Below are 71,281 nucleotides of genomic sequence, written 5' to 3'. Positions count from 1 at the left end.
CATTGGACTCGCATCATAGGCTTAATTAAAAGCTCATTTTCTTTCTGTCTCTGAATTGATTTTACCAGAGTGGTTTAAAGATTTTAAATGAGTCTGTAGCCTCCATTAGCCTTCGGTGAACTCCATAAATGCGGATTGACCTACAACAGCATTGGGCTACATACACAACCAGGCCACTGTTATAATCCGTGTTCTTTAAAACCTATAAAGGCAATTTAATTAACACACGTGGAGGAAAAATTATTATTTATACTTGTGCGTTTCTTGTTTGTTATTAAATGTCATATATTGATGATAATAAAAAATAATATTATAATTTATTATAATAAAAATGATACAATCGAATAGTTAGTAACTTGTTATTTTATAGTCGAAATACAGTCACCAAATACAGAACCCTCTAAATAAATGAATGCATAAACTATAAAATATTTGAAATGGGACTGCCTGCAGATTAATGAATGACAAATAACGATGCCCAGGATGTAAAAATAAATTTTAACAGTTTAAATGAACTCTTAGCATGATCAAAATGATGTGCTTTCAATTCATAATAAATTAATAGGCAAAATTAGAGCATGTCATTGACCCAGATGTAGCCTCCTAATTGCACCTTCGTGGATCGCCACGGGGGGGAGGCAAAGTCTTCTGCTAATTACCCCCATTCGTCTCGGAGGGTTTTATCAACCAGTCAGTAGAAATAATGTGTACATTTTTATTTACACATAACCCTCTCTCTCTCTCTCTCTCTCTCTCTCTCTCTCTCTCACACACACACACACACACACACACACACACGCACGCACACACACAGTTCGGAGATGGGGCAGAGTGCCACGGGCAGAGGATATCAGGAATGCCATAGGAATGTGGGCAATGTCCTTACCTCACACACATAAACAGATGCTCCCACCCTCACACATACACACGTCAAGATACAGATGTACAATTCAAGACATTTATCATTGTAAAAGGCTGGTAGAGCCAGGTTTATTTGTATTTTAGTGGGTGGAGAATTTAGATGGGGACAAAAATACAACAATAAAGAAAAAAGATGAAGAAAATGATATTACATTTAAAAAGCAGCTGCTCCGGCACCACTACAGAAGATAGTGAAAGTGGAGAGAATTGGGGACGTGGGAGAATATGTAGTTAAGACAAGAGCAGATTGAATAACACCTGCTCCTCAGCTGTGTCAACTGAGAAATTCCCACAGAAGAGACTGATATTTATGGAGAGACTGAGAAAACCTGTCATACCTTCACAAGCCCATCCAGCAGCCACACTGTTTATGTTACACGATGATGCTCCGAGCAGGTGCTCAACCACATATTGAATCTATGATGAGCCGACCTTTTGCAATGTCATCAAAACAGTTGCGAATCAAAACAGCAACCAGACAGGATGAACAAAGTGACTGTAAAAATAAAAAAGCAGTGAGTAGGCTGCAAAGAAAACCCTTGAATGTGGATCGTTTTCATGTTAACAACAACAAAACATGGAAACATTTCGTACATACTTTCCAAAAAGTTCTTAATGTGCCCAAAGGAGGGCAGCAGCAATGCTCTCCAGTGAAACTTTCTCAGCATAAGTGAAAACAGATGAGGCACATGGCAATCAGCCACATGTAATACATCTAAATCAAATTTCGTTCCGAAAAATGCTTTAGTGCTAAATGACTATCATGCAGTTGTAACCACAAATAGAAACAGACAATATATAAACAGTGAAGTAACCTGTTCCCTAATTAAGGTAAAATGCCATTCCTATTTTATTTCATTTTATTTATTTCTCAAGGTCAATGTTTTGAATTACATATTAGTGCATTTAATATCAGAAATGGATCCGCAATCCTGATATTCTACTTCATTACAGATTAAACTGTGTGGATTCTTTAATCCTCCAATGACTGGTATCTAAATGTGGATGTTTTTGTGAATCTGTTTTGATTTACTCATTTACCGGCCTGCGGTGCATTCGAGGTGAACTACTGTTAATCCGTTTCAATGTTCTCTGAGAATCGAACCCATGACTTTGGCATCGTAAGCACCACTTTCTACCAGTTAAGCAACAGGAACCCATTTTCTCAGCTATTGTAAATCAGAATAACACATACCTGGTGTTCCCAGAAAGCTCGCTTTCATCGCACATCTGCTGATCTTTCCACAACATCGTTTCTCTCAGAACATCATTAACAGTTTCAAAATAGTTTCACTCAGAGCACTAAATCTACATAAAATGCGGTGGAGGACAACGGTGTAGGAACTGACAACAATAAGATCTTACGTGTCTATGAGCAACCGCATATTATAAATACCACAGACTGACAAATGCAGACGCGGTGCGTTAGGGTTTGACCTTGATGAGGTTCACTGTGTGTGTGAATAAGCGTATGTCCTCCCAACATCGGTCAAATGAGTTGTATTTCTTTCTCTGACCTTTTCACGGTTCTATCTGAAAAAAAAACTGAAAAACCTTATAATCATACCAGAATAAAACGCATTCTTTACAGCAAACATGAAAGCTGTTTCATATAAAATGTTCCACGCAGACTTGTTTTCCTCTTTCCAGGTAACGATGTTGCTATGTAGTAAACTTCTACCAGGAGAGAATAGCGTGTTGATGTCTTATTGTGTAAACTGCTAACACCATTATAATCAAATCAACGTGTCTTGTTGAATGTCAGAAGGTGTGATTTTGGTTTCCCAGCACCTTACAAAATCTATCTCTTTTCTCATTCTTCGGAGAGTTTAGTACAGAAAACCTTACATAAACGTTCAGCTTAAGATGCTAATTTGCAAGAGTAAAATGTTCTTTGAATATGAAACACACCTGTTTTCATTGTGTGTGTGTCCTTGTGTTCTCGCCATCATCTGAATTTCTTGAGTCAAGGCTCAAAAAGCAGCTTTAAGAGATAGTTCACCCAAAAATGAAAATTCTCGCATCATTTACCCACTGATCATTTAAAACCTGTATGACTTCCTTTCGTCTGCAGAACATAACATAAGATATTTCAAATGACTTTCCTTGACTTGCATTGGTTTTGTGTAAGTAACACAGGTTTGAAATGACAATGAGGGTAAGTAAATGATGACAGAATTTTCATTTTTAGTGACCTATCCCTTTGAACAGTGCTGGGTTAAAACATCATCTCTTTAAAATACACAGACGGACTTAGTAAGAATAGCATGTTTGCTGAGGCACCTGGCAGCCTCGCAGTGTTGCACAATTTGACGATAATGCAACCCAACGTTACAGAATCGAAAAAACTACAAAAACTGCTCCTCACAAGACCGGATTTTTGTCTTCAGTGTATGCGTTTGTGAATTTTCCAAGCAGTCGTAAGGTCAATTATGTTGTAGCAAAATTAGAGGTGACTGACAGCTGGCCGGGACGGTTGACAGATTTGAGGAATTCGGGCAGTCTGTGTGGACGGCCCTGCCTGAATGTTAAACACTTTTTCCACAAAGCTCAAAGGAACAGTTCTACCTATTAGCAATTCAAACACGGACGCATTCCTTTACCTCTAGCTACTTATGCCATGCAGAAATAGTCAGACCTGGAATGAGCAAGTTGTTTTAGGCAGGACTAATTTAATTTTTAGTGCCAAGAGTATCTATGAGATCGGAATGGTTTCTGCGTGCCTAGCGGCAAAACTGATTGATAACTTTCAAAACACAGATAAAAATGAAAAAACACTATTGTGTGCATGCATGAAGATGCTGAGGGGTTACAAGAGATCTGTGGTCGGCACACTAAAACAAATTCGTCCCCACTATGTAGAGAGAATGTCCATTTACATACTTTCGGTTCAGTGGCTGTGGTCATACGCTCTCGCCAACATAGAGCAAGAGGAGATCTGTGGTTTTATCCCGGCCAGCTCAAAGCAGATGGATGGGGGTTATGGAGTGATGACAACTTGTGATGTTATACGTTGCAAATGCGAGTGGGAAGTGACCAATGTGGGTTAATAAGCCGTAGAATGAGGAAAGAGTCCAGAGATACAGGGCATACAGGGCTTGTGAACGTTACGAAAAAACGGCTGGTATTTTGAGGATGTTTTGAGGGCGCATGCATCAGTGAGATGAAATTAATCTAACCTGATTTTCAAAAGCATGAATAGGAAAAAAACTGAGGTTACTTTTCCTGTAGCTTAACCAGTGAAGCATTGCGCTACCAATGCCAGGGTTTAATTCCCAGAGAATGCATAAAATGTATAGCTTGAATGCTGCCAAATGAATGCAAACGTGAGCCAAACAGTGTGTATTCTGTTACCTACAGTGACCTTCTTTGTCATTCCACAATCCTCCTTTTCCCTTCATTATTAAGTTTCCCACTTCCTTTTTTCCATCACTCTGTTCGGTTTTTTTCAGACCGTCTTTTCACACTTCACTCCCTTTTACACCTTCGTCCCCCTCCGTCGGCTTCACTCCACCGCTGTTTCCCCTTCCTCCCTGCCCTGCTAATCTATTCCAGAAGAAAGGCTACCATGGAGAACGCATAACAAGTGCTCATACTTCACCACGGGCCAAAAGAGAAATAACACAGAGAAGGAAAAATGGGAGTGGGGTACAGACAGGCCGAAAAAAGGAGAGAAAGTGTTTATTCAAACTTGACTCCTTTGTTGTGGTAGGGACCTGTCTTATATTAGAAGCCTCAACTCCCTCGATGTCTGGAAAGATGGAAGATGAGCCAAAAGGAAGAGAACGAACGAGACATTGGGAGACAAACATAAGGAGAAACTCCTATTTTGTCTGAATCTTGTAGAATTGGACGTGTCAGGCTGAGAAATGAAGAGGGGGGGCTTGGAAGGGGTGAGATTTGAGGGGGGGAGACCAACTCCATTGAGAGAACGGAGAAACTATGCTCGGTTCTGGACCGTGCACACATTCATAGCATTCAGCCAGTGCTCTGACTAAGCCTTTGATTTCAAATATTGATATTCATAAAAGCCCTTTGGTATCCGAGAAATCACATTGATAAAAAACGAAGCGCTTTTGAAATTCAGAGAACACTTTGAAGAGGATCGCGAGAAAGTATGTTTGATATCTCTCACACGAAGATCGGTTTTGTTGATCTTCAACATCTCTGCGTTTCATCTAAAATTCTAGCTGGGTGGAGGGTCTGGCCGGCGCAGACACTGAAAGACAAAGTGCAGAGAAAATGCCGGTACAAAAGGTTATCCAATCACTCTGGTGTATTGGTAAGAACTGAGTGTGGTAAAGAAAACGTGAGCCGTTCTTTATTTGGTCTAATATAGCTTTCCACACTTCCGAGTGAATATCAGATCACTATGACGTCCTAATTGTTCAGCGCCGTCTCTCCAGCAGAACTATTAACGATTAGAAAAACAAATGTTTGTTGTATCTGGAACTTACAGGATCTTTAAGGTGAGGAGATTTTGGGTGCTGTGTTTTGGAAATGTGACATGGCCCATTTAGGATGTTGGGATGTGCCAAGCGGGCCATGACCTGTCTAGCTACCCACTAATTTACATCTCGCTCTGTCTCTCTCCTTCACTATTGCTCCTGCTGGATGGGGCACAGGGGTGCTGGGGCGAGAAAGGGGGGTGGAGGCGCTTGTTGGCTGACCCGGGTGTCTGCGGTTCTGTCGTGGTCAGAGGAGGGGGGAAACGGGCGGTGTTTCTGAAATCCCTGTGAAATGTTCGTTTTGGAATGACTCGTTGCTTACATACCTCTCTCACGCCCTCTCTTCTATTTTGACATGTTCAAATATGCCCTATTATTACTCACTGACCTTAACAGGTTTACCCGTGTATAAGCTAGTGAGACGTCTTTTACAGCCCTTTTGACATTCGATTTTAAAGGACCGTGTATTTATGTATGCTTATTAAAAGCGTAATTTCATAGTAAATAAAAAAGTTTTAATTCACTCGCTTGGAGGTTGATCCGCTTCTCAATCTCCCCACCTTGGTGATGATAAGTGAGCTCGAACCGTCGTCCCATCATCCCTGCCCCTGCGCGCACCCCGCCCATCTCCGTTCCACTTCAGCAGCGCTTCCTTCTCATTCAGTAAACGCACTGTCCTGTGGCGAGAGAGGGGTCCTTTCCAGCCCACAGCTAAACAAAAGAAGCCTGAAAGGGAGAAAATCTATCAAACACTTCTTTAAAGCCGGGAGGTGCTCTGTTTTGCACGTTTTTTACGTTGCGCTCTTTATGATAAACCGCAGCGCATTTTGGATATTTCAAAGAGACACTTGGAAGCTTTTTAATAGCCGTCTATTGTCAGTGTGACATGGGGTCACACTGCAGTGCGATGACCTGTTTTTCACCTGTCGTGCTTCGATACTTTGGATTCGTGGACGTCTAAGGGGTTTGCTTGCGAGAAGACTTTCTCTGAACCATCCTCCAATACGCGCTCAGATGCTCACCCGGGTCTGTGTCCGGTTTTGGCTCCAGTTTTTGAAACGATCGCCTCAAGCCGGCGCAAAGCTCTCACTGTCCGGGGTGACGCTGGAGCGATGCAGTCCAACCTTTCATCGGCAGTCGTGCTGTAAGTGAAACTTGCCAGACCATTTGCCATAAATGTCAAGAAACGTAAAGTGCGTCTATTCCCTCAGATGATGACAGACACGTGCATCTGCTCATCTTTTTGCTCCGAGCATTTGTTGCGCTTCCCATAACTTCTTCAGCAGATGCTGTGTTTCTCACAATTACACACAGCTTACCCTCCTCAGATAACAGCCTGCACGTTTATGATTGTTGTTGCTTTCTGCATCTTGGGGTGTCCTTTGCTAAGCCTACCGTACAGATTACTGTCATTTCTTTATTTTGAAGATAATATGTCACATATGTCTTTTCTATTTCTCTTTGACCAGATGCTTCCAGGCCCTATTACTGCTGTACAGCCCATTACAGGTTCATACTGTCTGCAAATAATAAAATCATACATCAATAGAAAAGTTTGGAAATTGATAAATGTGATTTGTGTCTGACCGGCGCCTGTTTCTCCAGGTGTTAGCAGTGGAAAACGTTAACTTTGGAGTGCACGTGGAGAATCAGACAGGCGTGCGGGACGGTCTGAGCCGGAAGCACCACAGAGTTTATCAACTGTACAGCCGGACCAGTGGAAAACATGTCCAGGTGCTCGGGAAGAAAATTACAGCTACGGGAGAGGATGGAGACAAATATGGTAAGCTTGCATGTTTTTATGCAAAATATTTAAACAAACAAGATCAACACACTTTAAATTTGTGACAGTTAAACTACTGTAAAACATAAATAAAAAGGAACTAGGTAGAAGATACTAGTCACTCAAAATAAATACTAGGCATTCAGTATAGTAGAGAGGTTCACACAGGAAGTTGTACATTTTATTTGATCCTTTACGGCCCATTTACACTACGGGCTGTCTGTATGTGGTGTGTTTCTTCACAAGCTCAGCTCGTGGTGGAGGCCGACACCTTTGGGAGTCAAGTGAGGATACGAGGGAAGGAGACGAACTATTATCTGTGCATGAACCGAAAGGGAAAGCTTGTGGGGAAGGTGAGTTACCATAAAAATACTGTAGCTTAAAAGGAGAAGAATGTGAAAAACCAAACAGTTCTGGGGCACCATTGACTGCCATTGTATTTAAATAGTAAAGAAATCAATGGTGCCCAGAACTGTTTGGTTACAAACATTCTTCCAAATATCATTCTGTGTTCAGCAAAAAAACAAAAATATGCAGGTTTAAAACAACTTGAGGCTATGATGACAACATGTTCATTTTACGCTTGAACTATCCCTTTAATGATATTGATGTGATAAAGAAACTGAAGATCACTTTTTTAAAATAAACAACTTTGACAGTTATGACAAATAAGCCATGATGCAAGGAAGCATCTACCAAAGTACATTAACATGGCAAACTCCAAAAATGTTATTGCCATGACAGTGATCGCCCCATGGCCAAGCATTGTGTTTGTCTCTATGTTGGGCTGCTTTTTAAAATAAAGAGCTCGCCGATCAATAATTCCTCTGAGATCAAAATTGAAGTAAAAGATTATAGCAAAGCAAAATAATCTGGCTATCGATATTTTCTCGAAACAGTTCCTGTGCCATTGATCTAGATTCATCCACAGCTAATTCCATTATTAACTTTAATTGTTTTTCCATTTCAGAAAGCCAGTAGTGCAAATGGAGGCTGTGTCTTCATTGAAATAATGCTGGAGAACAACTACACCGCCTGGATGTCGGCACGCTATGTAGGCTGGTACGTAGGCTTCACTAAAAGGGGTCGTCCGCGCCGGGGACCAAACACGTTACCCAATCAGAGAGATGTGCATTTCATGAAACGCTTCCCACCGGGAGAGCAGCCCGACCTGCAGCCGTGTAGCTTTACCACCGTCAACAAGAGGAGCAAAAGAGTCCACCAGGCCTCCACCTCTCCTCAGCCACTCCCATAATGCAACGCATCCAACAGACTCCAGCTGTGTGCAAAGATCTACAGAAACTCTTGTTTAAAAGACATGCAGGTTAGACTTAGGACCAACCTCCTATAAAGGTCAAAGGATAAGGTTTAATAAACCCTGTGTAATCACGCAAGCATAACCAAAGACTTCTGGGCAAGCGTCCAGAATCCAAACCCTGACAACAAGGGGACAAAGCACTTGAGGCTTATATATTCCTCGCAAATGTGCAGTGCCACAGATTTACGTTTGCCTCATCATGACAATGAGCAACTGAAAGTCCTACGTGCGTTAAGTTGCAAACAGCACACGGTCGCAATCCATTTGTGGAAAAATCTTGAAGATGGGAAGTTCGTACTCGACACATCAGATGAGACTTGTGAACGTAGAGGTTCACATAAAAACGCTAAAAAGGACCTGCTTTGTGTGCTTATCAATATGTCAGTTTTGGACCAGTAAGAGTGATGAAGTTGTAACAACAACAAAAAAGTCCATCGGATCGTATTTGTCAAGATACTCCCTGTGAATGCTAAGTTAAAAAGATAGTTCACTTCAAAAATCTGTCATTTATTCACCCTCATCTGATTAAAATCGGTTTGACACTATCTGTCAAACACAAGAGAAGATATTTAGAAAAATGTCACAGTTGTTTTGTGTCCATGCAATTTAAATCAATTGGGCTCAATGTTGTTTGGTCACCAACATTTTTCAAAATATCTTCGTGTGTCATGCCAAAGAAACAAAGTCATACAAGTTCTGAAGCATCAGAATGATTCATTGCAAGAATTTTCAGCTTTGAGTAAACGATTCCTTTTAAGTTGAGTTTGGGGTTTGGTGCCTCTAGACATACTCTACCTGTCTTTGCCAATCACATCTGTTTTACAAGGACCTTTATTAATGGTCCATTATATTCATTAGAGCTGACGGTTTCAGTCACAGTGAAATACAGAATAAAGTATCAGAAAGGAAATCTGGCCACAAACTTAAATGGAATATTTTTGCTCATCATATTTTTTCACTCAGCAACATTTTGTGTATTCTTTATGGGCAAATCTACAATACGTATTAAACATAAATTCTGCAAAGACTGTTACCCAAAACAACTCGCATTGCGATCAAGCTTTATGTTTTATGAGCATGCACATTTTGGGGAAATTAAATCCATGACTTTGGTGTTTCTAGCACCACTGGTACTTTGCCAGTTGAAACAGAATCTGATGTGCACTGATGTTTGAAGTCAATGAAAGCTGGTAAATATTTTCAGATTTTTCAGTCTAGATAGACAACAATGTAAAAGTGTTATTCCAATTGACTCAGGAGCTTCTAGCCCTGTATGTAATGTAATACATAAACTGCAATTTACTATGCCCCCAAAATCTTGAGATGAAATATTTTGATACTAATCGTGTTATTAAAATATTTATTTTGTGTATGTGCTGATTAATAGCTTTATTTTGTTCATGACATCGTCTTCACTTGGCCCTGTTTGGTCATATATTTCCATGAAAAAGTTTTATTGCCACCTAGTGGTCTCAAAGGGAACAAACCATTAAATCTAAATCTTTCATAAGTCTTGGACAGCAACAGATCCAAACCATCTGACATAAAATTTGCTTACATTTAAGAATCTATTATTGGGCATTCTGCAGCTATATTTCAGATCCAAGTTTACCCTTTTATTTACCAGTTATATTGATGAGGGTTTAAAAGCATAAAACAGACGCGGTAAAGCAACGAAAAGTTTTCGTGACTTGTAAGGTTTAAGTTTCTGCTACATTCCTGATCTCCCATATTGTAAAGTAGTCTCTCTCGCTGCAGACTGACTTTGATCCTCCCTTTTTATAATGTCTCCATCTCTCTCACACATACACCCTTACATCTCCCATCCTGACAGCTCCCGGTGTGAGTCTGCAATCATTCAAACTAATGCCTCAATCCATAGAATTCCATTCTGCGTTTCACACAGTACGGATTAGGATAAACTATTAGAGCTCCTCATATTTTATTACTGAAGACTAAAAATTGCTAGACATTTAAAAATTCCAAATTGGATTCATAGAATCCCGTTGCTACAGTGTGGATCGTAAAAGCTGAAATCAAATAAGACTTCACCATTGGATGAAAATTAAAGCACTGCCAATTTCCACATTTTCTGAGCAGGAGGTAAACTTAAATATTTGAACAGCGGCCCTGCACTCTTGCAGTGGTGCTTGCGAAGGATTTTGGCAGCCATCGTGGCAGGTTAATGAAATCAGGGCTTGTCGGAAAGCCTTTATCTCAATCGGACGAATCACGCATACACACGAAACACAAAAGTGCTTGTGCAAGGTTCTTAACACTCCTCCACAGTCAAGTACTTTATTCTTATTAATAATGTTTTTTTCTTTAAAAAATCTTTTCAATATACAACATCATTTTAGACGAGACAATTCTGTTTACAACTAAATACAGATCAGTTATGGGTCATTCAGAACCTAGACGAGCAGACAGAGACGGAAAGGAGAAAAGACAACGCTAAAACTGAGAAATGGAGGGACATATCAGGAGAAGAATCAAAAAACTACAATTATTCATACGTTTTCACAAGAGTAAAGCAAAAAAAAGAACTTCCCAAATTAAAAAAGGAAAAGCATAAAAAACCCATAATACAGAAACCGAAGGTTGACCAGCACACGTTACGTCCCATTGTTTGCTCATTCATGCAGAACAGTCTTCAGGGAAGCAAAAGCACTCAGGCCTTCTCAGACCCTGCCTTCTCACTTTAGTTTTTTTTCTTCGTTTTCCATCAATAAAAATCAACAAAAACAAAAGATAGATACAGAGTTAATCGGCCCAAGGGGCGGAGCTGGGGCAGCCGTCCCTCTTTATGTGGACCGAGCTCCACGCCCACCTTCGAGCTCTGCTTAATGGCGGTCGCTCTCTCCATCTTTTCTCCACCTCCTCTTCCGCAGAGAGGGAGAATGAGAACAGACTCTGTTTGTGTGTTGGGGAGCAGCCCTCAGAACGACAGAAGAGGGGAGAAATCAAATGGGAAGATGGAGAGACGAGGGTAAAGGAGAGGGATGGTGGTGGTGGCATTCCTCGACCTTTGATCCTGGCACACTTCCAGAGAGACTGGGTCACCCAAACAGTCCCCACACACACTCACACACACTCCGCACGCCACCAGGGCTTCCCTGCCGAAAGATCACACGAAAGCAATTTAGTCTTTATAATTTTCTGTATCTTTATGTGGATGTCAATACAACCGATTAGGGTTACCTGCTATCTGGATATATAGGTATACGTGCGAGATGGCGACCGTCCTTCTGTCTGCCCGTTGGTCGACACGTTGAGGAAGTCCCAGATAAGGATAGTGTCGTCATGGGAACTGCTGATGATCTGGAACTCGTCAAACTGGAGCCGGAACACTCGGCCAGAATGTTCCTACAAGCAGACGCACAGGAACCGACAGACTATTATTTTGGCTGATCCTTCAAGTCATAACAGCAGAGCTATCAACATCGCTCTAAGAGCGAGAAATACGTGACGCAAAAAGGTCAATCTGGCACAATGAGAATCATAAGTTAATAACTATATGACAGAGATAAGTGACAGATCAGAGACTGTCAAGTGTAGTGCGAGTGGTCTGTATTAGGAGAAGATCACACACACAGCGTTTGTGAATCTAAAAACTACACTCACCACAAGCGTACGCAGACAGAGAGTGCTGGCTGGGGCTCGTGGATCAAGAGCAGCCTGCAGGTCCCATACTTTAATTTTACTGCACACACAAATACACAAAATGACTGTCAGAAATCTGTGATGCAGACGACAAAATCCTCTCTATCGCTCTTTGGTTGCTAAAAGCAGCCCAGGAGCCTCTTTCATATACATAATCTACAGATAATCTGATTCAATTGTGGGATTAAATGTGACTGCTCCCTCGCCAGCGAGTGTATTGTGCTCCGCTCAACAATGAGATTAACAGCAATAGCACAGAGAGCAGCCAAAACTAACTCCGCAATTAAAGATCAGTAAAAAGAGATTACTCAAAGCAGGAATAACACAGCCATAATCCAGAAAAAAACAGATCAGATTTAATCCTAAACTACACTGCAGTGAGTTTTAAAATAAATCTATTAGTAATGTAAAGTGACAAGTCCCACTGTGGTACTCGGGTTGGGCTTTAAACATAAACACACCCGTCATATGCTCCGCTCACAATCCGTTTATTATCGAAGCGAATGCAGCGAACAAGCTCCTCATGCCCTTCTAAAACTCGCAAACACGCTCCGCACTCAATGTCCCATAGCCTAGAGAGAAAATAATGACAATGTAGGATTTAATGTCAACATATAAATCACTATAAACATCATCTACTGTTTGACATGAACATTAGCTTCAGTTTATTCGCACAAACCTGATGGTGTTGTCCGACGAGCCGCTGACCACGAGTCTGTCCCTGTACTGCAGGCAGGCGATTCCTCGTTTGTGACCGTTTAGCGTCCGAACAAACTCACAGGTGCTCGTACTCCACACCTGCACAATAAAAAAAACACAAAGTTAAGCGACACTAAAAGATCATCGGGAATTAGACACACAAAAAACAGCTTTCTTATTTACAAAACATTGTTGCAAGGAAATCTTTCTCGATTCTTTCTGAATATGTAAGGGCATTTTCAATTGTACACTCACAAATTAAAGCAGTGTGTCATATGAACACACCTTTACACTCACACATAGTCTTACTGCCCTGTTTCATTATTTGGGGAATGTTTTAACAGGGTGGGGGCTGCAAAATGACTTGGCACATCTCCCAGGGTGACGGATTGGCTGGATTGGGGCTGTCTGTTCCTGGAATCCTGACTGCCCGCAAATCCAGATTCTGGAAAAGAGGGGCCGGAGAATATAGGGGCAGACAAGAGCAGCTGTAATCCTTAAGAGCAGCAGCCTTGAGCAAATTCAAAACCTGTTGGTGGACTGCTGCCCTCTGCTGGCTGCTTCTGGTATTGCGCAGGTCAAACAGGCACCAGAACATCAGACTCGACCAGATCATCTGATTGACTAACTTTAACTGTCACATCTCAAGGTTTAAATGCTTGCAAAAAAGGTAATTGTACTAAGTTCATACCCCAAATTTTGTCTTTAAAGTATACATTTTGGTTTGAGACTCTTCGAAGATTTTAAAAAATGGAGGAAGATATAACTGCAGTGTAAGTCAGCCACTTCCTGTTTCTGTGGGCGGTTCTTTCCCATTTTAAGCTGCATTGTAAATCAGCCTTCCATCAAGACTGCCTGTACATTCACGCCCACCTTAAAGACCACAGATTTGTGATTTGATTGACAACTAAAAACATCGTCAAGATCCGAGCGCTGACCTTTATGGTCCGATCCCCTGAAGCAGAGACGATGTACTTGTCGTCAAAGTCGACCACGTTTACGGCGGCTCGGTGGCCGACGAGAACGCGGCGAAGGCTGATGTCTGTTGGAGAAGCCATGTCCCACACAGCAATCGATCGATCCTTCGAGCAGGTCACCATCAGCCCGTTACAGAACCGCAGGTGTAGTACGGCCTCGTTGTGATGGATCAGTGTGTTCAGAACCTCCCCCGAGTTAACATCCCACACTCTGCACACAAGAAACAGAGAGACGTCTCAGACTGGAAATCATCAGAGGCAGGGGTTGGAAATATGGAAGTGAACCGAGAACCTATAGAGTGCGAATGTGAGAGAAATCGGACCTGACAGTGGAATCAGAGGAACCAGTAACAATGACTCTCTCATCGTACTGCAGACACAGCACGGATCCCGTGTGCCCCGTCAGGATCTTCAAGCACTCTAGAGTCTGTTTATCCCATATCTGAAGGTGAAGAAAAACAGATTTTTACATCAGGAATAAAAAATCATGAGCTCATTATAAACATCATTTAAGGACATCAGATTGATTTTCAGGTTGGGGACAACAGCACAGTCACATTGATACTGAATTTGTTTTATTATTAACCTGTGACTACCAAATAACCCTTTAACCAAAGTATGAGAAATAATAATACTAAGCAATACTATTAAGGTCACTCAGAGCTGCATAACTGCTCATCAAAAGAGACTCAACGTCAACCACAAGGTCACAACGGCGCTTTGAACACAGGAACAAACCAGCTACACCGCTTGAAATTATTTCAATTCTGGCAAGGCAGAACTCGCAGCGTGTGGGCGTTTCTGTTTATTGAGCTTTAAAGCATCTCTTCATAAAAAAACCTTTCTAAACCTTTCATTTGCAAAATCTCATATTCTTCCATTACAACAAGCACAGAAATTCTCTCCTACACTGCAATTCTTTACTAATACAGGACGTTAACGTCACGGAATGGAACAACGTCAGACATGTGGGGTAAAATCAGATCTTGTGGTTTCCACCGAAGTCACCAAACCCACACCAGATTCAGGAGAAAAGCGCAGACGCACCTTAATGGAGTTATCCCGCAGGCCGCTGATGATCTTCTCGTCATCATACTGCAGGCAGTAAACACCCTTGCTGTTCTCCGACCTGCACTGGATCCTCTGCAGGTTGTGTCGGCCGCACCTCCAGTTCGCCTCAATGGTCTGAGAACAGCAATGAAGAGGCTCAAATCAAAACTTTGGTTCATCGTACATGACCAATTTAATAACAGGCAAACATTGAGATGTAATGAATTCCCTTGAGCTTTTCATTAAAGAACATGAAAATCGGTTTTGTTACAACTTTTCTTAGTCCCTTATTGGACAATTCTCACGGAAAAGCATGTGGCACACCCAAGGAGAACAGGGGCAGGAGCATCCGCAAAAGTAAATTTCACTTGTGTGCAAGAGAGAGAGAACACAACGTTCACGTAGTTCAGCTGTTTGTTTGTTTGTTCACTGCATTTGGGTGATGAATGTTATGTAAACTGTGGAAATAACACTGGATTTTGAGATCTTTGAAACTGATAGATGGCGCAGTCCCAGTGCTAAAAGATGCCGGACGTCAACCAGACGCGGTAAGTGAAACTGATGCGTTTTAATGGCAATGGGTGCGCACATCCTTTAGTTCAGCACCCCGCCCACGTCGTATGTTTTCGGAAATAAGCGTACAACTGTATCTGTCTCTTATAAATGCGATCAAACTAAGCACACTACTGATATTTGAAAGGTATGATACAATTCTGTAACTACTCAAGAATAACGTGACATGTAGAAAAGATCGGAGTTACGGCCACTTTAAGCATTGACATTATCAAATATGCTATGATTACTCATAGGGCAGCTGTGAGAATCAGAGAGACGGATCGCATGAGCCTTGCCTCAAGGTCTCATCGTTGATCCTGCATTCTCAAGTAGACAAAGAAACAGTACATTCTTCTTCGCTTTGCAATCATTGGTTTATGGCATGAATAGACAACACCTAAAAGGTATCAAACTGTTTAAGTTTGTTTGATGGAGTTTAAGGGGCCAATTCCCTCAAAAGACCCTAATGTCCTTTCAAACCTGTATGACTTTCTTTTGAATAACACAAAAGATGATTTTAAAGGTCCGATGTGTCATTTTTCAGAGGCTCTGTTGACAGAAATACAATATAATATAAAAAAACTATGTCTTCAGAGGTGTATAAATTCCTAACATAATGAAGCATTGTGTTTTTATAACAACGCATGGAACGAGCCATTTCGATCTACATACACCGCGGGGCCCCTTACATAGAATTCGCCGTGTTCTAACTACAGTAGCCCTAAAGGGACAAACTGCAACAGAGCATGTTTTATAAATTTGTTATCTCCTTCGAGAAAGAAATTAAAACGTGACGACATCTTAATCCTGTGTCAGCCACCTATGCTTCGAAAGGGGGGGTGGAGTGAGCCAGTTGGTTGCAAATCACAATCGAACCACTAGATGCCGCTAAACTTCATACACACCACCTTTAAAGAATGATTCAAATAACCTTGGACCCCATTGACTTCCACTGCTGAACAAAAACTTCAGAGACATTCCTCATAAGATCTCCCTAAACAAGAATCCTCATATACAGGTTTTGATTGACATGAAGGTTAATGACTGACTAAGGGTGCTCCGATCAGGATTTTTGGGGCCGATCACAGAGCACTGATTGTTAGAACCAGTATTGGCCGATACGACCAACGATTACAGGATCTATATGAAGCCTTCAGTTTATCATGTAGAATTATTTATTTAACTATTTCAAAGAACTGTGGATACTACCTAATGAATTAAGATGAAAAGGAATCATACATTGACAACTTGTAAACAACAAATTTCTCTAAACAAATGATAGCCATAGGTATAGCTTAGAGTCTAACATAGCTTTCCTGTTTAATAATTATGAAAAAACAAACACGTACAAAGCTCTACATTTTAGCTGTTAAAAAATGTTCAGTTGCATATAAGAGATTTTTGAGTGTTACAAATAATTAATATTTGGGCTTTTCTTTGTTTGCTGTTTTTTTTTCTATGAAGATTTGGCAACACTATCACTTTAGCGAAGGGCTCGTGAGAGCGGCTAACGTTAGCTGCGTGTCAAATCTGCGAAAGCAGACTTCTTTCACTGCTGTTTTCTAGCACCACCTAACATGCAGTTGAAACATCTCTGATGGCAGTTAAGATATGTCATGAAAACATAGTTATTGAGTTTGGTTCCGTACACACTACGTATAGTTTTGGTAAATGCTGTTGTCACTATATGCATTTTTTGGGGGGTTAATTCGAAAGAAGAATACAGAAAACAGAATTAATATACAATGTGTAAGTGTATCAGTTTACTTCAGACTGCAACAAAAAGAAACGACATGCAACCGACAGCTGAGTAAGTGACTGAGCTGAATGGTCCAGACCTCATATGCTGTTCGGTCTGCACAGCGTGGCAGTTGAACACACCTACGGTCTACACGTTTTGTGTCATTTGATCACAAATAAAGCTATTCCTTTAAAGCCAAGTTAGATTAATTGAATCTTTGCTTAAAATGTTAAACAGTTTGCAATGGCAAAAGACAATAAAACGACGGTTGCTTTGCTCACCTCAATGTCCTGAATGATTTTCGGATAAAGAGAGTGATAGTATGAGTTCGGAGGAACTTCTGTTGTGCGGTTCTTGAACAGATATTTTTCCCTGTGAAGGAAGCAAATAAATACCTCAGATTAACTGACGTAAACAAACAGGTTATCAGTATATTGTAATATTTCATAAAGTCACAACTCAAGGCCAACTGTACAGACAGATTACTGGTTTACAGCATCCGTCTGCTATAGAATAACACAGTGCAAGGATAATGGCAAGGTTGCTTTTAAACCACATGTATAAATGAAGGGTTTTGGGGATGTAAACAATGATATCAACACTGTGACTCACCACTGGTGTCTCTCTGAAAGGCCCTTCCACAGCGGGTCTGTCCGAACCATACGCTCGATCAGCTTTTTCCACAACATCCCTTCTGAAATCACACGTTGCCATTCTTTGCACACCAGCTCAGCCGAACACAGCGAGCGTGCGTCCAGAAAGGACAAGATGTTCTCTGCTATATGATCCAGACCCTGAGCTGGAACACAAAAAGAGCAAATGTCTCATTTCCAAAAAAAACCATTTGACTTTCGTAGCTAGAAGTATTTCCACGTGTAAAAATACTAAATGAGAAAACATGGGTTGAAACATTTTATTCATCAGGAAGTTAATAGATTATGAAGTGGCTGTTACATATTAGAAAGCAAACCGGTTACAGAAGGGAAGTTAAAAAGCAAAGCATTTCAATATTACAAAAAAATAAAATGGAAAGATGAAACTTGTAAAGGCGTAATATACCTAAACAAAAAAAGAAAAGCTTGTTCGGGCTTCTATGGCTATTTTCAATTATGGTGAAGAATAAGTTAAGGACTATAAAGGTTCATTAACAAAAACATTCAACCTCAGTCTTATTTCAATCATAAACACTGAAATTTCTTCTAAATCTAGCTTAAAGCAAAAAATATACTATTGAAATAAGGACTGCGTTTGTTACCTGGCAGTGCCGTGATGAAGTCCCTTTGGAGCATGGGTTTGAGGTAGGAGTTTATGTGGCCGTGTTGGTAATGGCACATGCGTGAGATCAGGTGTTCCACAAACTCCACCTGGTCCGCTTCAGACCACTGATCAAAGAGCTGAATGCACACGTCCTTCTCCTTCTCGTAGTTTCCCTCCGACGGCCGCTTCCTGGAGCCCGTCAGCGGTCCATTCACCTGAGGACAGAGATAGGTAGACTGGGAGGATCGCATAAGAAAAACAAAAAATAGAAATGTTAGGATTGGTGAGACAAAAACGGTCCATCTGTCTTGGTAAGGACTGAGGCAGCGTGAATAAAAACAGAGTATTTGTTGGCAGGCAGGTTTTGTTTGGTCATGTACATCACGGCAGGTGCTCTACATGCAGTTTCTGGCATCGAGAAAGTTGATACAGAGACAAATATTCCTTTTCATACACAAAAGGCCTATAAAAGCATTTAAGCACTTGAGCCACAATTCAAAATGTAGAACGTTACAGTAAAATACGACAGGGTTGATTTGAAAGGTAAAAGCGCTTAAAAACTAACAGTTTGCAAATAAATGCAAAACTATATAATAAAGACACAATGGTTTCTTGAGCCCAGATCAGGCCACAGACTATACATCCAGCTCCAATGTCAACAGTTTTTCAGTATTGAAAATCCTCCATAGACCAGGGAGAGGCCAGACAATAAGACCGCTATAGTTTTATGCGTTTATTATTTAGCAGACATGGCTACGCACGACCGAGGTACAGCTCACCTTAAACACTGCGGTTATCTTTGAGCGGTCTGCAGTCTGCGAGTCCATGACAGAAGTGTTCTGCAGAAGAAAAAAAACAACCCGTCATTTATTTCAGTGTACTCAGAAATGAAAAACATGGTTGTACTTTAATCAAACTGAAGACAAATATAAACTGGATCAAGTCTTATTCACTGAAACATAACAAAAGTGCTTCAACCTCTGCTGGCATATGTTCGTGACCATGAAGCAGTGTTTACTGAAAGGCAAAAACTGTCCAACAGCCTAAAATCTGTGTGTGGTAAACAGACAGATTCTCCATCAGTGTGCGGTATAGATGAGAGATCGGGCAGGGTGTGTAGGCGTTTTGATATCATGTCAACAGCTGTCCCCTGACCAAGGCCATGAAAATGATATGCTTACACCCCATACGATGATGCCATCCATATCACCGCTCGTAATGTCCACCGAAACAGCACCTGCTTTAATTCATAAACATTATTCTTACTATGAATATCAGCCAAACTCTTTCCACACGTATAAAGTTGATGTCACAGCCAAGCGCGAACACACAACGACTCCAGGTATGACAATGTAGGGTTTTTTGCAGTCATTCGTACGTGTCAACAATTGGGAAGTGTATTATTTATTGCTGGACTTCTAGTAATCTGCAGTCTATACACAAAAGCACATGGCATGTTAGGGTCGACCAAACAACTAAATAGACGTTTCCATCAACCTCAAGCTTCACATTATAAGTGGACAAAATAAAGACTATTCACTCCTACCATTTTCACCGTAACCATGGCAACAAGAAGCAAATCCAATCTGCAAAACTGATTCTGAGTTATTGTATTGACTACCATAGATATTGATTCAAAGGCATATTAATTTAGACCTTATTTCAATCATTTAATACACACTGAACTTAAACTACAATTCCATCTTAGATCATGAAAACCTAATATAGTATATCATATTCCTTCGTCAAATGTACTCTTATAACATTAAATGTTATACTGTCATATTAAAACCGATAAAACTGACTAAACGATGCATGTTTTACCATTAAGTGGAACAAGCTGTTTCTCGGGCTTTTTTAGCAAGTTTTATTTGTATTGATATTGTTCATTTGTGTCTGGTACACACAGCTAACATTCAGAAACGCAAATCTGCGCTTTTGCCCAATAAACGATGGTCACTGGTTTGTATGCGAGCTAATGATTTGATGTGGTTAGCCACCTAGCTGCTCGCTGGAATTTTAGATTCCACATGACCCACGAACGTCTGTAACGTAAAATAAAAAGTGCTCCGTCACAAGAAGAAAACTACACACGTATCGGCTCACTGTTTTCGTATAGGTAACAACATTTATTGTCATTTCATCCCATTTGCTCAAGAACGTCGCCTGGAATTGACAGCACGAGCGGTAACTTCCTATTACGCAGCTTTAAACCCCAGCTCAAACGTGCCCTGTGATGAAAACGAGGCTTTTAACGTAAAAACAAATACTTTTGATGATGAATAACACCGCGAAAATCCCGCATACCAAACAAGACGCTACCCTACGTTCGCATTTTAACCATGACTTTGTGGCGCAGAGTCGCCGCAGTAACGCTCAAGTCACAGGCTAAAGTCGATGAGACTCCGACTCACCACGATGTCGCGGCGGTGTTTCTCTCTGCCTCCGAACTAAATCATCATCAAACCTTAAAATGAACAATTACTCCCCTCTCGTACTAACGTCGCAGCAACGGAAAGACACAAGAGCGAGGAGAAGAACGCGACGAAGAGCAAAATCGCCAGCGATCCAGAGTAGGGCCCTCCCTGTCAGTCGAGCCAGCCATTTCTCTCTCTATCGCTCGCTCCTTCCTCGCCCCTCCTTCCCCCTCTAGCTCAATCGATCCTTAACCTCTTCGCGAGCCGGTTATATTCTCGAGAGCCGCCCTGATAAACGGCCGTGTCGATACGTAGACCCTAAAGTATTAAGGACAGAGTGAGAAATACTTTTCGACGTATATTCGCGCACTCACCATCAGCTCTAAGGTTTTGTCCTCCATCTCCGGCTCCATGTTTGTTCCCCGAAACTCGCAGTGAAAATGGAAACCCCGCCCTGCGACACGAGCACGTCACAAACGTAGGCGGAGAAAGAATGCTCCAGCCGAAATTTCCGATTGGCTGTTAGGTAACCAAACTGACCAAATGGGCGTTGTCCGCGTTGCGATTGGTTAATTTCTGCTGCTAAAGTACAAAGCGGGGACGGCTACGATACGTCATAATCGAATGGATATAATCTGTGAAATATTTGTGGTTGGTCGCCGAATGACAAAAAGGTTTTGTCCATTTTGTGAGATGGATGGTGATTGGCTGCTGCCTGGTGCTAGGGTAAAGAATGGGGTTATCCCCGATGATTCACATTTTCGCTGAGAATGTGTGATAAATGTGGCAGGTGACAGCAACGCCAGAAAATAAATACAAATATTTTTTTTATCTAGACAAACTTGATATAATAATAATATTGTTGATAGATAAGTATTTGCAATCACTTAACAACATGGTATTGTGTTCCAAGATTAATAAAAGCAAAATAATTCCTAACTGCATCACAAAAATAGCAGGTTCAAACAAATCGTTTAACGTTACTGTATTGTTAAAATGCTTCCCTGAAATAACAACAAAGAAGGTTTACTCAAATTAAATCATAATGAATTACACCCCCACTAAATTCAGCATAAAAAACGATCATACTTCTTAAAATCAACAAGATGTAAGTGCATTTTGCAAACAATGAGAACGTTTAATTTCGGTGATCCAGATGTAACAAATTATTTATACAAAACAGTAATGGATCAAATTAAATGAGAAAATATACAACATAATTTTTAAAATATCGTGGGGGTTTGTATTTAAATTTCTTTTACATGATTGGGATTACTTGTTTTAGGTGTCAGAAAACAGAGCCATGCCACAATCAATAAAGGTCCATTGACATAGCGGTCTTTTTTCTAAAACCAATCTAATTGGGGATGATGGAAAGAAACGAGAGCTTTGGGCCTCAGGAATATGTATTTTAAAAGGGAATTAAACAGCCAAACTGACATACACTCACTCACACATCACAGTTAACACAGTAAAACCTTGCCCACCCCGTAATCGATCCGACAAGACATCCCCATGCATGATGTGTTCTGCTGCTGAAGAGGCCATCATATACCGATGAGTGCTGGGAGCTCAAGCTAAGTTTGTATGTGAAACAGCAGGAGGCTGAAGTTACGGTCCAGATGCTGGTACACTGTGCTGTCATATTTCACAAACTGCAAAAATCAGGCACTCATATATAGTTTATTTTGAGAATTTGCATCTCCAGGGGCCGAGGAAAACAAGGGAGAGGAGAATTGGTTCTCGGTCTTCGTGAAGGAAGTGGTGGAGCACAGGGGGATGGGTCCAGTTACTACATGGTCCATTTGAGAGCACAAAATGCCTCAATGTGGGCACAATGTGATGGGAGGAGCAAAGTGTACCGCTGGCTCAGAGTGCATCACCACCACCACACTGGTTTACAGCAGAAACAAGGCAACATATCAAGTCTGAGCTAACCAGCAAATTAAAATGCAGGCCTGGCAATGGGTCTGATGTGGCTATGTAAGCAGTACAGATCTAATTGTTTGCTACTGCTTCCTTTATACGCTGAATAAGAGAAAATATAATACATTTGAATAAAATACAACAGCAGCAGATGCCATTATAAAAGGAGAGGCAAAAGGAAGAAAGGAGTGAGATAAGAAGGGAAGAAAAAGTAGATCTCGAAGCCTAAAGTGTGTTGGGAAGAGCTGAGGCAGGACAGGCAGACGGGCCACGGCCATGCTGTTGCGATGACCCGGTTATTAGTGGAGAGGAGAAAACTCAGTCTCTTCCAGTCCAGAGATGGGGGTCAATGTATTTCTAAAAGCCAAGGACACATAGACCCTCTGCCATCATTTCAAATTCTTATTCTCCCTCTTGCTGATTCGATCTCCTTCGCTCCCCTGCCGTTTGCGGGGTAGGTGAAGGGGGAAAATCTTATTTTTGAATTTGATTTTTTGTCAGTCCCGACTACCTAGTAGTCATCTAAGTCAAAGAATTCATCGTCATCTCCTTGGTACTCCATGCCCTGGAAATCCACCCGGTACCGCAAAATTCCTGGAAAGAGAGAGTAGGTAGGGTGAAAAACAAGGCCTCTCTCAACAGCGTAACTAATGTTTATCTATTTAGATATTACTTGAACTTTAATCATCTATGAAGAGGACTTACCACCGATGCCTCCAAAGCCTTTCACAAACTGTGAGCCTTCCTGGCTCTTGTCTGTAACGATTTCCAGCGTGGCTCCAAACCTCTTGTAGTTATTAGCGAACCACTCAAGCAACGGCATGCTCTCAATCAGCTCGTGCTCTTGACCCGTCTAAAACAAACACACGAGGCACAGTTCACGTTATATATTTCCTTCTGGAAAGACAGAGAGGCCGTACAAAGAAAAGTAAATATTAAACAACAGGCCATCAAGCGTGTATATATACGTATATATATATATATACACACACACACACTGATACATCATAGCAGAACTGCAATGAAGGGATTCAAGTGTGTTAATCTAAAAGGCACATTAAAAGGTTTTTAAGGGAGAAGTGTGCATTTTAAGATGTGTTTGAAAATACTTATAACTTATATGTCAAACACTCAGAATGGATTTGATAGGGTTTTCACCTACCTCCTTGTCAGTGAAATGAGACTTGTCTTTCTCTTGTTCTGGTGTCAGGTAGAGTGTCTTTTCATCTAATAAAAATAAATACGATGAGCAAGGAAAACATTACGATTTTGAGAAACAAAACTGTGCCAAGGCTTGCGCATACATACCGTTTTCAGGTGTAGTGTTTTCTCCATGACAACGCAGGACGTAGCGCATAGTGTCTAAGTTCTCGTAAACTATAAGAATCTCCACCGCTCCCATCTCCAGCGCTTTGAGCGTGTCTTCAACACCAAAACAGTACTTCCCTGTGTCTTGGCTGATCTCATCAAAATATCGGCCTGACGTCAAAAGCAAGATGTCAAAATCAAGCGACAAAAGCAAAGACACTTTGCAGGATCCAAACAACGATGACATTTCTTTTAAATTAAGTGTGCCAATCTCAGAGAAAACCAAATGATTGCACTATAGCGAGCCCATGTTAACTTTGTAATTATTATGGTTTCACTACAGACAAAAACAATGGCAACTAGTTAATACATGGTTCATTTTCACAAGGGAATCCTAATTGAACCAAAAAACAAAGCACTCTTGTCGAGGATGAATATGTTGTTCGGGTGATTTACCTATGAGTTTCTTTTCTTGGATAAATTTGACATTGGACAACACTTCCGCTGAGAGCTCGATAGCCTGGTTGAACCCATTCTCACCTCCGTACGATATGTCGACCAGTTTTAGAACCTTCCCTTGTAACCTCTACATGGGAATAAAAATTGGAATGTCAAAAATGAACACGTTTGGAATGGACTGGAATTTATTATTCTGACTTAATTCTAAACTTTTTCTATCAACAAATTAAGGACCCATGTATACAAAATGTAAGACTTTTGCCATTAAAAGCCGTTTTACAGCATAAATCTTGACAAAACAAGACATACATATATATATATATATATACAGTAATCACAGAAACGTGCGATTATACGCCGTTATTACACGATCAGCAGACATACCGGATCAAACATGTCAGACTGGCTCAGCTCGGTCTTGAAGTCTGCCGATCCAGCAAGCACCAGCCCAGCCACATTCACCTTGTCATTGGACACAAACAGTTGAACAGCCGTCTCCGCTACCTTCCGCACGTAGTTGTGTCTTTTCTCCATTCTCAAACGCGCAAATCGAAGAGCAGACTGTCCTCCTCTGCCTGGGGTTGCAAAAAACTTTGTCAATTCTTCTTAAAACTAAATGAATGAAGAAATGAAAAAAAGATGTTTATACGTTACCGTGTTTTTTGGGAAGATCCACTGTAAATTTGTGCAACACCTCCCTTGTGTTGCCTTGTAAGGTCCCAAACAGTGCGCCGCTACCATCAATCACAATGAAACCAAACTTACTGTCATCTGACAGCAGCGCTGTTAGTGCCTGGGGAGAGAATTTTTTTATTAGACATTGTGAAAAACTGACAAACCAAAACAGTCCGTCCTCACATTGATGCCACATAACAGCATTAGTAATACACAAAATGAATCAAGCACGTACCTCAGTATGGAACTTGTTGTCACATAAATACAAGGATGTATTGATTGGCTTAAAAGGCTCAAAATCAATGTTGACTTTCTTTTCTTTGCCTTCCTCCGTCACTATAGTTCCACAATACACCACCAGGCCATTTGGAGGTACTGCAAGATAAAAGGGCAGCTTTTGAGTAGGGATCAGTTAAGACCACACCCAAAGAAAAGATTTAATCAGCCGTATAGTATCTACACATACACAGTATAGCTCTCTGAACTGCCGGCTTAATGTTTCGGCAGCATCTTTGGGAACAACCCAAGTGCTATAAAATTCACTGATCTGAGAAAAAAACAAATAAAATTGTTGACAAACTTAAAATCAACCCAGACGGAACTAAATCCTCTCTCCCAAAAAACAGGCACACTCTCACCTTTGTTGTAGAGCTTGAGTCTCTGCTGTACTGAGGTAATGGCTCCCAGCACAGAAAGTCTGTTGACTCTGCTCTTAATGTTGGAGGCTGTGCCAAACTCATCGGCCAACATCTTCGCTACACGCGAGATCTGATCCTTGGGTGGGATGATGAGGGAAATCATACTGGTACCATTTCTGAGAACCAAAACCACACAATGTCCAGTTTTATGTTAAGCAAGCTTGGCATATGAACTGACCTGTAATGTAGACAACATACAAAATGTATAAAAGTAAAGCAAACGATATAAACGCCTGGTGGTTAGAGTGTTGGGCTTGTGATCAGAAGGTCGCCGGTTCTAATCTCATTGCCAGCAGGTCATGACTGAAGTGCCCTTGAGCAAGGCACCTCACCCCTGATTGCTCTGCAGTAATGTGCCACTGTAAAAAACTACTTGTAAGTCGCTTTAGATAAAAAGTGTCTGCTAAATGAATAAATGTAAATGATCACATTACCAGTTTTAAAGTCACTCTACTTCAATTCACACAGTTTGTAAGGTATTCGTTTCAGGATGTAATAATAGCATATCTACATCTCTGCGTCTGCCTTAACAGGTTAAATACCCATGGCGATAGGTTGCATGAGCCATGATGAAGTGAGACTAGCACTTCAACAATTATACATTTATAGAGTGTGACACAAACCTAAACACCGCTGCTTATTATATTGGGAGACCATAACACGCGATTTAACCACATTATGGTGCATCACCTCCACCAAACACACTTTAAGGCATCATGCCGGAAGATCTTCAACGTTACATGTCAACAGATCTCTCATCTAACATGCGTTTTACACGTCACAACAAAAAAAACACATTGCCATTTACAAACAAAGCCACGCACGTATGAAACGTATTCGCATTCTTCCACCATGCTGCTCTCTTCAACAGCTGTTAGCAAGCTGGTTAGCATGTGGTCCACCCAAACCAAATCACACCCCAGATGTGTTTTTGTTTGTCATTCAACACCCGTGGTGCCCAAAACAAAGAGGAAGAGACCGATCGATCCTCACCCTCTGGCCGCCTCGAGGCTTTTGATCAACTTCTTAATCTTCCAGATTTCCACGTTCCTATCCGCTGCGCTAGGGTCGTCCGCCATCTTCCTCTCGCTGTCTGGACCTGCTAGAAAGAGACATCAACTTTAGCTTGCTAACGTGAACTAGTTAAGCGATCAACGATAGTAAAACACCACTAGTTCGTTTTTAGGCTCGCTGATCGGGGCTCTGTGACAGATCGGAACGGTTGATTGATTTACCAGAGGTTTATTATGACTCGAAGAGGAAACACGACTGAAGTTTGATGAGCTAACAGGCTAGTGCAACGCGGGCCTCGCCAGCTCGATAACATCGCTCCACTGTGCCACGCGCGACATACGCGCTTATACACATATTTCTCAAACGAAAAATGCATTGCTAAATTATTCAGACGCAGCATATGCGACTTTAAGATACTTACAGACTACAATGATCCGCTCCGCCGTGTCCGTACGGCAATTATTGTCTGGTCCAGAGCGAGATCGCCGCTGTTTTACAGTGACGTGATATTCTTATCGTTAGCAGCCGGTTTAGTCTTGCTGCGCGTGGAGCTTTGGTGGAGGCTCACGTGGGGGGAAAAGCAGAAATTCCATTTAGTATCACTTCCTGAAAACGCGACGCATGGGGGTGTGGTTGGAGCGCTGTCATTGGATGATCTTGCTGTCAATCGAAAAGGGGTGGAGCGACGATTTGTGAATAGTGATCTCATCAGACCACACAGTGGTGGAGTTTGTTACTCCACACACTGAATAAAAAAATACTTAAATAATGTGGAAGTGACGTCTGTATTGGAGCAATTAATAAATGTGTAACGGGTTTATTTCCTAACCAGTCATATCATTATGAATAACGGGTTGTAATATCTGCTAAAATAGGCTTGATTTATTTTAAGCTATTAAATAACTTGATAAATGCATTTTATTGCCATGATTCATAATTTAAAACAAGAAAAGTATTTATACATGAAGACAATTTATACAAATATTACAACCAAAACCAGGCACTTTAAATATAACTTTATTTTTCTTTTCACAACACATGATATAAAGATAAATTCTCAACTACCTTTACAGTTTTTATATGAATAATATAAGACCTATAGAAATATAGTAATCTGAATTCATTATTATCAATCTATAGAATTTAATCTCTCCAGAGTTTTACAATTGCTTCTTTTGATTGCTTTAACCTGACACATACAGCCCAGAAAGGCCACTTCAAGTTATAGGTCACAAATCAACATTAAAACAGAGTTAAAACATAAAAACCCTTTAAATGACATTCTAAACACTATATTTTCAGTATCTGTATTTAATGGGTTGTAAAGAGGTGGCCTCTTTATTTGGTCCAGGGCTTGATTCTCGACCTGGGGGCGCGCTCCCGCAGAGGTAGGCCTACTGCAGGTGGGGCGTGACGGTTTCGGTTCCCTGATACCTGCAAATAAACTGCAAATAAATTCTTGCTCGGGTTAAAATCAATGAAACGCGTACCATTCTCGCATAAATATATTTATGCAAGAATGGTACGCGTTTCATATATAAATGTGTGTGTGTGTGTGTGTATATATATATATATATATCAGGGCCGTAGCCAGCCTTGTGGAAGGGGTGGTTCTTTTTCCTAAAAAATGTACCGTTTTATCATCTCCCCCCACATTAATTATCTAAAATAAATAATTAAAAACAAGAATTATACCTCATATAACCAATAAATGCTATAAATCATTCAACTTCAATAAATATAATAAATAATAGAGTTAACAAATTATAAACGTATACCTATAAACAGGGCTTGATACCGTGGCTAGTGGTTTTCTAAATTGACTAATTGCTCCGAATGGGTCTCAAACCATCGTCTGTCCGGTTTGGGCACGAGCGCTCCAACGAGGAGGCTAAGCATCTGTCCATAGAGCAATCTTTAAATTCACGGATCCTGGTTTACACAGCTCTCTCTCTCGATGCATTCTGTTAAACTAGCCACCCGGCATTTTCACTGTCAACTATTTTGTTTTGGGGAAATGATTTTATATGACTAAAGTTGACACTGGCATGCTGTGAGATCATGCGTGAAAAATAAAAACGAAAATGTTCCCTTACGTTGTTGCAAAATAAATGCCTAAACTAAATGCGAAAATGTAGAAGTTAGTTTGGCAAAAGGTGGGTCCAAACCTGGTTGATAGTGTTAAAGGTAATATCAGTTGACATACAATATGTCTTACTCACTGCACCACTGAATCTGCTGACAAAGTAGTGTTATTTTTGTTATTTAAAAGGACGCAGTGTCACTACAAAAAAAACTGACTTAAATTCTGGACCTTTGACAGTGAGGGGTGGGTCTTTTGAACCACCCGAAAGCCCCCTAGCTACAGGCCTGTATATATATATATATATATATATCTATATATATCTATATATATATATATATATATATATATATATATACTATATCTAACATGTTTTACACATCATCTTGTCTATCCTCAATGTACAGTATGAGGGGGGGTGCCAGTTCTTGAAATGGGTTTACAGGGGGCGCGACCATGAAAAGGTTGAGAACCACTGGTCGTGGGCACTTTCAGATACATCTGCAGGGGTCCATTTTCAAGGTCTTTTGGTTCCTTTACTGAGTTTGTCTCCAAGCTGCTGGATCAGTTCAGCAAGTTCTTCAGTTGCCTGTGACTTTTCCTCCAGGAGCTCATAGCGGAGACTGGAAATATCCTGCTTGATTTCCTTTAACTCACCTGTGGAGAACACAGGAGGCATAGATAGGTTTTGCCAAAACAAATTGTGGTTTATAATAGAATGTTTTACTGGCTATTACAGCATGATTACACAAGCAAGGTTTGGCTTACAGAAGCAAGCACATACACACAGTTAGTCCGACCGAAAAACACAAGTTGACAAAAATATAGTGCAGACAAGAGCACATTACAATGTATACAAAACAACGTCAATAATAATATTAGAGCTTACCTTCATTGATCTCATCACTTTCACTGTCAATTTGAGCCTTTAGGACATATCTCTTTATAAGACGTTTCATGAGATTCTACAAAAGCAAGAGAGTTTAGAATGCTTTATGTGGCAAACATAGGAACAGGAAAATGTATTTGCAGGAATAGCCGTCAGCACCTGATATCTTGTTGGGTGCTTGATGGTATTTTTAACTGTGAATCCCTCTGCTGCAGGATAAGGTCGAAACCGCTGAAGCTGTTGAATAAATAAATCGTAAATTGATTTTTTTGTTTCATTAAAAGATGACGTAACAGCAAGCGCTCCAAAGAACTCGAGTGACCTCTGACCTTTGATTGTGGATTGGCCATTCCCATGTCCTGCTGGCCGCTGTTGGTACAGATCCCAGCCTTGCATGAACCCACCAACGCTTTTATGCGTTGAGTCATGTAGTAGAATGATTTGGGACTGGGCATTAGATTAAAGGGGGGTGGAAGAGTGCTTCCTTCATCGAAATAGGAGAGCCAAAGCTTGGCACGAGCAAACTTCCATTCGACATCAGCATCCTCCTGTTCTCACAAGCACAGCCAGACAAAACATTATCACATTATCTCAGTGTTGCCAGTAGAGTTTCCAGCATTAGAAAACCTAATTTTTCTCACTTCAATTTCCTGGTATGAGTGGTTGATCATGGCTATCAGCATGTTGAGCAACACCACCACCATCGTGACATTGTAGACCCCGTAGAGTATGTAACCTATGTTCTCGATGAATTTGTGATCATACTTCAAGACCACAGAGATAACCTCAGACAAACCAAAGATGGACCAGAACAGTGTCTTGAAACTTTCTTCCACGCTGCAACAAAAATAAACACACACAATGAAAATAAATACTACCACTCAAGTGCCAAATGTAATCATTTGGAGAGAGTTTTGATTTAGTTCGATAGATTTGACTTACGTGGTAAAAGCAGGGTTGTATTTAGCTCCTAAATAGTAGGAATACAAATTAAACATGCCAATCATAAAAGCAAGGAAGACCATGATGAAGATGACCATGAACTTAAAAATATCCTTAACAGTGCGGCCAAGAGATATTTGTAAGGGTCCGAAACTCTCGTTGGCTGGCAGAACATAGGCTATGCGAGAGAAACTTAGCACCACAGCGATGGAGTACAAGCCCTCAGAGATGAGCTGTGGATCAGAGGGAAGCCACCTGTTCCTGGCTGAGGAGAAAAAGAATTCTGGTTTCACCACTTGATGGCAGCATTTTGTTTCATTAGAGAGAACAGCAGAGAAAAGTCTGTGCCACATTTTAGTAGTATTTCACTGTGTAAAGAAACAGGCCCTCTGGTCTTTTATAAAAGGGATAGTTCCGCTCCTTGATGCTGATTGGTCAATAGCTGTGGTTTATACAGCACATGGCCGACTGTTATTTTAGTTGCATAGCAACATTTTGCTGCAATTTACATGTTAGGGACCATATGTGATCCTGCCTGTGAAAACCAGGCTTTTTGTGATATCTACATAAAATAAATCTACATTATGTAAAGAACATCCTGTGAAAATATAACCCTTGATGTTGTCAATATTAACTGTGTAATAAGGACATGTCAACGATTGAAAGACAACATCCAATATTTTGTGTGCAAAAAATAAAACATAGAGTCAACAAAATCATTAAATACAGTATATACAAAATAAGCACTAAAACAGACAATTATGTACCATGGACTATCATAATAATCATTTCCATAATAATAATAATAATTTATTAACTGTAGAGATTTGTTATGTGTTAGTCAGTTCTAAATTTAAAACAAAAAACAAAAAAGTTGAAGTCATGCTACCTACCATAAGTGAAGTAGGCTACTTCTGCTGGCAGTGAGGCATTGCTCAAGTCTGCATTGGTCACATACAAGTCCACATACAGCTGTGCACGGGAGGCCTGCAGAAAGGCCATGAGCCGTGCAGTGAACGACGCCACAAACACAGACAGCATGCCGAAGTCTAAAACGTTCCACAAATGATTGAGGTACTCGCGTGGCCCATCCGCCCAAACCTCTTTACACTCTGTCCAGATCATTCCTGATCAAAGTTTAGAATTAGAGTAACTTCATTACATTCATGTTAATGCATGTTTTTAACTGACTCTCACCTAGAACCCAGTCCATTATCATCAACTCTGTCCAACTGAACTGAGTGGTTTTGATGCGAAAGATTTGACGTGGATGATCGGTGATTGTTTCGTTAGGAAGGTTTTTGACTCCTCCAAATCGGTCTGAGGCATTGAGAACCAGAAGGCCCAAGAAGAGTGTGAACGATACAGCGTGAGCTACAAACTTCATGAAGGGACTGCGGAGAACCTGCCCCACCTGCAAAAAAGGTGAAGCAGAAATCAGACATATAATAAAATCACTATTACTAGACATTTACACATACGTTGTGTAGACCAGGGGTTTTCAAATCTGATCATTTTATCTTTTTTATCTTTCATAAACACGACTTAATAGATCACTGTAAAAAAACATTTCTATTAAGTTACATTATTATATATAATTTTTCTCACTATTGTAATAATTTGTGAGTCATTTAATTTGAATCTAACTTTTATTAATATCAATCTTTTGTAATTTATTTACTTTAATAATTTTTTTATTTTAATCAAATTAATCTATATTTATAGAACTTTGTCATTTAATTCATATTTTGTATTAGAATTAACTTAATTATTTATTTACAATTATTTATTAATTAATTATGATACCATTTTAACAATTATTCCCTACTTTTACGCTGAGCCTTTGTCACTCCCTTGCAAACCCCAGGGTCTTCAAACACAAGTTTTGAAGACCCCATACACTTCAAAGTTCTTCTAATATTATTGAGCAATATAAAACAGTGGGGAAACGGGTGGCCTGCCTAGTTGATTCTGCACAATGATGTCGTACCTTGCTGAAGGGCATAATCCAATAGGCGATAGCAAGAAATGGCAAGCCCACCATCACTCCCAACACTGTCCAGCATTTTACACCTATTGACTGTTGCCGTAGGCCTGACAGATTCTCATACCACAGCGTCAGCAGCTGCTGCTGGCAATTCGGATGAGCCACAAACTGCACAGGACAGACTAAATTAGTCATTGTCTTGCATTGGCTTCATAGTTTGAAACAACATTGTGGCTACGGCTATACATCGTAGCTTAGATTCCTTTGTACCTTCTTGACTTCGTACTTAATGGCCAGTTTGACCCGGCTGAGGCAGGGCCTGTGGTGTTCGCTCGAAGGATCCTGATCCACGTCTCCATTCAAGATGGCCTCCACCTCCTCTGTGTTCCTGCAAAGATCCAGAACCCCTTCCACAAAGTCCTTACACTGCATGGAGAGCTTTCTGTAGTCGTTCTGCATAAAAAATGGAACAGTGACTTTGGGCATTTAAAAAATCGCTTGCAAAAACAATTCACTCACGCCCAAGTCGCATCTAGCAAGCGGTAAATGACAGCTACGTGCCAAGCTACGTGCCAAAACTCTGCAAATTCACCCGAATCCCAAATCACACCTCTGATTGATGTTTGCATTTGATCTTTTCAAACAGAACTTTATCTAATGTAGGACACCCCTGAGAAGCCTACGCCAATAATTATAGTATCACATTGTTTTAGGAGATCAAACATTTTATGTCAAATTACAGACAAGGAATCATTTACACATCATTACAACTGTCGAAAGCGATAGTCTGTGGAGAAAAACGGTGATGAGAGAATAATAACTGGGTGATTACAGGAGGCTCTCGATGGAGCATTTTTAAAAATAGCTCACTAACCACAATAAGGAGAACTGTCTGGATTTGAAAACTCCTGATAAGATATTTCCCCAGAGTGGCTTTCAGAAAGGAAGTTCTCCCAAAAACATTTAAATATAAAACAGCACACATCACTGAAGCGTACGAAGCTCTCTGGAGAAACATCTTCTTTCAGAAAAACTCTGTGTACAGAGATTACGCCGAACCAGAAACTGTCATCGAGCAGCCTCTAATTTATAATGAGGCTACTCTCAGGGGTGGGAAATTGCTTTTCGGCTGGAATATTCGGCTGGTCTGTGAGCTCAAATGGGTAAAGACATTTCTTTCATGGAGACACAGCTCATTACAGGGTCATGAACATGTTCTTCATGATCGGAGCGTTCCTAAATTAACTGAGAAGTTGCTTTTTTCAGCTCAAACTGATTAAAATGTGCTTTGAGAGTATCCTGATAGTACTCTCTGAGAGTTTGTGCTCTCTACATAATGAGTCACTGATTGAATTAACTGATTGTTGAGATGTTATCTCTGGCCCTATTAGGTTCTTCTATAGGTCCCAAAAAGAGGACCCCACCCATACGTAAAATTCATTCCGTCTCGCCATGAAAGTTGAGACTGTGTGTATCGGCACCCCTCACCTTAAATTCAGTCTCAATGTTGGCAAGCTGTGCCAACTCATTGCTGAGTTCCAGGGCTGTGAGCACGGGGTCCTCGCTTGACAGCGACAGATAGGCGCTGCTGGCGAGGCCTTTATAAGCGTTCATCCTCAAACGCGAATGGCTGAAGGAGTCCTGCTTCTGTTTCTCCGCACACTCTCCACACTTGCAAAAATAGTCGTGCGGTTTCTCAATTCGAGCACCCTTGAGTAACAAAATATGCACGATTTCATACTCTTTGCAGTGGGCGGCCAGAATCATGGGTGTGATGTCTTGGGAGAAGCGAGTTCCGTCCTCGTCGTAAGCGTAGAAGTCATCATCACGCTGCTCTTGCTCCAGGGGGCTCAGAGTCAGGCGGAGCCCCCCCTCAAACGCCGGGTGGGCCAGTATGGCCTCCACTATTCGCACGTAGCCCTTGCTGATGGCCAACAACAGGGCATCCCCCACCCGTGCCAGACCCTCTTTCTTCAGCAGCAATTCGGTGACCTCCAGGTGCTCGTTGCCTACAGCGAGCTGCAAAGCATTTTGGCCCATGTAATCCACGCAGTTCACGTTCAGCGTCTTGGACTCCTCAAGCATCTTACGGACGACAGGGATGTTTCCATATTCAGCGGCATCCAGAAACCGCTCCTCCTCATCGGTGAGGCTGGTATCCCTCTCGCTAAACATGTAGGCCGGGCCGCGAACGGCCTGGCGTCTGCATTTCTCTCGTAAAGTGGTGTGTCTGCGCTGCATTGCCTCAAATCTGAATTATATAGAAAACGTCAAAGCATTTGTTAAATATGCTGGACTGCAACTTAAAAGTGATCAGTCAGATCAATGCTCACACACAGAAGTACAAACTGCATGCATTACGGTGCAGACAACTTGTAGTCAATGAGATCAATGTAGATGGACTTCTAATAAGACATATCCCCCACTACAGCTTTTTCTCATTATGGGAACATACCAGCAGAAAGCACCCATGGGAACAGATGTTCTTAATGTCATATTGTGTGTGTGATCTTCATCTCAGGACATAATTAATTCACTTTAAAGAATTAGCTGGAGACGCTTTGCAGTGGCATTTCCCTTGAACATAAAAAGGCTTCAAAGAAGGAGAATTAGGTTAAATCATAAGCGAGTTATATTTCAACATAAGCCAGGTATACAGCAAAGGATGAAATCTAATTGTGTTCCTTTTTACAAAAGCCTCATTGCAAACTGTGCGTCACATATAATAAAACTTCAACATGATACATCAGACGTTCCGAATCTCTTGTGTGCATTTTGCTCCATCCTCAAATCTTTGTTTATCAGGTTTCTGAGCACGCAGTGGATAAAGAATTGTAAGCCTGTAAATGTATCCGTCAATAGTCCGTAAACTGAAAAGAGATTGAAATAAACAGACTGAATCCTTAATGTTTCAAGATGAAGTTCGCCAGCCTAATAGTGGTTACCGTCATCTGTGAGGCCAAGAGGTACATTCTAATGTTCAGATGTTGTTCTTTTGTGACTCAAGAGACTGTATGCAGTTGTCAGTTGGGTTTCATTAACGTAACAACAAAGAAAATCAGCTTAGAAGTAAAAACGTATAGAACTATAAAAGATTATATGAGATAATTTGGTCTATATGGAGATGTTCATTTTAATATTTTGGAAAATCTAAGCACAAATGTGATCTAAGCACATTGTTATGATCGCTTCTAAAAGTAGATGAGACACATGAGATTCTCAAAACAAAAATCTGAGAACAGGACACTTTGCATGTACACAAAGTGATATTTTGTTGTATACAGTAATGTGAAAGCTATTAAATATGCCTACATGATCTTCTTTCCTATGGGGAGTTTCTGTGGTAAATTAAGTGCATGACTTTAAATAATGATATAATTATCTGCAAAATTTAATACAAATAATTGCCAACTAAGCATACCAAATCAGAATTTATGATCTAACAACACTTGAAACATTTCCAATAGAATTTGAATTGTGTATTCAGTCCCACACGATGACACCCGATGATGTCTTATACTTACGAATAGTTTGAGTTACTTTCATTTGGATGCCAGTGGTGGTGCCCATGATAGTCGGAGTCATCATCGCTGTCAAACAACCCGTGCGCATGATGTCCAAACTCTTTAGAAACCTCACCATCCTGAAGATCTGACAATTCTGGGTTCTTTGGGTAATTCTGCCTGTCCGATTCTTCTACGCTGTGGCCAGGCAGAGTCGTGCACCTGCTGACGATGGATCGATCAGGGAAAGAGTTTCTGTCACTTTGTAAAGCGTCGGAAACGCCACGCATCGTTGCGCGCATTGCGCGTTCGGTCTCTGCGACGGCAGCATCAGCGGTGGAAAGCGCCAGCGGGATGCTGCAAAGAGCGGCATGAGATATGATGAATTGCTCTTTTGTATGCATATCGCGGTCTTCCCTCTGGTTCAACATTATTAAAGCAAAAAAAAAGGCGCATGAGGTGTCCAATCTACATGTGTGATAACTTGCTCTGCAACAAGTGTGAATCTGAGATAGGGAATCAAGCACTCTACCTCCCTTTAAGCCTTTTCTTTGATCACCCCCCTCATCCCCCATCACATGTGTTACCATCAAACCTGTTGAGCATGCACGCACAGTAAACTCCGTGGAAATAATGTAGTCAATGTAAATCTCCCTCGGGAATTTCAGAAATTATTGAATGTGTGGGGTGATATTGATCCCATAAATGTAGCAATATAACATAAATTACCCAAATTTTATTTTTAATTGCCGTTTAATTACACTTTACCCAAATTAATATTCCAAATAAAATAGTTGCACAAAATGTAACTCTTTGTATTGTATTTTTACATTAATATGCACAAATGAAACCACAAGCAGCTGTTGATTCTCAGATGCTTCAAATTGCTTAAACACACACACACACACACACACACACACACACACACACACACACACACACACACACACACACACACACACACCATTCAAGCTCTAGTTCCAGGAGAAAAGAATATACGAAATGAACTGAAATTTCAAAATATATATTTCATATAATTGTATTTTCTTCTGTTTCTGTATTGCTGTATTGTTCTGATGTTCAACACTTATGGTTTGTCAAGTTGCCTCGACCCCATCTTGACAGAAGGGTTCAGCCAAATGATAGCTATTGAACAAGCTAATATTTTCAAGGATGAAAACCTTCAAACAAACAGTGTTTTAAAAAGTATATTCCAAAATGTTTTGGCAAATAATTTAAAAGTGCAGGCTACGCCTGATTGATGGCACAGTTGAGACAGTAGCTTTTGGGGATGCTTCTGCCATTGAGGAAATAGGTGAATAGGTCGACAAGGTGAAAAAAAGCGGAGAGTTTTCAAAATGTTGCCGTTTTGTGAATGGAGGAGAAATGTCACAGAGAGAGAAAGTGGGAGTTTTAGAACAGCCATTGTAAAACTCAGAGAAAGCAGGTGCCGCTGTATTCCATTCCCTAATAGATGTAATGCTGTCCTCACCTTCCACACACAACAGTTCTTACAGTCATTTCAAGATCTCTCAGGCCCCAAACAGAAAATGATGGTTAATCAGTATTTTTCTTGTTCTGAAAAACATAAAACAAGTCATACAAATGTATTTGCACAATTACAAAAGATATGGAGTATTCAGAGAATCTGTATTTTGCCTGGTTAAGTCATTTCATATTTTAACTTTTTGTTATTTCCAGTTGTAAGTATAGACCCCTCTTAACTGATTCCACATATTCTGTACTTTAAATGTGTAGTAAAAGTATGACCCTTCAAAAGTTAACATGACATGCGTGTATTGATCTATTTGACCCAATGGGACAGAGATTACAGACCCAGCCATCACCCAGGTGACATAATAATCCTTTCAGTGAAGAAAGAGAAATCAAAAGTACACAGATGTACACACCTGTTCTTCCCCAAGGTGTTAAAAGAGACATTCAGGTCACTTCAAGTACAAGCTGGAGCTTCAAGCAATGTTCTCGCACACCGTAATCTCTTCGTCAGCCAGTCTGAAACCCATCAACACGTGTATGCACTCATGCATGGATTTATGCATGTATATATTAAATCCATATGCAAAGACATATGTTTATATATATGGGTATGAGCTCCCTAAAATTGAAATGAAAAAATAAACAAAAAAGGAGTGAATGAAACTGCATTAGTGTCTCTGAAAGAAATATAATGACCACATAACACAATGCTCTGAGAAATTTCGCATAAGTTTTGCTTCCCTCTCTGTGATTTAGCAGTTAGACAAGAACATTAATGCTACACCGGGTCGTGTGGCCATGAGTAACCTGACGTTTCTTATTGCGTTTACTCACTGAATGAGTCATATGAGGCTGCTGCAGCTGAACCATATTTAAACTAACAAAAAACCTGTTACCATTAAACCACTAGATAATGTGTGAACGGAAAAGCAAACATGTTCAGATACACAAAGAAGGTGAAATATTTTAATAGGATGACTGTCAGTTTTGCAGATTTGTAAAACAAATGTTTTTAATGGAGATTTATTTTGTATATCATAATACCATTCAAGGAAACATGTTTTATCAGATATGAAATCTTTGGGACAACACGGCCCCTCTGGTCATCTTAGTTTAAAAATGAAAAAGAGCAACCAATGAGACGCTTACCTGCACGTGCAAATTAATTAATTGAGAAGAGAGCGTGCGTCAAATATGACCGACGACGCTCGACGATCGTCTTTCGCGAAGATGATGTCACTGATGTGGTGGTCGCTTTTAGTGATTTTATTAGCATACAGAAACGTGTCTGGAAATGAGCTTCTTTTAGAGACGAACGTGAAGGTAATGACACAAGGTGGTAAAATGCAAAGACATATCGTTTCTAATCGCGCTCAATGCGATCAGAAGTTGCGCAGTTGTTGAACGCGATCATTTAATCGCTTTTTAGGCAAACGCTTGTAATGTTACCGGTGCATGGCGCAATGAACTGGGTTCCACCCTTCGCGTGAAAGTGGAAGGATCGCGGGTCACGGGAGTTTATCAGACCGCGGTGGAGTCCACGCGTGGGGCAGCGGGCCGCGAACGCACAGCTAAAATCATCGGGGTAGTCGGTGAAGGGCCTCAACCTACCGTTTCATTTGCCGTGATGTGGGAGAAAGGTAACATTAACTTACTCGAGAGACACCATCATGTATTTATTGCCTCTGTATGTTTAAAGTAACACAATCGTCTGTTACTAATGCTATTTTCTGATGTTTCCAAATTCTCTTAATAGTAAATTTAACTATAGATGGTGTCGGCAGCAACACCATAAACGTCATGTTGCCCAAACTTAACTTCTTATTGATATGTTGGACCGCTGCAATAAAACAATGTTTTGATTCTTTTCCACTATGGCAGTCAATGGTGCAGATCCGTGTTGTAACTGAATATACGGAGGAAAATGATCAATGTTAAACTTAAGTCACCATGCATTCAAACAGGAAAATTCTAAGTGTTATTATAAATGGTTTATCCGTGCATACCGTCATTTAATACAAGCACTTGTAATCTTTAATTAAAAACATTAAGCTCCTCTCAACAACAACTTTTGGTGTAAGCAAGAAAAAAGAGGTAAGACTTTACTGACTGTCCAATGGCCAGGCATTTTCAAGCCTCCCCTCCAGGCCCAACTTACAACAAACCAATCAAAAAGGGAAGGTCTGGAATTTTTCTATTATCAGAAGCTGTTTCACTCCGATACACGTCACGATATGGAAAATAAGTCAATTGCAAAGTCCGTTTCATGGTGACTAAACTAGAGATTTATGCGAAGGCACGACCGAGTGTCGTTCCCTAACACCAATAGCCGCTGCCGTGGAGCAGAGCAAGGGCTCAGTCCTGGACCTGTTATTTATATAAAAATATCATAAAATTTGTTTAAAAATCATATCACCGCTATCAAAATGAATTCTATAGCGATATATATTATCTAAAAATTTGGCGATTCCAGGTTTTCAATTTTAGGGGGATTTATATATCGCCACTCTCTAAGCAGCACACATTGTATACATTACAAAATAAATTAAGAAAGATTATGCAGAATAAAGACAAGTTATTGATATTCAAATTAATGTCACATTCATCGATCAATCTGCAACATTTATAATTCGGAGAGACAACAAAAGCTACAACTCCATATAATATATGTCACAATCGACTACTGAAGCATTATTTAGTAGAAAGAATAACTTGATATGATGTTTGCCTGCCATTCATTCTGGCATGACCGTTGTCACTCCTGCGCACGACTACGTGTTCATCTATTACATCCACAATATGTTTTAAATTTATAATGAAAATACGAAAGCATCTGAAAACAACAGAGATAAATATTTTTGTATACTTGTAACCGCAATACAGAACCGTGTTCACAAGTGTTTTACATTTTTACTTCAGGCTCATGTTCTGCTTGGGTTGGTCAGTGCTTCGTTTTACCTGATGGTGTGCGAGTACTGAAAACCTTCTGGCTGTTACGCAGCGTAGCTGACAACTTTTCCGCAGACTGGGGAAGTACAAGGTAAGCAAGGCATAAATAAATGGATTTGCCTTAAGTGTACTATTGACATTCTGTGTCTCAAAATGTCCCTCTTTTTATTTTAGGTTGGGAGAAGATAGTTTTTTCATGGCTTGAATTTTAAATACTAACTCTAATACTAATAAATAAATTAAATAATCCCATATAAATGACTTAAATACGTTGATTTTTCCGTAAACTTGTGCATGAAACCCAACTGAGAAAATCCCTCATGTAACAAAATGACGGATAAGGAAATAAAAACGAAATGATTTGTGACAGTCCTTGAGCATGTGATGGTTCTGCTGCAAGTTTAGACTGACAGCATCTCGCATGTGGTTCTGCTGGAGAGTGTTTGCAGTCTGATTCTATTGCGCTGGCATGTGTTAAAAAAACCCTCAATCATCATATCGCTTTATCTCTGGCCAAAGTGTATCTTGAAGTTGTCAACAACTTGAATTTTACACGAACACTTTAGGTTCTGTTGAAAGAATATACAAGATGGTTTAAGCTCTGTGTGGTTAGAATTGGTGAACGAACCTTGTAGTTTGGAGAGAGATCCTGACCAGTGCTGATGGAGGTAGTTTTGTGTAGTTTAAATTATGCATGATCTTATCATGGTTGTGTTAGCTGTACTGCTTGAAGGGGAGGGGAAGGTTAGAGTAAAAAATCTGCCAGTTTGCACAGTGGTTGAATACACAATAACTTTCACAACTGTTCAGTTTTTTAACCTGTGGGCCAAATACTGTACTACTATGCCTCCTGGCTGGAGCTGGATCCCTCATTCTGCACATTCATCTATAAGTGCAAATACATTTTGATCTTTGAAACGTGGCATGCTTGTTTCGTTCTCGATCTGTGTGACATGCACGCACACGCATGCACACGCACATACACACACGTATAGTTATACTTATTTGTATTATTGTACATGTGGATGTAGTCTTTAAAACATGTATTATACACAATTAGCACAATATTTCTAAGCACATATTTTGTATGGATGACCAATGACGTACGTTTAAGTCTACGTTTAAGCACAGCAAATATTGCATTCTGTACATCAGAGCTACTGTTCGTATATTTACAACCAATTTCACAATTAATCTCAAGGAATCTTGCAGGATTATGTGCACAAGAATTTACTGCATTACAGAGAAACCATTGAACCACTAGATTATTTTGGGTTTCAGGTGCTGATTTCATTCATTGTTTGTGAAAAAAAGCTTTTTATCTTATGTTTCCCCAGTCCTTTGTTCGTGTTCTTGTTCTTTTTAGAGCTATAATTGTTCATTACAAAATTAAACGCATAGTTTTAAATTAGTTAGTCAAGCATTTGAAGCCCTTTAATATAGGATATATAGGATAATGCAGCTATCACTTTATTCCCATTTGGGAGAGTGTGCTTTAGATGATGCGCTCCGATGCATCTGGGGCTGAAGTATTGCTATACACACAAGCAGGATTTTAAACTCCATTTAGCATGTTAAAGGCAGTTACCTGAATAAACTGCAAGCAGTGCCTAATGTAACCAATGAATCACAAATGACAAACTGTGTGAGACTATTAAGCACACTTTTTTTTTTTAACCGGCCGGTTATGGATAGAGATGCCAACTATGAAGGCACAGTCATTATGTTGCTGTAGATTTTCATTATGAACATCAGTAAGGTACAATAAACAGTTGAGATAAGCCTTTAGTAGTATGAAAGTATTTTGCCTTAAATAATGGCACTAGCTGTCACAAATCCCGTTGGGCATATGAAATAGATCCCTGCACAAGGAAATTAAATAAATCTAGAAAATAATAAAGCACTGTGCGCACCCTAGCTTAGTCATACTTAGTATATACAAAAATTGTATATAGTTATTTGCATAGTGTAGTGGTATTTAACTTAATATACACAAACGTATATATAAATGTTTGTGTTCAGAAGCAGGGATAGTTCCCCCTAAAACGTGTCGGGCAATAATCCAGAAATAATTTAAATCTCACTAAAGGGGTTGTGACTAAACATCAACAGAACTTGCAGTAGGACTACATTTGGGACTACTATTTTTCTGGATGGATGGACATTTAGTGTGTGTTCATATATGCCATGTTTGGTTTGAATAAAACGAACTCTTGTGCGATTGCTCTGTTAGTTTGTTTAATTTGTGTAAATTTGAATGCTGCCGTTCCATCCATTCTTTAATTTGTCTTTCTTTTGTCATACAAAACTTTGTCAGTTCATTTCTAATTCGATTTTTGCCCTCGGCTCTCAGGATGTAACAAAAGAAGAAAAGGTGATGTGTTTGATAAAGATGTCGCGGAATTTGATTTACCTACATTTCTAATCGTCAACATGTCAACTTCCCCACAAAGATTCAACGCTGTCTTTAATCATCCAGGGTTTTCTTTTGTTGAAGCTGAAAACAGATTATTTTTGGAAGACAAACTAACTATACCAAGCGCCTTGAGGATGACAAATGCTCGCAGGCAGGTGTCCTCCCAAATATACACCGCGTTGACAAAAGTAGCGTTTATAGTGTTCTCTCTGATCAGAATGTCATCGTAACAATTTTCTGTCCTCGTCCAAAAGATTTCCAGTACAGCTGGTCTTATCGAGAACATTCAGCTCCTCGGCGCGAGCTAAAATTTGTACTTTTAAAGGGCAATGGTGCCTACGATATATGGGAATTTGAAAACGGCAGGCGTTTAGAAAACTGCTGCGTCAGGGCTTGTTTTACTTGACCGATATTAGAATGAATAATATCGTATGAGAATTTTGCTGTAGGCTATCTCACCTCGGAATACAAGTTCAAAGTTTGCCTTCACTAGAGTAGAGACCGAACAGAACTAGACCACACAGCCGTCGTCTTCACCGTCTGACTCTAGATTTGAAGCAGATTGGAATATATACTGCAGTGAGTTTTCTACTGCAGGCCTTCGCTGGAGTATTTGAATTGTGTTTTGTGTATCTGTTGAATCTGCACTCGTCTCTCCTTAAGGAGTTGTCATGCGTTTTAGCCTCTCTGAGGTTCATGGTCATATCCATCATAAGTGCCCGACTGTTGAACCTGTTCCTTTGGGCAGCCTAGCATAGTTTCTGAGCTGAAAGTTGAAAATGGTAAAACAGTAAGTGTTTCCCCTGAAGCGAACTCATTATTCTGTTTTCACTTGCTCAGAAGCGTTCTCGCTGAGGGTCAGTTTGTTTTCCATTCTTTAACACCAAAAGTGTTAAAATGATTTCAGAAGACTGAACAAAGAGCAAATAAACTGAAAACTGTAAACCTGTAAATCCGTTTAAACAAAGCCAAAAATATATTTAGTTTTATGTCTTTCTTATCTTGACAGCCTTTTAAGGCTATAATGATAATGATTTGTGAGATTCATTACCTAGCATCTGCTTTATAATATATTATAGAAAATCTATTGCATGAAATACTAATGTACTGCAGATTATGTTTTATAGAATGTGTTGGCGGAGATTAACACTTAGTCCAGTAGAAATCTGACAGTCATGTGGATGCGGAATGAGGTGAGGCCTCATTATGTGCGTGTTAATTTTGAATGTGGCAACATTATATTTACATTTGTATTTGTAAAAAAGCATCTTGATTCTTAAAGTCCCAGTGAAATAAAGATATACAATTCCTATTTGTTCATGAAATATTGCAGCGCTTATTGTAAATAGCTTAACAGTGCATGTCATTATCTTTTTAAAATGCATGTGCCCTCATAATCTTCAGTTAAAATCTGAAAATGCACTTTTGCATTAGTGATTATCCATTTCAAATGACGCAAGTTAGATGGTTTGGGCGGAGCATCCGTTAACTCCTCCCCTTCAACTGTCAGTCTGCTCCTAGTATCATTTCTAAATGCAACGGCTGTTTTTATACATCCAATCTAATCTTAGTAAAAAACATGCCACGGACGCTATTTTTTTCTCAGAAATTCAGTTTCATTCGGAAATGCATCAGAATACGGCAGTAAAAGCGATCGCAACTTCCAGTTCACTGGGACTATTTGAATCAAATAAATAGGTCAAGAAAAATGTAAACCGCTGCAGTAATTTTGCTACACTGAAAATTAAGAGCACATTGCATTGTGGGATACAATATTTCATTTAGTGCACTTTATTTATATACAACATATTTCTGCATGGCATCATTAACTTATCTTCACGTTGTTTCATACCCAAATGGAATTTTCCTCTGGAAACACAAGACGGACTAACTTTACATTCATTCAATTGGGTAAAAAAAGGGGCGGCATTAACATTTCTTTGAGGCGTTACTTATTTAATGTGATTTTGGAACATAATAAAAAGTAAGTAAATGATGATACAATAATTATTTTGGCAAACTATCCTTTATGCTGTGTATGTTCCTTTCAGTTTTTTCACACAGGCAGGATTTTGATTTGAACCTTTAGATCATTCAGCTGTGCTGTGTAGTTGGCCAGCTGGCTCTCACTGACCAATCAGCTTGGGTCCAGACCTCGCACCTTTGTCCCCTGACCTGGCCGGCCCCTAGCTGCACCACCTGTGCCGCAGTCACGGCTTACTGCTCTACCACCTCCTCCTCTCTGGCGTTCAATGATGTATCTACCATACTTGGTTTTCCAGAAACTTCCCCAGGAGTCATTATTAGCCTTCTGACCCTCATCTTCTGCCCAGATGTCGATTTTGCTACTTGATAGTTTAAAGGTTTAAGCAATGGTGTTGTGCTATGATTTAATTAAGCTTGCTTTATTAATCCGTTACTGGTTATGTTTATTTAAAATAAATGCCACTTGGTTGCACATTGTGTCAGGTAATGCAGTGAGAATGATAGAATGTGTAAATGTCACAAGAAGAAGGTTACACATCCTTAATATGCTACATTAGTTTTTTTTAAATGTAATAATTCGTTTGGACTCCTCTAAAATGCTCCATTAATGTTAAATCTGAGTTTTCTAGCAATGATCCATGTACTGGTGTCTATGGCTGAACGTTGTCGGGATGCAAAGGGCAGAGTGACCTCGCTCTCGGTGAGATGTGACAGGCCCACTGATGCTTCTGTCACACCTGTGATTAGGTGATTTCTTCTGCCAGGATCATAATGGACCTTTATAATCCCAATGACGTCCCACTATGAGTTCTCCCTCCTTTTTTGGCGCCATTGCTTGCAATCTTAACTGTTTGCTCATGTGGTTTAAAGAGGAATTCATCTGCCTTGAAGTCGTTCGACAAGCCTATGACATCCGTTCATCTTCGCAACGCAAATGGCAAAGAAAATGTCGGACCCCCCTCCCCATAGACATAGACAAACTGGTTTTCAAAGCACAGAATGTCAGGAACGCTGCTGTCTATGGACGGGAGTCTGAATTATCTTAATTTTGTGTTTTGAAGATGAACGGATGTCATAGGCTTGTTTTTGTTGTTGTTGAAAATAATAATTTATTTAATTTCATTTCATTCTAGTTATAGCCTGAAGTGAAATGAAGGTCTGGTCAACTCTTATAGGGATTTAAACACAAAATAGCTAAATTATACTAAAGTATCACTATGTATAGTTTAAACATAACACCAGTTTAAATTAAATGTTGTGTAATAGAATATAAAACAGAATTGGAAATCTAAATGTAATATGTATGTATGTATGTAATATGCATGTGTAGAAATAGAAATCTGAATTTAGAGGAATCTGAATAAAAACAAGAATTAAATAACACTGTAGTCTTTGCGTTGTTATGACCCAACTGTAAACAAAGAACAGCTGACTGCAAGACTTGTTGCCCAGTTTTCTGGCTAGTTTTGAATGGCCTTTGGGATGTTTTTTTCTGAAGATCTGAAAAGCGGTGCCAAAGTACAACCCTCATAAAGAAAAACTCTTCAAGTTATCTGCAATTTCATGTTTCAAACAGAGATGGCGAAAAAGAGGCAAAAGTTATGGATCGCTGCTTTAAAGTATATTATTTATCCAAGCCCACTAGACAGCAGAGAGGAACAGGAGAGGGATGAAAGGGGGTCTGCGCACACCTCCGCCTCCTTCACCTGGCCCCTTCGGCAGTTTTCTGGACCAGGTTACTCCTACATCATGTATAAACTGAAGCATAAGATACACACTGGTCTGAGAAAGTGTAGATAACAAACCGGTGGTCACAGGGTGTTGCTGGTCAAATATTGATGTTGTTTTTCATGTATTTATAGATATGGCTATTGAAATGGTCTCGGATCGCAGAAATTAAAAGATTTGGCTTGATAATGGGTTATGTGCAGCAGGCGGCAAGACGTTTGACTCTTGGTTGCTAATTGAGTCTGGAAACTATTGTAGAAGTGTATTGAAAACAGAGGTCGAGCAGAAGTTAAGCAGTAGCGTATTGAAAGATCTCAAGGGTACATGGAGGGAAAAAGGCAAAGAAAGGATGAGATACGGGTGCTGGGAGTGGGTAAATATCAATGTTTAATTGTGGTTTGTGGGCATAATGTTACAGAGAAAACCAAGTAAACAATGTTTTCTCATGTAATATTAAATGGGCTTTTTTAGCATAACTACATGTAGGCTTTAAACCGTTCCAGCTCGTGATTAAATTAGAAAATTGCACCTCAAGGATGTAATTTGCAATAATCGTGTTGAACAGTTTGCTGGAAGCGTTTTATTTGATAAATGTGGCGCTAACTGTTTTGTTTGAATATAAGTATTTTAAATGGGCATCTTTGCAATAAGCTGCAGGGGTTTGTGGCTTAGTTGCAGCCTTTCCGACTATTTGCTAATTGTAAGTAAGCCTAACCTTAAAGCTCTATTTTTCTTAAAGCTTTTTTAGTGTAAATGTACAGTATACAGTATAGTACCTGTTAATGTCACATTGGCTTTTAATACACATTGCATTCAGTTATTTAAAAAGGACCTGAGACACATCCAAAGGGTTTCAAGGTTGAATGTTACATCGTTAGAAATGTTTCTATGATGGCTTTCCAGACAACAGAGTTGATCTTGACTCTGAACAGTTAAACTGTGGTTTCGGTACTTCGTGCAAGACCACACTGCCATTGGCTCGTTCTTGTTTCCAGTAGACTTTTCAAAATCGCCTACTTCCATACTGTTAAGTATGTGAAAGTCAGTTTGCGTAATGAGTCGTATGTCTTAAACCTCAGTTTATGAGAAATACCCACATGGTTTACTGTCGCTGCTGATATATTTCAGCATGAATAACTACATCCCATGATGCCACGGGATATGAGTAAAATAAAATAAAGTAAAGATTACTTATAAAGATTACTAAATAAAGATTAACAAATGAATAGTATAACTGTGAGACGGGTGTTTACTTTCAACTGTACAGTAAATTATATAGGTAGGCTACTAAGAAATATAGCTGAAGAAAAAATAAGATACGATTTCTAAATTATTTTCAGTTTTTCTGAATTTACTTTTTATGGGTGTGCGTTTGTGTCAAATGATCATTTTTGTTTCATTCTGTAACCTACCTACAATATTTCTCCCAAATTTCAAATACAAATATTTATATTTGCATTTATTTGTAGAAAATGAAACATTTCAGAACTCAAATACTGCAAAGAAAACAACATATTCACTTTAAAACAACAAAACAGTAATATCTATACATGTGTTTAGGAAAAGTTCCTGTGTCATGCTGTCAGTCTTTCAAATTGATGTCGGATGACTTTAAATCACTCCTGAAGTTGTTAGATATTCAACAGACACTGGATTATGAATGAAAGGAAATTTGGAATGGTTTCTTCATTTTGTCCGCTGTCTCTTAATTGTATTCCTTGCAGTTCAACAGATCAAAAACACCTAATAAAATATTTTCGTGGTTGTTTTTAGTTTGTAAAATGAACTGACATATGTGTCACGTGACAATGAAATACATTGTTAGCAGATTACGGCCTGAATGCATTCATACTGAATCCACACATATAGAACATACTGTTTTAAAAGTCAAGAAGTAGATTTTTATTTGCGTATGCACTGTCACAGTATGCCATTTCAGATGCTGGACCTGTGTAGCGCATCAAGTGCTTAATATGAGAGTGATATAAGTGTGGGAGACATCTCTATTGCTTTGATCATTCAAAACCTGTATATTAATCTTTCTTCTGTGGAACAAAAAAGAAGATATTCTAAGAAATGTCTCGTGTCCATACATTGGAAGTTAACGGGGACCAATGTTGTTTAGTTACCAATGTTCTTGTGTAAATGTGTAAATGGACTATTTCTTTGTTTCTAAAATCAGAACACTCAGTTGATTTATTTGAGTCTTCAGACCTGTGAGGAAGGATTGTTGCTCATATAGGTGACTTTGGGTGGACTATGGTTGGTTCTCCAGTGCTTTCAGACCATCTTCATGAGCTTAACAAAGAAACGGTGTCAGGTAAATGGAAAGGCATCGCACAAAAAAGCACAGCTGGATTCAATTATATCATGTGCGTGTGAGCCTGTACAAAACATGACAAGGTATTTCACACCAAATTATACTTTGCTTAAAGAATATGTGCTCTATTTTTGCATTACGTTTCTGTCATTGTGACATTAGTATAATTTAGCAAATCCCCACCACCCACTGGTTCTCATTACCATAATGCAAAAAAAGGTTCATGATGGCAGTCTATGCATTGCTTTAAAAAAAATACACTGAGAAGCACAAACTAAAACATCTGGACATTATGGTAATGAGAATGTGAGGAGTGGTGGTGTTTACTTTTAAATTCAGGCTGATGTCTTACCTGGATGTGTTTTTGTGCATATAAGGTCAGACACTGAAAATGACAGTCACTGTGTTTGGCGATAAGCATTTGAGGTCTCCCCTCATTTACCAAACTTGTCAGCTTCATTCTATCCTTCTGGCCACCTCTCCGTTGACTTTGACCTTGGATTTCAATGCTCGTGTGTGAGCTAAAGCCGTCACGCGTGTCAATTGAAAAAACGGTGGCAAAGGTGCACAAACATGGGGAACACAGAGCCTCGGCTGACCCTCCAATTATCTTCTCGCCTTTCCTTAAGCTCTTACAATGAGCTTCATCGCTGGAGACCTGGACACTCGCCCTAATGAGGCAAAGGGAGACAAAAGCCGCTCTCCTGGGAATTATGCAGTTCCTCTGTATTTTGGGCAAATAACTCAGGTAATTACTTCGCTTGGGGGGAATACTCCATCCTCATTAAACATGAATGAGCATAAGGCCACTGCCGCTATTGTTCACAAGGTGTAATGTGCATTTATCTACATGTTTCGGTTTCATTTCGGCAGTTATTTAGTCTAAGAACTAGTGAAGTATGATCGTAGATTGTATGATTTGAGTGAAAATGGTTTGTTTGATCATTAAGTATGTTTTTTATAGCATGCATCATAATGCCAGCAAAATTAAAAATACCACTGTACTTAGATGTTGGGGGAAGGGCGGCATTGCATTAAAATTGTATTCTTTGACCAACTTCGGTGCACCAATGCATAACTTCAATATGTGTTACGGTTCACGGTATTCTGTGAAGATCGCAATCTCTTGGATGCCACGTACACCCAATGATGATCCTTGTGTGAAGGACCACCATCCTAAAATTGAAAAGGCATCGAAATGTTATATACATCCAATTTATTGAAAAAATATACACCAAAAATAGCCACGTTATTATTCTATGTCATCTCTTTATGTGGTATTTTTTTAATTCGTTATTTCGAATAAAATAATTAATATATAAAAAATATATTGGAATTCCATAATGTACTTAAAGTCCTCTATTTTCACACACTAATTTTGTACATAACACACTAAACATGATGCTTTAGCACTTAAGATAATGTTAAGAACATCGTGGTGTACCCATCTGTGATATTTTTAGATGTTCAATGTGCTTAATGTGCTTTTAAGATGCTATTTCTCAATTGAAAAAAAAATTGAATTGCCACTTGAAGTACACTTGAATCCATCTTTCATACACTACAGTGTTTAAGTATACTTCTAGAGATAGTATGTTAAAAGCACATTTGAGTTCATATTCATGGTGTCTCAAAATAGCACTGATGGGAAAACATAATATGTTATAATTTGTAGTATATGAAGTACAAAAGTAGTATGTGAAAATACTATTAATATAATATATAATACTACTAATTTATGGAAGTGCACCCCTTTCCACCTGGGGTTGTATATTAATACCAAAACAATTTTGATCGCATTTTTCTTGGAATCTTATTTATTTACTTATTTTAACCTTCTTATTATTATAAATATTCGAATTTTAATTATTTCGATGGTTAGTGTTTAGACTTTCAGTGGAATACTCCATTGCAGCCTTGCGTGGTTTCGTAGACCCCAGTTAAAAAAACAACAACATTAAGGGACCTTATGAATGTATATGGTTGACACATAGTACAGTAACACACAGTACTGTTTGGTATGGGAAGGTGTTTCATCCCTAGCCCTCTGAACTGAACTCAACCGGTTGGGTCTCTATATTCTTCAGCTTATGTTGTTTTTCATGCAGACTCTCAGAGGAATTCGACTTGCTTGCATCTCAAGGTCCAAGGCCTACCGCCAAGATTTAAGGCTTAACTTAGCATCTAAAAAGATTTGAGAACAAATGAGGTGGGCTTGAATTTCAGAGGACAGTTGCTCATTAGAGAGGCTTATTATATATCTTACCAACATACTTTTTGAGAGATTATTCTGCTGCTTTTAGTATTTTTTATGAGCCTGAATTTTATTACCTTTGATCAATTTTGCAGTGCTTTGTTTTTGTGCCAGACAGCCTTTACAGAGTACTCAAACGTATCCACCACTAGAGGGCACTGGATAGCCGTGTGAGCATTTTAGATTCGATGAACATTATTATTAGTATTTAAAGGTCTGAAACCAAGAACAGAAGTTTATATGTGATTGTATGTTTAAAGGTGTAATTTGCCCCTCCTCTCCTCTATCTTCCTCTTTCTTCCTCTTCTGCTCCACCACGTATTATCTCGAAAGGCAGAAAAAATGTTGAAATGTTTTATCAACACTTGTAAAGCAACCAAAATGCACAAGCTTTGACAGTAAGATCGTATCTGCTATTTGGAGTGAATCTGAAGGACATATCTGTGCTGTCACCGCGGTGGATGGGTCTAAAAAAATACTAGCTTTCTTGCTTTGAGAGTGCACATTCTCAGCACAAAAAGACTCTCTTATCTGTTTCGTTCCTGTCATGAACTGTTTGTGTGTTGCCATAAAGCGAAGTGAATGAACGAGTATGTTTTACCTGCAGTCTCTCTTGGTTTTTGTGGCTTTGTTTGAGTTGCGTTCGTGTTTTCTTCTGTTTCTCTGTTTTTGACTTACAGAGCTTCAAACACCACAGTCCTGGCAAAAGACACTAAACGCTTTTAGTGTCAAAAGGGAGACTACATTCTAAAGAATCTCATTTATGATAAAGTCTTATATTTGTTGGTATGGATTTATGGCACTGTTTATGTAGTGTGATAATTTGTTTTGTTTATTATGCATCGAAAGTAACTAACGGCAGTGGTTTGTTATTCATAAGAAAAGGGCAAAAGTAACAGGGAATGATAGATGGAATAAATCAGCTCATAAAACCGCTTTCATCTCAGCTTTTTTCTCCAAGTAAAAACGTCTCAAAAGGTCATTTGTGCACGTAGCTTATTACGACAACAGTTCACGTTTTAAATTTAAGCGCCCTCTAGCAATTGTTATGAAAACGATCCCATGCCGTTTTGTGCAGTCAGATAAAGACGCATTTATTTTTGCATTCGTAATAGTATTAATGGTTTAATAAATGTTGATGGATTCAAAGATATTTTAAGAGCACCTAACCCCACCTCCCCTTAACCTAAACCTAAACCTAAATCTAACCATTCAACCATTAAACACGAACACACGAGTAAAAGTAAAGTTACATGTATTTATTTCATAAAATGAACAAAGCAACATAAACGTCACGTTGCAAACCTTCTGAAGAGGAGCCCGGTTTAATTAGGAGGTTCAACAAAAACCAAGTTAAAATGTGAACTCTAAGTGGATTTACACCGAGATGCGAAACTTTAAGTTTTGGGTTTCAGAACAGCTATTTTGAGTTAGTTCTATCAACTCTTACCTTGAGTTAAGCGTGTGCTAAGACAAGCCATGATCAATGGAGCTCCGATGTTAAGGTTCACTATGGTAGCGGCACAAAAGTAAAAGCAACATGGCGGCAGAAAGCGATTAAGAGCGAGGCATTCAATAGATTTTGTATTGTGCTGAAAATGACTTGTTCAAATTAACAAATAGATAAATGCACCAATAAACACATAAATGAATCAGTAAATTAATGAAACAACAGTAATAACACAGAAATAATAAAAAACAGTTATAAGTATGAGACGTCAGGGTGAATAGGACACATGTAACATACGATAACTGTATACGAGGTACTCCACGAACGGACATCAACACGTCTTTAAACAAACTGGAACATTAGAATCGTAATTGGTAACGACAGCCATTAGCATTTCACAATCAATGCTGACGCAATGATGCTGTTTGGCACGAGACAGACGAAAGCCAATGATATTTCACTATGAAGGTTGATGTAACTTTGCGTCAGATTTGAAAATCGGTAAACACAGCAGAAACCAGAAGACAGCAAAAGGTGAGCCCTTGTAAAATGACCAAAACACATGCTATTATTGCAAAATAATACCCCAAAATGTAATTTTTTTAATGATTGTAGGGGATAGTTTTGCTGCAGCCATGAGAGGCGCTAACTTAGTAAACGCTCAAGTTTGTATTATTTGAGGAAGGGACAAACGACATACGCATGTCGTATGGGTCGGAGGATATGTTGTATCATTTGCAATAGCAGGTGTATCAGCGACGTCATTACTTCTATGTAGATTTATTCTTTCGATCTGAAATCTTATTGATGTAATCGTGTTCAATGTTAACCATCGTGTGTGTTCAAAGTTGCTTTCTTGTGCAAAACTCGTCATCAATGCTAAGGTGTTGTGGGTGGTTACCAATGTGTTCTGGGCGGTCTTAAATGTGTTTTATGTGGTCGCTAGGGCATTGCTTATCTCTGTGTTATTCTGATCTCTAGCTTTAAATTAGATGTGTTTGATCCGTTTGATCAATGGCTTGGTGAAAATTCAATTTGAGGAATAATTTGTATTCTTAAAAATGTATTTCTATATTCAAACATATCATAAGGACTTTAAATTAACAGTTCAGCCAAAAAATTTAAATTCTGTGTTCATCTACGTACACTCAAGTTGTTCCAGATCTTTATAAACATCTTTGTTCTGATGAACACAGAGAAAGATATTTGGAAGAATGCTTGTAACCAAACAGTTCTTGGCCACCATTGACTACCATAGTAGGAAAAATGACAATGGCAGTCAAATGTGCCTCAGAACTGTTTGCTTTCCTACATTCTTCAAAATATCTTCTTTGTGTTTTTAACTGAACAAAGACATTTATAAAGCATTTTTCCTATTATGGTAGTCAAATTGTTGGTCAAGAACTGTTTGGTAAAAAGCATTGTTTCAAAATATTTTTCTGTATAAATTTAAATAGACTTGGAAAAACTTGAGCGTGAGTAAATAAAGACAGAATGTTCATTTTTTAGTGAACTGTTCCTTTAAGTCCATACATTAGCCTAAAGTTATGAGCATTAGCAGTGATACTTGCATTATAACGCAACAATTTTGTAGCCTGTTGAATAAAGTATTTTTCTTTTGAATTTCATCTAAATCTGTCCGAAGAACGTGTAGTTTTTCCTTCGTATTGGACAAACTAGATTGTAACCTCTGACTAAGATCCTCAAGGTCCAGTTTCTGCACTTGAAAGAAATGATTCATTCGAAAAGATTTATTCTGCTTCGAGTCGATACCTTTATTCGGATGTTTCAAAAGCTCTCCTACGCTTTCGTTCTGGCCTCTAGACCTTCGAGCTCACTTTTCTGTGCTGTAATAAGACATGGGCATATTTTAGCGTAAACGTCTTATCAAAGCAATGCCTCATTGCCGTGTGTCATTACCGGCATTCTCCATCTACATTCACTAATTTGGCTCCCGGTGGAATTTAGTCTGGCCTTTATGACAGCAATGACATTGACATCAATTAAATTAAAATATGTTTCCAGCTAAGCGAAACAAGGCTGCGGCATTGTCCACTGAATGAAAAGGCAGGGAGGTGAGAAAATAAACTCGGGGTGGCTAAATTGAACAGAAAATAAACAACGTTTACATATTCATTAAATAAGTCAAGATGTGACGCTTAGATCCTGTCAACAAGTGTGTGTTGTTCGACCCATTCGCCTGAGCATCTTTTAATTTCGCAGCCGCCGAAATGTTGTGGAATATAAATACTGTAGCTATCGCATCAATAAGATTGTTAAATGCTTCTCTGCTCTGTATCAGGTCGTGTCACCAGCATTCACACCTCTGAGATGCTCCATCTGGATCCCGACGGCTCGCACCTGTAGAGCCCACAATGAGCACTTTGTTTCCCAGCTCGTTTTGATTGGCTCGTTGCTCCCGGGGTCACTTCCTCACCGGCTTCCTGTCAGGCTTCCAGCTGGTGTCACTTTTTGAATTACCGTCGCTGTAAGCTCCAGAACATTTTCTGCAATCTTAGTCTTGTGCTCCAGGGTCATAGCTTTTTGGTCTTTTTTCTGGCCTCCGCTCACCCTTCAGTGATGCCACCCTGGCTCTGGTTGTTGCCACGTCAAATTTGACCACAGTTCCCAGCTGAGGCATGATAGCTCACTCAGCTTAGCCAAGATGTCCAGCTGGCTATTCAAGACCTCAGCTTGAGTCTCCACACTTGCCGTTTGCACTGCGTTCTCCATGGAAAACAAACTTTCCTCAGATTCTGTGCCCTGTAAACAACAGACGGTGGGGTTAGAATCTGTGAGACCCTCCTCTTGGATTTGGAGTGAGGTTTGAATTAACCCAACTCAAAACGGATTGAAGTGTCCCACAAATTGTTTCTTAGAGCATGTACCGTACCAGAAAGAAATGTTATTTGTCAGATATAGTTCTTTCATGCATATTATACAGAATTCATTTATATTATTATTATTACTATTACTAACCATACCCTCTGCTCTGTTCTGTTCTGGTCTAGTCTAGTCTGCTCCTGTCCACTTCAGTTCAGTTCAGTCCAGTCCAGTTCTGTTTTCTATTCTTTTCCATTCTATTCTGTTCATAATAGACTTCTTACATTGTTTTAAATAATACAATAAAAATAGAAATAAACACGTGTTGACTATGCTGGCCTATTCGAATAGATTTGGCTATTGGCTGTCAACATTTTACTGTTAAAAGAATCTCTGTGTTAGGGATACCAAGGTTTTTTAAACTGTGTTTTTATTGTTATCATGCTTGGTGTGAATGGGCCTTATGAGTAAAGAATTGTAAAATTAAAGTGGCCAGCAGTTCAGATGATGCGTTCTATGAGAAAATTATGAGAAATACCCTCCATTGACTTCTTGGTAAATCTGAGCACAGTTTCTTCAGTTTGTGGTCACTTCAGAATCTCTAGAGGAGATAAATAGTATGAAATTACCAAGGTTTCAGGAAATAAAATTCAGTTGCAACAGCAAAAAAGGTCTCGATTTTCTCTCAATTTAATCTCATTACTCTGAAGGATATGAGATCTCATTTGTGATTTATTTCTTCTATTAGATGGTTTTCTATGTCGGTGTACTTCTATGTCTAGGTCTCCAGCTGTGGTTTAAACAGTTGAGAACAAGATAATCCTATATTAACAAATTTCAGCCGACACTGTTTGTTTCTATCTCTCTGTAGGGAAAAACAAACATGGTTTTTGTTCTCAACCATCTGTGGAGTGTGCCCGCACCTTATCTTCCACCTGCAAGATTCCCCATAAGAAATGTGTGTAAAACAGCAGAATCATAGGCATCTAGACTGTGACTTTTTCACATTCAAATTCTTCAACATGATCACTTGTTGTGATATTGAATATCACAGGTGATTAAAGACTGTATATAGACTCTAGCTTTGCAGTAGCAAAATAGGCATGCTAAACATGTCAGCCGGTCGAACCTACTGTACATTAAAAACCCTGAGAAAGCATAAATATCGTGTGTGGAATATAAATACTGTATATAAATGGGTACTGTATTTGCATTACTTGAGGCTGTTTAAACAAACCACATAAACCTAATTGTAAACGCTGACATAAGCTTTGAAAATCCGCCACAGTTTATTTAACCTATGAATTTGAGGACATTTAGTCATTTCGGTTTTCCAAACAGCATGATGAAACAAGTATTCATTAAAAAATATATAGAAGGATCCTAAAAGTGGATAAGTTGGCAGTGCCTTCAAAGGTTACAGGGAATTGATGTAAGTTGTTGCCATCATTTAAATACCGTTTAAAAAGAAGGAAGATAGTTTTAAGCATTTCATTCCATTTCCTTTTCTAGCCAGTGTTTTTGGTGTTTGCTGGGGAAAAAGATTGCAAAGTTATTTTTTGTGTTGTGTACTGTGCAAAATCTCTATGATTACAAGAGAATGAATGTTGAAATTTACCACAGTAAACACGACCAAAGATCCCCAGCTGCTGCCCTGTGGTTTTCTGTGACCTGCTAAGTTTTGTAACCTTCCCTTCTGCACGATTGAAAAATGTATCTGATAACACATGAATTGCATGTTGAATTAGTTCTGTTTATTCCTGTGACTTTAACAAAGATGCTTTACAGGTACAAACAAGGTTCGGTCAAAGTCTTCATGGAATTAACAGATTTAATATTGATGTTATTTCTAACATGATAAAAGACAGTTTTAGAAGCGTTCCCTCACACATAAAAAGAACCGATTTCTGCACCAGAGCAGAATTTCTGAGAAGAGCTCGGTTCCCTCGTTTGCTCTTTCTCTCTTTCTTCTTGGCTGTCTCTTCTTTCTGTGATGTATCTCGAAATGACAGATGTGTGGCTGTGTATGCGAGTTGATGATTCGTAAGAAAAATTAAAGTTCAAACTGCTTGTACCAGTTCCAGCCCTCAGTATACATTATGAAATGTCGCAGTTACTATCTCGTTCGTGAGATCCAAAGTTTTAAACGCTGGAGGCATTTGGATGACTTCATATATCTCCATTAGAGGGGAAAAAACGTCAGAACATTCAAAAGAGGAGGAGATTATTGCAGAGATGGAGGGGCCGAGAAAACGACTAGGAAAAAGAAGAAAGAGACTTGTAGATGTAAAACATGTTTTATTTTTGTAAATTGTTGTGTGGATGGGAGCTTTTATGACCTCTGCAATAAACATCAGTTTTGGGGGTTTATATTCACCGTGTATATTTTTTCGATCTATTGCAACTGAGCTGTGATCTAACGCAATAACGCATAAAAAATGATGCCATGTTGCAAACACAACCCAAACTCGATTTGAAACAATGCAGCGGGCGATCGCGCAGCGTTGTGTAGAAAACCGACATCTCTGAAATGGTTCTCACAAGGTGTCCTTCTAGTGCAGAGAAAGAACTCTTAACTTCTGCTGTGCGCTTTCAAACAACAGTGAAGACACAGAGATCAACATATCTTTCGACCGTGGGAGGACTTGGCGTTTCTTCTGTGTTGCGAGACCACAGGGCAGTGTTCTATACAGCAACGATTAAACCCAACCGGCGGCCTGACCTTTTAACGGCTCTATCTCTCCCTGTAAACAGCATCAGCTTTTATGCTTTCCCTTTAGAACACGGTCGGAGCCGGATGCTTCGTGCCTGCGTTCGGAACATCTGGCCGGCATCGCGACGCACGCGGCAAGAGACGCCGGCCTGTATTAGATGCTTATGTTGAGAGGTAATTGCTTGTATCCGAATGGCTCTGTGGGAAACATCTGCCACCGTGTGATTGGTGCTATCTGAAACATCTGCTGCGCTGTGATTGGTTTCACGAGACGCGTCTGTTTGGAAGTGACTAGCACTAATGATGGCCTCATTTCTTCAGGAGGAAAATCCGGTCACGTGTTTGTGAACATCTACGACGATCCATTGAGGAACCGATATCTAAGCGTCTTTGAAACAAGATCGGTTAACCTGAGAGCTCAGCACTAAATTATAGTTGTGATACTTGCCAAGGCAGGTTGGTGGTTTAGGACAAAGCACTAAGTGTTACATTTTGGCACTTAACTCGCCCGCACCATTCGGGCTACAGATATGAGTGATATTTTAAATAGTGTGGCTTTTTGAAAAGAGATTTGCTATTACTGTGTAATTGGGTTTAGTATTTTCACCTGGCAGACGATCAAATCCCATTCACCTATAGTGCATCAGGAAACCAAGCTATGTCTGGGGAATTAAATGTCATAGAGAATTAGGAATGGGCTTTTGAAGCAGAGCTAGAAAGTAACAAGTTACAGTAGTCATACTTTTTTTTAGACTAGCAAATGTGATTTGCATAAAATCTAACATAAAACTACTTTAACACCAACAAAGTAGGACCGATGACCCTTTGGCTAACTTTTTGTTACAATCTGTGTTGCCATGGAAACTAACAAATAATCAGCTGCTCTTGATATTAAAAAAGTGGACTAACTAGGTGCATCCCAAGCCATGCACGTATGCACTATTCTACACCATTTTGCAGTATTAATAGTGTACACAATAGTGTTCACATTGAAAATGTCCAAAAAGAAGGGTACTTTAAAGGTCCAATGTGTTCTCTTTTGGAGGATCTTTTGACAGAATTGCAATAGTCCAATTGAGACGATACTTCTCTTCTAAAATTCATACACTAGAGGGTAGTGTGTAAAGTGCAAGCACATAGTGCAAAATATGTTATTTGGGCCACAACTCATGTCTTGTTCCATAGCCAATTTTAATCAAAATGAATGGGCAAAAAGAGAGAGTTCTCAAAGACTCAAACCCACTGGAATTCCTTTCTGAAAAAGTAATGCTGGAATAACTATTTCCTTTTTTGACACTTCTTTTGATGGTTCATGAGACTGTTTGATTTACACATTAAAATGTTCTCTGCTATTGTAGTCAAAGCCTTGTGCTTTTTATTATTTCTTTAAATTGCAAACATTTTCAGCAAGGAAAAAAGTACCCATTGTCGGCTGTTTAACTTGTTCAGCATCTTACTTTTGCCCCAAAGCATTGTCATTTCGACTCTCTGACTGAAGAAACCCTGAGCTTATTTTTTTATAGCTTTAAAAAAGTCAGAGTTCATAAACTCAGTGCATAATAGATGCAGTGTGACGTTGAAACATATTAGAAAAGGTATGTTTTTCAATTAGTTTTTGTCCACACCAGTGGAGATTGTTTTTATATTAGTCCATCATGTCTGGTGTGGACTTAGTGGTAAGATAATGGCTTTTGCTGCATCCCAATTTGCCTACCTATACTGTGCCCTAAAAGTGTGTACTGTTTTTATTTTGGAAAAGTATATACATTTTAGCCCATAACAACACAGTATACACACATACTAGCGTGGCTCTTGTTGCCTAGACCAGGGGTTTTCAAACTGTGGTCCGGGGACCCCAGGGGGCCTCCACAATGTTTTAGGGGTCCCCAGAATGTCTTTGAGAAAAAACTGCAAAAGTTATTACAGTTTAATTTCTATAAACAATGTGTTGTCTTTACAATATCACACTTACTATAAAGCAACCAATTCTCACTATTAACAAGTTTATGTTTAAGCTTATCATCATGCATATTATTAGAATATTGGCTGTTTATTATCACTTGTAAAGCATTTTCTGCAAGACCATATTCTACATCCCTAATCCTACCCAATACCTACACCTAACAACTATCAACTATTAATAAGCACCAAATTAGGAGTTAATTGAGGCAAAAGTTGTGGAAAAAGTTTGTTGATAGCGAGAATTGGACCTTAAAATAAAGTGTGACCCTATTTATCTTACAGTATAAATGCTTTATCTATTTTAGAAAGGGGGTCCCAAGCAAAAGGTTCATCATATTTGGGGGCATGAAAAAGTTTGAAAATCCCCTTAAAGTCACCCACATCTAAATACAGTTGTTTTTCCATTAAATAATTTATTTATTTATTATTTCAAATGTAATGTTTACTGTATACTTAGATTTAGAAATTCAATGACGTATTATTTAAAAAAATGTATTGATGCAGTTTAGCGTTACTAAACTCCGCACACTTGCAGAGAGTTGTGGATAATATCAGCTGTTTGAGTGATCATGGATCTGCGCATGGAATTTTCAAAGGATACAGTAGAGTCGACCATCCGGCTACTGCCAGACTACTAATTTAAACAAACTTTGCACATACCACCATTTCTAATTACGAATACTATTTGGATGGATAGCATGCAAATTGTGACAAAGGGTATGTTTATGCAACCTGCCCCAGAATGCAAAAGCAACTGCATAGGAGCGCCCTAGCAACCACCCACTACCCTTTAGAATTATAGTGTCAAGCAAAAAAAACGTTCTACCTTTCTGCGGCACTACAGGGGTTTTTATAAATTAACTTCTGGTTTGTTTTCCTCGTAAATGAATAGCCTGGGGCATTCAGAGTCAGATTACACATGCTGTGATAAGTTGGGGCATTCACAGATAGATTACATAGATTTTAAAGCGAATGAATACGACAGCTGTGAGACAACGATTATCCAGAATTTCCTATTACACCTTAGCTCAGGCTGATTCGGTCTAGCACAATCTGAGATAATAAGGATCTCTTTCAGTCAACACCAAGTGTCCAAAATCAAGTATAAAATAAGCACTTACCGCGTTTTCGACATACATAAACACGCACATGGCTGCACAAACACATACATGGACGAGTGTGTGTAATGAGAGGGAGAGAAGCAAAGTCTGAGCTCCATCCAGCAGGTGAGTGCCTCTAAATTACGGGTAGGTGAAGAGCATGCTGATAATAGCCTCACCTCCACCATTGACCTGATGGGGCGAGTCAGATGGAGAAGAAGAGCACACAGAATCAATGCAGGGCACTTATTGTGATTGGTCACAATCACAGAGATGACAACGTGAAAGCCAGTTACATGGCCTGCCCGGTTCTCTCTCTTTCATTCGCTTGCTCTGTATTTCTGTAGGCCATCTTTCTCTGCTGGAAATCTCTTTAAAAAAATCAGTAGTTTTTCATATTGATGAAATCAAATTGTGAGCAAATGAAGACGACGACTTAGAGGGTTAATTGTGATGTTTGCCTTTGTATAACAATTAGGGATGCACGATAAATGATCGGCCATATCGGTATTATTTAACATTGGAAGCCGATAACCAATATATCGGCCGATATACAGTATCTAAATATTCATATAAAATTTCCTAAGACTGAAACAAAAGGCAAAAAGTTTTTTAAGGTACACGGACTCATTCTTTATATTATATTTTATAAAAATAATAAACACATCAAAAGCATGGAATCATAAATTGTAACTATGGGAATTATGTTGTGAATAAAAGAAGATACATTCATATGTTGGCACAATTCTTTTTTTGTCCACAAAAAGATTTCAAACATTGAAACATACACCTTGAGATGTGTAAATGCTTTGGTCAATTGATCCTAAACTTTTGTGTATCTCCTTCCGCAAAAATACAGAATACCCTATAAGATAGGTTTGATTCTATTAAACAAATAAAAGCATTGAACAGTGAAAACCAAAATCTTACAGAAAATACAGCAAACTTTTTTTCTGATAAATGATCTGGGCTAATATTTGAGCATTTTGTCTGGACCTTGACTTCAGTGTAGGCATGCATTGTAATGAATTTTTGCCACTCCTCCTTATATTCTTTCCAAAGCTGAGATTCTTTAGAAATTATATTTGGTCATGACTGTATATATATTGGGTACACATATAATACCAATGTTTGCAGTTTACGGCATATCAAGACATATCACAACAGGTTTGCATTGGTTACTGCATGTCTGAAAACAGTATTCTGATGTGCAAATGGGATTTGAGAGTTACATCGGAGCTGATGACATTTTTCATTTTTGGGTGAACTACCCCTTTAATTCTTCTGCTTCTCAGATTCTTCTTTCGAGAAGCACACCACAGTTATCTTCCACCTGTCCAAAGAGATTCAGAAGAGATGTCAAAAATGCCATAAAGCGGCTCATTTGAGACAAAGCTGACACTTAAAAGAAATAAAATAGAGAACACAAAGCCTTGAGAACAACAGAAACCTCTGCGCAATAAAAATGTCCCCTGGACTTTTTCATAATGCAGCTCTAACTTCCTCCTCAAGCGCACACAGACAAACGAGCTCTGAGTAATTCATGTATTTGGTCTCACTGTGGCCTTCATGGAAGTGCCAAACACACCCCACACGCTCCACACCTCACACACTCATCGACCCACACACACACACACACACACGCATTCCTCTTCAAACCCAAAGAGCTTGAGGGGTTTGTGCTAATCATGCTGCTGTCTCCACGACTAAAGCTTTCTCTCTCATGGCAGGTCAGCTGTGTATCAATTATTCATGCCCTGATATTACTAATGCATTAGTAATTTATCATAACCATCGCATTTCTTGATGAGATTGTCTTTTCTGAGGAGTACATTATTATGGCAAATTAATAGTTTAATATTAAACTGGCAATTTAAAGCACGGAGGAGCTCACAGGGTTTGTGTGAAGAACCTTCTTCGGGGAAGGACGGAATTACGGGGTGAATGAGTGTGTACACTTTGGGGCTATTTGTAACCCTCATTCCTGGAGATAATTGAAAAAGTTTGGGAAAGTTGACATTAGTATTATTGATAGTTGGCTAGAGATGAACTTTTGCACCCATGGAGAAAAATACAGTGCAGCGTTCACCTTGCCTTCAATGTTCACCTCGCGCCATCAATCGTCTTAATTCATACCTCTTTGTCTTGGGTTGTACTAAAATATGTCGGGGTGAAAAATGTCATAATATCAGTCCTGTGCTGAAAATATTACTCTTATGGAGTGTTAAATTATCGATTCATTTAATTATTTCACTTGTGTCTTAATAAGAATGAGCGTTTTATTGATTTGTTTTTAAGATTCGGTGAAAGAATCTTAAGTGTGGGTAAAATAAAGTTCATTATTATTATTATTATATTAAAATGAAAATTCTTGTCATTTCCAACCTGTATGACGTCCTTTCTTCTGCAGCACACAAAAGAAGATATTCTGAAGAACGTTGGTAGCCAAACAACATTGACCTCCATTGACCTTTGTATGCACACAAAACCACAGAGACATTTTTTATTTGTAGTTGAACTATCCCTTTAAGGTCTGATGTATTGATTTACTTGGTAATTTACTCATTCATTAGAATTGCTGTATTGATTCATTCGTTCTTTCACAAACTTCAATGCATTTCTAAACATCTTGCTTGCTAAAATTATTCCCCACTCTTTATGACCCAAACACGCTGGGATGCTTGACAGCCTGCGCTAATAATACTACTGCAACATTCTGTGAGTTTGCGTTCACAACCTTCCTCCTCCCGTAAAACTAGAGTCTTGTTTGTTTTGTGGTGTGTTAGCACCATATGCCCTGTCATGGTGTTGTGTCTTGTACTCCACTCATCCGCCCATGCTGCCTTTCCACATTGGACTCGCTCAACACGTGTTAACTCCCGGTGCCATTATGCGATGCTGATTAAGGGAAACCGAGCCTCCCTCCAGCTGTGCTGTCTACTTAGAGCATAACTATCCCAATACACAAACATCACTGCTGGAGAACCAGTGCTGTGACAAGCATTCAACTTGTCCATCCTATAAGCGCGTAGCAGGTTGTTATTTAGAAGATGCCACCGCACTTCCGAAGCGACTTCGTTCACTTTGTGTGCACTGAATACAAGCGCTATAGAGATAATCTGGGGTTAAGTGACTTGCTTGAGGACACGGTTGTGATGGCTTGTAGATCTTTTATTGGAGGTCTTGAATGTACAAGCTTTCAGTCACTTAGGCCGATTTTAGCTAAACCACTCTACCCTATAAACACCATGTTGTGTGACAGCCTCCGATTTCCCTCTAAACGTTCGACTAAAGGTTCGACCACCCATCATATACAGCAGATAGTCAGTAACTGTGGCATTAGTTTGCTACGGTGTGCATTGAGCTTCATTTCTACTGGTTTCAATAAGTATTTGTGTTCATCCAACAGATGCTATGTTCAAGGATGTTCTCTTTTATCACAAATATTAATTTTCGCACCATCCAAAGCTGACTTTCTTATCAACTCACAATATGTCTGCCTCGGGCTTTTATTGATATGTATCCGTTCCTTTCAGGTTTTATTATTGCGCTCCTTTTTTCTCTGAAGTTCCGTCTCTCTCGTTCTACAGGAGCTTTTAACAGACTTACAAGGTCTCTTAAATAATAAAAAAGGGAAGCTGTTCAATGTATACTAATGGAACGGCATCTTATTTGTGGTCATTTGTGCTTTGCTTTACTCTAATTAAGAGTTGTCTGAATGCCGAAAACATTTGATTCAAAGCACACGAGCTTCGGAATCCTTGGAATGTTTTGGTTGAGTTTTTTTGCAACAGATTAATGGTCTAGTTGTAATTAACAGGTGCTTCTATTGCGTTTGTGTGATTTTTTTTTTTTTTTTTGCTTTTAAAATACAGATTAAGGCAGGGAATGAACATGAGTTTGCAGACCTTCCAGTGTTTGGCTATCAGTCTGGCTTATGGCTACTAATATATTTGTATATATTTAATTTATATGAATTGATAATATTTAGGGATGTAACCATATTATCGATCACAATAGCAAAATAGTCTCAATTTTGTCGTGGTCACATGCCTGCATGATACGATAAGTCTGCTGGGCCTAACCAAGAAAATATTAGAAAAAAATACTATTGGCAAGGTCCATTATTTTGTTTTATAAAAGGGATTGGAAGGTCATTTGACCAATCTCATACTATATCTCATACCTCTAAGCAACAGTTATGATTAGACGATAAAGAAAAGAGGATGCTTGTGGCACGTTTCCAAGTCATCATTTGTCAATATGCAATAAACATCGCATGAAATACCATAACGTGGATGTTATACCGAGTTATCACCGAACAGTGACATTTTTATATTGTTACATTCCTAATATTCATATTTTTGTGTATATTAATTGTATTAAATTAAATTCAGACTACTCAACAGTTATTGATTCTTTGGGGTGGTCTGCCGAAAGTCTAGATTGGACCACATAACGTTTGTTTATCTTGCCGCTGAAACCGTCTAAATAAACACAGCTTGAGAAAATCGTACAATTTGAGAAAGTAACCGTTGAGCTGTGAATGCAGAAAAATAAGCGAAATATGAAATCACTGCTCGTACTGATATCTAATTTAGAGTTTTTGGTTGGCTGACTCCTGAACATGTTTTAGATCAGTGTTGTAAAAGAGAAGTTTCATGCATTTTTTATGAGATGTAAGATGATCTATTAATCCATTGACGTTAATATGTCAGATCATTTTTCTTTCCAACTTACAACCAACAACACACAGCACTGCTAAGGTCCCGGTGAGACGCTGTCAGCTGACCATGAGACAAGCGAGAATGGCAGAAACCATGGAGGTGAAACTATTCACTTCAATGGCAGACACTTCTTTTTTTGCTCTACCCCATGGCATCACTGAAGCCCGTCATACTCCTAAAGCGCCGCTCCCAAAAATATGTTTTGACTTTGTTTGTCCAAATTACTCGCGCTTTTAAATGCAAATTTCTGTAAAACAGGGTCTCATTATGTGAGGGACACCTACATACCCCGCTAGAGCTCAGCCTAAACTAATAGGAGCCGAACAAATTTGCTAAATAATCTCTCTGTGAAACTAATTTGCTGGATTTACGAGACTGAAAAAGTTAGCGAACGGGAGAGGTTTTAGACGTGCTTACATGATTAAAATAGAACGTGCCAAGAGATCAAACTGCTCCCAAGGCTTTGATGAATTTGACTAAAAGACAGAAAAAAGCTTTACCACTCGCATGTTTTTCCGAATGCCGACAGGAGGGGGCACTCTGGTGCTGCTCTGCGAGGACGTCCAGAACGGTGAGTGAATTTGAGGGTGGGGGACATCATTAGTGATGCGTATAAAATAGAATTGAAAGTTTTGACATGGACTGAACCCATCAACACATCAAACCATGACTGACTGACACTCCAGTGGCTAAGTTGGAAAGAGCTGCTCCTGAGAAAAGAAGCGTGAAGTGGGAAACAACAGACTATTAGGCCTAGAACATTCAATACTTCAATTGCAAACATTATAAATAAATGAGAAAACTATACTCCGTCTTGTGGTTCTTATGGCTTTCTCGCGTCTTCAAAATGGCACGGGGAACGCGTGACAAGGTGTCGCACCGCCACGGAAAGCGGCAAGCGTGTTTGTACAGATATTCAATACCAAAGCTCAATACAAACCAATGAAGTTTCTGTGACAGTGGGCAAGCTCACTTCACTGAAGCAAGCAAGCTCAATTTCACAAAATCCAGAGTTGCTTGCATTTGTTAGCGTAACTGATGACTTTTAACAGAACAGGGGAAAGAGCACGAACCGTGGATCTGCTGGGTTCCGCCGCGCGCAGCCACTTAGACTTAAATGAGATTGTAGGCTTATATAACAGAAGTCTCGCTTCTTTGTGCAGAAGTCCCGCAAGGTCTGCGAGGGGGTTGTCGGTTACGTTGACAGGAGAAACAGGTGTGCGGCGTGAACCAGATGATTCTCTAGCCACAGGCTCTGAGCTGGCACTCCGAACACATTACCCTGACGTTCCATATGGAGTTCAAACACATGAGGGTATTGATTTGTTGGCTAATTAAACCGCATCAAGAAACCCTGCCTGTGAAGAATATTGAATTATAGCCCGACACCTCAAACTACGAGCATGCATATTCAGTCAATACTCTTCATCAGCGCTAGTATCAGTCACGCATACATCATTGTTGATTACCCTATTGTGATTTATTTATTTTACACGAGCTGACATTTATTGTCTTATTGAATTGTTTATGGGGTTACCTCATGAAAGTTGTCTGTGATACCGCCACCTACAAGTCGAGGAAGGTATCGCTGGTTCTGATGACATGCGACAGAAATGATAGTCACATCTGGCCTTAGGGCGCTTCTGCCAAGGGCTTGGCTGCTCCACGTCCGTCTGATGACATCCGCGGGTAACCCCACACCCAGTCTTGTGTTGTTTTCAGAAATTAGTCCCGTGTGATGCAACAATCAGCAATGGGGTTGGCTTCTAAAAAATAAAATAATTCCCCTAAAAAAACCATAGGGGATGTCAAAAATGCGTTGTCAAGTTTAGAGCGCATTAACCTCAGCGTCTCGTTCACTCTTAAGTCTAATTTTTATGACTTGAGCCCCCGAGCTATGTAGTCGAGTCTGTCTTTGCTGGCCCTGTTCAACAGGCCATTTTGTTGCTCCATCATTCACCAACATCGCTGTGAATTTAAACCAGCCTGTGATGTCTAAGAAGAAAAAAGCTATAGATCTCTCCAAAAGCTCATAATGAACTTCGATGAACTCATTACTCTTCTGCATTTGTAATATTCCCTTTAAAGCCTTACATCATGCTCACGGGACTTTTTTCAAATTGTGTCGCTTGTTTGATCTGTTATGTGTGTCTCTGCTGTGGGATTTTTCACTGTTCGGAAGGTATCTGCTCAGGTCTGGTGATGTCATCAGGGTGGGATTGTTGCACATAGATGTGTGTTTACCTCGCTCCTTTAGCAGATGGAGGTCTCATGCTCTTGCATTATCACACTGTCTGCATCTCAAACTATTTGGGGTCAGAATGTTAAATTTACACCTGCAGAAACACACACAGCCCTGGGAGCTTTACTCCTTATAAAACTCCAGGTACCATTTGCATTAAATGATCTCAGAAAATACAGCCGAATGGGCTGTGGTGGAAAAATCAAGCCCTTTTAGCTGACAAAAAATGAGCACTTAAGCATTCAGATGTAGTTCACCTCTTGTTTAGCCAGACTTCTGACAGACGGCAGTTGTTTACCTGGATGAGGAAAGAGTGAGTGAAAATTTGTGTATCCAGACACATATGATGTTACATGAGCACCATCCCCGAAATACGAGTATTTGAGCATCTGATTTAAAAAAAATAAGCAAATTAGATTAAAAACACATTGATTTAGTCTAAACAAAGTTAACAGGGGGTAATATTCACTGTAGAAAATCTGTGAAAAAATTACATTTTCTGTCAGCTGGAGCAACACAAATATACCGTAAAATAATAGTTTTTCCTGTAAAATTACAGGATATAAATAAAATTTCTGAATTGTTTTCTCGCAATTTTACAGTGTCTGACCGTATTTCAAAAATAAATTGTAAAAAAACTTAAATCTTATTAAAAAAGCAACGAAAATGTTCTGGCAGATGGGGCACAAGAAATAAACTGTAAAAAAATGGGTTTTGCCTGTTAAATGATACGTTTTCTCTTTTGTTTTTGTCCTTTTGTCCAAGTTTTTTAAATTTGTTTATTAAGTACAAAAACATTCTTTAAAAAATAAAGAATATTTCTTTAAAAAATACAATAACATTTACACAGAAAATCTTTTTTACAGTGTTGGAGTCGTCCCTCAATTTTTCTGCATCTGTATAATGCATGACATCCATATGTTAAAATCTTAAACGCAGGAAAGATGTCTCAGAATTGCAGTGTTTGTCGTGAGCTCTTCAATGGTCAAATCTGCTCATTACAGATAAAGAATATTTGATCACAGAGGGAAAAACTGAGCCTGTTTTCCTGCTTCAAATATAATGGAGCAGATATCTGAGATGGGGATAAGAATGATTTTTAGCATTCACACCGTAAACTCATCTAGGGGAATTACCAATTAATCTTGGGGACATTGGTTTAGTAGATAAATTGTGATGTCAGTTTTGTATGCATGCTGCCATGCGAACATTAGCTGTGCTTCTCCCCTGAGCTAACACGACCATACCAGCTAATCAGTTACTATAATAACCGTTTATGGGTTATAATGGACACGCTTCATAATTGTCGGTCTCGAAGACACGTTTGCTAGCAATTTAAAGTGTAGAAAATGTCGTAAAAGCCACAAGCCAAGGCCTTAACTCCCTTAACTCTCATGCTCTCCATGGAGATAATGCATGGGGTAATGCCCTTACAATCCAGATCTGCCCGATTCAAGCCCTTTCAGTGCAGCATAGTGCAGCTTTTCTTGGATGCATTAAAAAGCAGGCAGTTCATCATAATTAAGGCAACTTTATGAAAGCAGCTCCCGGGCTGCAGTACCTGAGTTGGATGTGTCATCTGTATTAGCCCGAGCATGCTAAGCCAAGCTCTCCATGCTTTAATCCCTAGCTAAAGAAACAGCTTTCACGGAATTAACATCAAAAGTCGAGCCTAGCGTGCCGGCGGGGGAGCTTTCACCGGCTTCAGCTATCTCACAAGTATTTCAGAGGTTTAGGGATGAAGAGGAAGTTAAAGTTAAACTTAAACCTGTTCCTTGTTCCACTGTAAGTCTCTGACCTTGTTCTCAGGTTCTTCCAATAATCCTCCTTTAGATGAGTGCAGATCTTCATGGGATTCAGGAGAGATCCAGCTAGCGGATGCTGAAGGTGTCGCTGTGTTCCCCTTGGGCGGGCCTGTGATTTTTCTCCTTGTGTAGGGCTTGGTTCAGGCTCTGATCAGCTAGAGCTGTGATTGGGTCATCCGCAACTGAAACGATGGGCTTGTGTTGCGTTCGAGTGGCTCAAAGGTGTTTTTAATCTTTGTCTGCAGCTTTGGTCTCTTCGTCCTGTCACGTGGAGCCTTTTCTGTAAGGCCAGGGGAAAGAATTATTGCTCAGATGTTACTCCTTTTTAGCAATCGGTTACGGTAGTGGGTTAGATAGAGTTCTCAGGTGGTTCATTTAAGTGTCAATTATGTCTCAGATTTGTCTTGTTTAAGAAACTGAAATATATATTTAAATAAGATTATATGTATATAAATAAAATAGATTGTAGATGGTTTCAAACCAACAACATAAACAGACGATACTGCCAATGCACACTTTTGTGGGATAGACAAGTATAAAATAGAGACTTACATGGCTTCTCCTTTATTTCTCCTACAACTCCTCACACATAGAGTTGAAGCATACAAATGTTCTTTAGATTTGCCAAGACACCCAAGTCTCCAAACAGAGATTTCAAATCAAACTCAAACATTTAGTCAAAACATTTTTCCCAAACCAAATTATCTGCTTGGTGCTGTCCACCATCATTTTAAAGCTTACAGCATGTCAACAATTGTCTTATTTATTTCTATTTTTATTCCTCCCAAGGAATTTTACAAGATGTTTAGTTCTGGTACTCAGGACCAGAACTAATTGTGAAAGCTGTCAGGATAAATGCAGAACATTGCAACTGTTATAATGTTTGACACCTTTTAAAGTCTCAACAAGCCCACTCGCGGGAAACCACTTTGCATTTTGATGTCTGGAACTGTTTAGGCCATCTGTAATTGAATTCAAGGACTTCTGTACCTTTTC

At 39.4% G+C, this 71,281-nt stretch overlaps 5 protein-coding genes across 15 annotated transcripts; 2 read left to right on the top strand and 3 right to left on the bottom strand.

Moving 5' to 3' along the window:
- Nucleotides 1–6,481: 6,481 nt before the first annotated feature.
- Nucleotides 6,482–8,407, top strand: fgf18b (fibroblast growth factor 18b; the record flags this gene model as incomplete). The annotated part of the gene is made up of 5 exons (XM_079448024.1): nucleotides 6,482–6,513; nucleotides 6,839–6,878; nucleotides 6,975–7,152; nucleotides 7,399–7,505; nucleotides 8,123–8,407. 5 exons carry the CDS (start codon nucleotides 6,482–6,484, stop codon nucleotides 8,405–8,407), a joined length of 642 nt encoding a protein of 213 aa, XP_079304150.1.
- Nucleotides 8,408–10,729: 2,322 nt separating this feature from the next.
- On the bottom strand, nucleotides 10,730–21,333 carry fbxw11b (F-box and WD repeat domain containing 11b). Of its 7 annotated transcripts, XM_079448018.1 has the most exons (14): nucleotides 20,827–21,193; nucleotides 19,594–19,652; nucleotides 19,192–19,251; nucleotides 18,411–18,648; nucleotides 17,768–17,954; nucleotides 17,437–17,527; nucleotides 14,857–14,994; nucleotides 14,133–14,251; nucleotides 13,771–14,020; nucleotides 12,813–12,931; nucleotides 12,595–12,705; nucleotides 12,095–12,173; nucleotides 11,672–11,836; nucleotides 10,730–11,586 (listed from the first exon to the last, which is right to left on the bottom strand). In XM_079448018.1, exons 2-13 carry the CDS (start codon nucleotides 19,615–19,617, stop codon nucleotides 11,675–11,677), a joined length of 1,578 nt encoding a protein of 525 aa, XP_079304144.1. In that variant the 5' UTR covers nucleotides 19,618–19,652; nucleotides 20,827–21,193; the 3' UTR covers nucleotides 10,730–11,586; nucleotides 11,672–11,674. The 7 variants fall into 7 exon arrangements, with proteins under 7 accessions (XP_079304144.1, XP_079304143.1, XP_079304147.1 ...); XM_079448017.1 differs by lacking the exons at nucleotides 19,594–19,652; nucleotides 20,827–21,193 and adding an exon at nucleotides 21,204–21,333; XM_079448021.1 differs by lacking the exon at nucleotides 19,594–19,652 and having other exon boundaries at nucleotides 20,898–21,213.
- A 243-nt stretch (nucleotides 21,334–21,576) lies between these two features.
- etf1b (eukaryotic translation termination factor 1b) lies at nucleotides 21,577–27,528 on the bottom strand. Of its 2 annotated transcripts, none has more exons than XM_079448037.1 (11): nucleotides 27,331–27,528; nucleotides 26,889–26,997; nucleotides 25,836–26,011; nucleotides 25,433–25,572; nucleotides 25,177–25,315; nucleotides 24,907–25,097; nucleotides 24,520–24,649; nucleotides 24,064–24,234; nucleotides 23,918–23,982; nucleotides 23,461–23,608; nucleotides 21,577–23,349 (listed from the first exon to the last, which is right to left on the bottom strand). In XM_079448037.1, exons 2-11 carry the CDS (start codon nucleotides 26,972–26,974, stop codon nucleotides 23,267–23,269), a joined length of 1,329 nt encoding a protein of 442 aa, XP_079304163.1. In that variant the 5' UTR covers nucleotides 26,975–26,997; nucleotides 27,331–27,528; the 3' UTR covers nucleotides 21,577–23,266. The 2 variants fall into 2 exon arrangements, with proteins under 2 accessions (XP_079304163.1, XP_079304164.1); XM_079448038.1 differs by having other exon boundaries at nucleotides 21,604–23,349; nucleotides 26,889–26,994; nucleotides 27,331–27,418.
- A 1,981-nt stretch (nucleotides 27,529–29,509) lies between these two features.
- Nucleotides 29,510–35,051, bottom strand: trpc7a (transient receptor potential cation channel, subfamily C, member 7a; the record flags this gene model as incomplete). Its single annotated transcript, XM_079449171.1, has 11 exons — nucleotides 29,510–29,649; nucleotides 29,882–29,957; nucleotides 30,041–30,118; nucleotides 30,211–30,429; nucleotides 30,523–30,718; nucleotides 30,824–31,088; nucleotides 31,717–31,950; nucleotides 32,021–32,237; nucleotides 32,814–32,978; nucleotides 33,081–33,263; nucleotides 34,299–35,051. The coding sequence occupies 11 exons, from the start codon at nucleotides 35,049–35,051 to the stop codon at nucleotides 29,510–29,512; spliced, it is 2,526 nt and encodes an 841-aa protein (XP_079305297.1).
- Nucleotides 35,052–38,950: 3,899 nt separating this feature from the next.
- On the top strand, nucleotides 38,951–56,401 carry avd (avidin). 4 transcript variants are annotated; one of them, XM_079448122.1, is made up of 5 exons: nucleotides 38,951–39,133; nucleotides 39,240–39,450; nucleotides 40,730–40,850; nucleotides 44,303–44,368; nucleotides 45,227–46,520. In XM_079448122.1, the coding sequence occupies exons 1-4, from the start codon at nucleotides 39,005–39,007 to the stop codon at nucleotides 44,343–44,345; spliced, it is 504 nt and encodes a 167-aa protein (XP_079304248.1). In that variant the 5' UTR covers nucleotides 38,951–39,004; the 3' UTR covers nucleotides 44,346–44,368; nucleotides 45,227–46,520. The 4 variants fall into 4 exon arrangements, with proteins under 4 accessions (XP_079304248.1, XP_079304249.1, XP_079304250.1 ...); XM_079448123.1 differs by having other exon boundaries at nucleotides 38,954–39,133; nucleotides 44,289–44,368; XM_079448124.1 differs by lacking the exons at nucleotides 44,303–44,368; nucleotides 45,227–46,520 and adding an exon at nucleotides 40,934–41,681 and having other exon boundaries at nucleotides 38,954–39,133.
- The last annotated feature ends 14,880 nt before the right edge of the window (nucleotides 56,402–71,281 follow it).

The sequence above is a fragment of the Barbatula barbatula genome, assembly GCF_947034865.1.
Source record: "Barbatula barbatula genome assembly, chromosome: 24".
NCBI classification, from domain to species: Eukaryota; Metazoa; Chordata; class Actinopteri; order Cypriniformes; family Nemacheilidae; genus Barbatula; species Barbatula barbatula.
The sequence above is the reverse complement of the archived record's forward strand: the minus strand, read 5'-3'. Positions and strand labels throughout refer to the sequence as shown.

Coding starts and splice junctions, on each gene's coding strand:
- fbxw11b (XM_079448017.1), bottom strand. CDS start 21,242: ATGGAGCCGGAGATGGAGGACAAAACCTTAGAGCTGATG. Junction 18,649..19,191: donor AGATAACCGCAGTGTTTAAG/GTGAGCTGTACC, acceptor CGATCCTCCCAG/TCTACCTATCTCTGTCCTCA. Junction 12,174..12,594: donor GTGAGCGGAGCATATGACGG/GTGTGTTTATGT, acceptor TTGTGTGTGCAG/TAAAATTAAAGTATGGGACC.
- etf1b (XM_079448037.1), bottom strand. CDS start 26,974: ATGGCGGACGACCCTAGCGCAGCGGATAGGAACGTGGAAATCTGGAAG. Junction 26,012..26,888: donor AGCCTCGAGGCGGCCAGAGG/GTGAGGATCGAT, acceptor TTTGGTTCTCAG/AAATGGTACCAGTATGATTT. Junction 25,573..25,835: donor ACTCAAGCTCTACAACAAAG/GTGAGAGTGTGC, acceptor TTTATCTTGCAG/TACCTCCAAATGGCCTGGTG.
- avd (XM_079448122.1), top strand. CDS start 39,005: ATGACCGACGACGCTCGACGATCGTCTTTCGCGAAGATGATGTCACTG. Junction 39,451..40,729: donor TGCCGTGATGTGGGAGAAAG/GTAACATTAACT, acceptor TTTTTACTTCAG/GCTCATGTTCTGCTTGGGTT. Junction 40,851..44,302: donor GCAGACTGGGGAAGTACAAG/GTAAGCAAGGCA, acceptor TATGTTTTATAG/AATGTGTTGGCGGAGATTAA.